The sequence below is a fragment of the Spinacia oleracea genome, chromosome 3 (assembly GCF_020520425.1).
Source record: "Spinacia oleracea cultivar Varoflay chromosome 3, BTI_SOV_V1, whole genome shotgun sequence".
NCBI lineage: Eukaryota > Viridiplantae > Streptophyta > Magnoliopsida > Caryophyllales > Amaranthaceae > Spinacia > Spinacia oleracea.
In genome coordinates this window covers 56,516,243-56,588,331 of record NC_079489.1, presented here as the reverse complement: position 1 = coordinate 56,588,331, position 72,089 = coordinate 56,516,243, and the positions used below count along the sequence as shown (strand labels likewise).

General features: G+C 37.3%; 2 protein-coding genes, 1 long non-coding RNA gene and 1 other non-coding gene across 4 annotated transcripts; 3 read left to right on the top strand and 1 right to left on the bottom strand.

Moving 5' to 3' along the window:
* Nucleotides 1-3,575: 3,575 nt before the first annotated feature.
* Nucleotides 3,576-3,681, top strand: LOC130471071 (small nucleolar RNA R71). The gene has a single exon (XR_008931756.1). It is a non-coding gene; the product is annotated as a small nucleolar RNA R71 (small nucleolar RNA).
* Nucleotides 3,682-33,187: 29,506 nt separating this feature from the next.
* On the top strand, nucleotides 33,188-44,699 carry LOC110783850 (chaperone protein dnaJ C76, chloroplastic). The gene is made up of 7 exons (XM_021988239.2): nucleotides 33,188-33,545; nucleotides 34,365-34,445; nucleotides 34,728-34,765; nucleotides 35,505-35,584; nucleotides 35,867-35,947; nucleotides 36,092-36,206; nucleotides 44,206-44,699. Exons 1-7 carry the CDS (start codon nucleotides 33,228-33,230, stop codon nucleotides 44,345-44,347), a joined length of 855 nt encoding a protein of 284 aa, XP_021843931.1. The 5' UTR covers nucleotides 33,188-33,227; the 3' UTR covers nucleotides 44,348-44,699.
* A 3,904-nt stretch (nucleotides 44,700-48,603) lies between these two features.
* LOC130469031 (uncharacterized) lies at nucleotides 48,604-51,182 on the top strand. The gene is made up of 4 exons (XR_008929401.1): nucleotides 48,604-49,043; nucleotides 49,151-49,252; nucleotides 49,913-49,977; nucleotides 51,006-51,182. It is a non-coding gene; the product is annotated as an uncharacterized lncRNA (long non-coding RNA).
* Nucleotides 51,183-52,131: 949 nt separating this feature from the next.
* On the bottom strand, nucleotides 52,132-63,098 carry LOC110783851 (protein TPLATE). The gene is made up of 7 exons (XM_021988240.2): nucleotides 61,796-63,098; nucleotides 61,077-61,673; nucleotides 60,083-60,444; nucleotides 56,260-56,563; nucleotides 56,054-56,176; nucleotides 54,938-55,387; nucleotides 52,132-52,982 (listed from the first exon to the last, which is right to left on the bottom strand). Exons 1-7 carry the CDS (start codon nucleotides 62,924-62,926, stop codon nucleotides 52,431-52,433), a joined length of 3,519 nt encoding a protein of 1,172 aa, XP_021843932.1. The 5' UTR covers nucleotides 62,927-63,098; the 3' UTR covers nucleotides 52,132-52,430.
* Between the last annotated feature and the right edge of the window lie 8,991 nt (nucleotides 63,099-72,089).

The following is a 72,089-nucleotide window of genomic DNA, read 5'->3' as shown; positions in this document are numbered from 1 at the left end:
AACACAAAACAACCAAAGAAAACCAACTATAAACCAAAAGAAAGAACTAAGTTAGTCTACAAACTACCACAATCATCCACCAAAACACTACTCAAGTACTCCAAGAAGTTCAAGTAGAACAAGTAGAGCAAGAACACTCCAAACACTACTCCACAACTAAGAACAACCAATCAAGCTAAAATTCCACCTAAATTTCACCAAGATTCTAGAATCACCAAGTATAAGCAACTAAGCATGCAAAACATATCTAGATTATCAAGGACTACACACATAAACAAACATGTATCACTAATTACCCAAAAATCAAAATTTCAGAAATTTCCAACAATAATATGAACATGGAGAAAAATTGGAATGAAAATGAAGAAGTAAGGGAAAGAAATCGTCACCACTAGTAAAGGAAGTAGCCAAGATCAATCCCAAGTATTCTCCAAAGCTCCAAATGCACCAATTGTTACAAAAATGAAATTTCTAGAAAAACCCTAACTTTTGGGGGTTTTTGAAAAATCTGAAATTTTTGGACTTAGGGTTTAGAATAGTGATGAATTTGTGAATGTGAAGAGGTTGAGAGTGAAATGAATGTGAGAAATCAAGCAAGAATGTTGTAGAAATGGAGTATGAGGAGTGAGAATGGAGAAGAGAGGAGAGAGGAGAGTGTGTGGAGTTTGAAGAAGATGGTGTTCGACAAAAGTGACAGAAGAAAAAGAAAGAGGGTCCGCGAATTTTATTACACTGCCAGCAGATTCTGAAAACCCGACCCGTGTGAACGCTCGAAAAATCCGTGCGATCGCACAAGATTTGGGTGCGAGCACACATATTCTAACTCGATCGCACGAAATTTTTGAGAGTTCCTGATCTGTTTTTCAGGTTTTGTGCGATCGCACACATGAGCTGTGCGATCGCACATGACCTGATTTTGCAGATTTTGCTCCCTTCACCTAAAAACAAAACAAAGCTCGAAAATAAAAGGTTAGTAGACAAAAACCAAATAAACCTAAGAGTTAGACAACCGGGTTGCCTCCCGGGCAGCGCTCGTTTAACGTCATTAGCTTGACGAATCCCCCCAAAACTCATGGGGGGACAAGAGAGAAAGTAACAATACACGGGTTGCCTCCCGATAGCGCTCGTTTAACGTCATTAGCTTGACGAATCCCCCCATTTTCATGGGGGTTCAAATGCAACCAATTTGGGATCGTCACAAGTCAAAAAGCTTATTTTTGCCTCCTTGGGCACAAACAACTTGCCAAAGCCACCACTCATTGAGGTGGGATCAAACCAACTTCCCCTAGGCTTATGTTTTCCTCTCTTGGGCTTCATGCCCGAGGAATGCTTACCATTGAAAGCCGAAGTTTATGCTCCATCATCATCTAGATCCATCCCGAATGTCCTGGGAATGGTTTTGACATCATCAAAGGCATCGCCCAACACCGTGGGACTCACAAGCATCTTCTTCTTATTGAAATCGTTCCTATCAAGCTTATCATCAAACTTAGAAGCACAAGAGTTGTTAGAAGAATTAGCATATAAGCAATGATGCTCAACACAAGAAATGGTATCTATCTTCATACAACTCTTCATTTTAGAACAACATCCATCATCATTAGTAATCTTGAAGCTAGCCTTGTCGTCTCCCTCCTTCAAGGTGATAAGACCACCTTGAACATCAATGAGAGCCCCCGCCGTGGCCAGAAATGGCCTCCCTAATATAATAGGGGTGTGGGCATCCTCATCAATGTCCATGACATAAATTCAACAAGAAAAGTTAACTTCCCTATCACAAGGGGAACATCATCAACCCTACCCAAAGGGAACATAACCGAGCGATCGGCTAGTTGCAAAGATATAGGGGTAGGGGTGAGGTCACCAAGATTAAGCTTCTCATAGATTTTGTATGGCAAAATACTCACGCTTGCCCCCAAATCACAAAGAGTGTTATCAAATTTCAGCTTTTGGATGCTACAAGGAATCGAGAAACTCCCGGGATCCTTGAGTTTTGGGGGAAAAGGGCTTAAGATCAAGGCACTACGATTCTCGTGAGATGCACGGTCTCCTTCGGACCACAAGTTCTTTTGCCACACAAAATGTCTCTCATGAACCGAGAATAATATGGCATTTTCTTAAGCGCCTCGGTAAAAGACAATGACACATAAAGCTTACTAATTGTATCAAGAAACTTAGAGAATTGATCATCCAACTTCTGTCCAACAAACTTTTGAGGATAGGGAAGTTTGGGAGTAGGGAGAGGTAGAAGAGTAGCCTCCGTTGGCTTCAAACCATCACTCACGTCATCAACGTGAGACTCTTCTCCGACCATATCATAGTCCGTAGACTCAACTCCCTTAGACTTTTCTCCCCTAGAACAAGGAGCTTCACTTAGCTCAACACCATCATCTAGAATCTTCCCACTCCTAGTCATAACCGCATACATTTGATTCGGAGGTGCTTGACCTTGGGGTGGGATACTAGTATGCACTTGATGCTCTTTGATGGTGCTAGCAAGTTGAGCTAATTGGGTTTCAATAAATTTAAGATGAGTATTGGATTGCTTGAATCCATCCTCAAATTCCACATTTTTCTTGGCTTGCGCCCCCACAAACGACTCCATGAGAGCCTCAAGGTTAGACTTGGTAGGGGGGAGCGGTGGAGGAGCATTGCCATAGTCGATTGGATTTGGGAATTAATTGCCATAGGTCCTAGGCCCATTGAATCCGGGAGGAGGAAATTGAGAACCACCATATTGGCTCCCCTGATTCAACGGATAGCCCCCACTAGAAGCGCCCTATATTGCCCATATGGATAGTTGTAACCCCCTCCACCTTGGTGGTTAGGGTTATAACTACCTTGATTGAATTGAGTTTGATTACCTATGCCATGAGGTTGACCATAGGAAGCTTGGCCTTGATAGCCTTGCGCCCTATAGTTACCCCGGCCTTGATTATCAAAACCTCCTCCTTGGCCATGGCCTTGGTAGGATCCACTTTGATAACTAGCATGCATAGGAGGGCCTCTAGGTTCTTGCCTATTAAAGTTTTGGTTCGGGGGACCATCATATCTAGGCCTCTCATTCATAGCATTTGCGTATTCCACGTCAAATTCTTGCTCATAAGGAGATCTATGTTCAACATATGAGACATTATGCAATAAATTGCACATGCTAGGGAAATGACTCACCAGAAATATCACAAAAAGATGTATCAAGTGGCATTGTGTTGTAGGAACTAACCTTGCCCTTCCCCTTAGTGAGAAGGGTAGCCGATGGTGGAGGAATTTTTGATGGAGATGGTGTTTGACTCGGAGCACTCTCCAGCTTCTCAAGCCTTGAGTTAAGCTTCTCAATTATATTTTCTTGCTCTATATCGAAATCCGAACCCTTGCCATCTTCATACTTCCCCTTTCTATCATAATTCCTAGTCCCCACATGCCATGCTTGAAATTTTCGCACGACATCTTCGATTATCTCCTTAATATGGTCCTCCGTCTTATTCATAATTGGACCACCCGCCCCCGCATCAAGACTTTTTTTGGAGGTTGGGTTGAGTCCCAAGTAGAAAGTTTGTAGGAGGAGCCACTTAGGAATTCCATGGTGAGGGAACTCCCTTTGGTATTCCTTGAATCGATCCCAAGCCTCAAATAGGGATTCATCACGCTTTTTCTCAAAGGATTGAATCTTGTGCCTATACTCCGTCGTCTTCCCATGCGAGTAGAACTTGCTAAGGAATGTACTTGTGACTTCGTTGCAAGTCCTTAGTGAATTTGGCTTGACCTCCTTTTCAAGACAATCACTAGCTCGCCCCAATAGAGAAAACCGGAATAGCTTCAACCTAACATATTTGGAAGTCACCCCGTTGTGTTTAATAGTATCGCAATAATGTACAAATTGTTTCAAGTGTTCATGAGGGGATTCACTACTTTTTCCACAAAACGGGTGACTTTGAACCAAGGTAATCAATGCGGGCCTTATCTCAAAGTTGTTGGGGGGCTTGTATGCCACAAGTTGCCTCAAAGGCTCCCGGTATGCCCAAGTTCTTAACCAGAAGAACCATTCTATCAATGGTTGGACTTGATGGATCTTGATCTGGAACTTCACTCAGAGGATCAAACCGATTGTAGCTCGATGAACGGGTTCGGATACGTCTCAAGCTCTGCAAAGTCCTCTCTAATTCTAGGTCGATAGGGTAGAGAGGCCTATAACGAGTTCGCCCCTTATCTTGTATACAAACTCAAACCAACCGTGAGCAATGAAAAATAAAACTAAAGCAATAACGAAATATTTTTGGTATTTTTGGTTAAACTAGACTCAATTAATACTAAACTCAAGAACAACAACTGTTCCCCGGCAACGGCGCCATTTTGATGAGGCTTTTTTCGTGTCGTTGAAGATGAAATCTACCTATCAAACAATATTTGTAAAAATCCCTAAACCGAAACACTATATGAATTATAGTGGTAAGTTCAAGTATCGTCCCAAGAGAACGGTTCATTTTCGAGTTTAAGATCAAGCTAGTTTAGAAGACTAAGTTTAGGAATTAGACACAACTACGAAAATCAAAAGAATTATGCAATAAATTATAAAGGAGCTAGGGTATCGGGAGTCAAATTGGGTTTATCGGGGAATAACAAGATGATATGCAATCATGGCAATGCAAGGACATGCAAAATTAGGGAGCAACTAACTAATATGGTCCGGCACCCCTTTCGGTTAGTGGACCTTTGCCAAATCCAATCCTAAAATACGCTCTCGCGTCACCCTAGAATTAGCATGGGAATTTAGATCACCTAGTTACCTCAAATCCAACATAAATCCTCAATGTCCTGACAAATTCATGAAGGAAGCCCCAATTCTAAAGACTAGTATAGCATTTGCAACTATAAAGCTATTCAAACATGGAATCCCAAAAATTGCATATCAAGCTTTAATTGCATCAACAATTCTACACAATACCTCTACATTACCCAATTAATCCCCAATTATTACCCCTAATCCTAACTAAAAATCTACTCACTACTCATTATGCTAATGAATGAAATCAAAGAGTTTCATTTAGCCATGGAATTGGAAAATCAAGATGAAAAGAAAGCTAGTAATTAGAATTGAGTAGAAGAAGAGAATCAAAGGCAAAATCAATCAACAATCAACAAACAATCAACAATTTCAAGAATTCAAAGCAAGCAATAAGGAATTAATTAAAAGAAGTAAACAGATTATGAGGAAAAGAGATTACAATGAAGCTTCAACAAAATTCTGCAATTATCTTCAAAATTGAATGGATTCTTGAGTTTCTCTCTCTAAAATCAAAGCATAAAACTAATAACTCACATCTAAAATCTAAAAAACTAATTATGAAAAACTTACTCCTAAAAATAAAATAAGAAAATGTATTTATATGTTTCCCGAAATAGATTTTTAAAACTCGAAAAGTGCCCAGCCCGCATTGGTGTACGATCGCACAGACCCAGGTGCGAACGAACCGGCGTGGGCGCACATATATTTTGTGCGAACGGGTAGAGCGACGATTTCTTTCTTTGTGACGTGCGAGCGCACGAGTATTTGGTGCGATCGCACACACCTGAGTTAGCCAAATTCTTCAAATTTCGTCGTGTGGTCGCATGGCATTTCTGTGTGTGCGCACAAGAATTTCGTGCGAGCGCACAAAAATCTTGTGTGATCACACGCAAAGTGGAAGAGTTCCTGTAAGGTTTTTGCGTTTTTGTGCGATCGCACACATCAGCAGCTCGATCGCACAGCTTTGCTTGCTTCAATATCTTTTCTTCTTCCATGTGCGAATACACAAAAATCCTGTGCGATCGCACATGGGCTGCTTCATGCCCATTTCTACTCGGTTTTCCACCTTCCTTCAATATTTTACTACAAAGCACAAGAGTGAAATAGGAACATATAAATGCCAAAAACACTACCTAAAATCACCAAAAATCATAAGAAAATAATAAGAAAATCGAAGCTTAGAGCGACATAAATGCCGCTCATCATTGGGAGACGTGTGTGGAGCAAGGAATAAACAAAGAGGAGGAGCAGGAAAGCGACAACATGAATGGGAAGCTGCGACGGCTAGTGCCGCGACGTGACTGGGTTGTGCGGTTGTGGCTGTCGATGGTGACATCGGTGGTTGTGCGGGTCGCTGCCTTGAGTAAGAAGGGACACGAAGTGAGGAGGAGAACGGCAAGAAAGAGCGAAGGAAAGAACAAAGAGAAGGAGGAGGAGTTACCAACTGGAGGTGGAACGATGGTGGTCGGGTGGCGGTTGGTCGGCGACGCTGAAACAACCAAGGACTGGCTGCTAACGTGCGTAGGTACACGTGAAAGAGAGGAAGAGGGTTACGTGATTTATTTTTTGTTTTTGTGGGTTTGTGAGTTGGGAGGAGAGAGAATAATTGTGAGTAACTTTGGGGTTTGGGGTTTATTTACTTGTGAGCTTTACTAATTGGGCTAGGATAAGAATTGATTTTTGTGTTTGAATCCAAAAGCGATTAGAAGTACTTTTCCAAAACTGAAGTGTTTCTATGTTTCAAATCGTTTTCGAATTATGATTCTAAAATTATTTGATTTCATAAATCATTAAAATATTTAAAATGTATTTAAATAAAATAAATATACATTAAATATATATATTTATTACTAAAATTCACCAATTTTATTTAAATATAAATAACTATACGTATAATATATTAATAAACTTTATAAATTCACGGGGGATTACATCGTAGGGTCTTTAAGTTGACTTTTATGTATTGAGTTTTCATATTTCATATATTCAAAACCGGTTAACGTCATTAGGACAACTCTAGATTTTGGCTCCCTTTGATCGGGTGGGATTGTAAAACCAAGTCAAAACTACGAGTTTTCCTCTTCGATAAACCAGAAAAAGTTTAGGTCTTTGATGAGTCCTAATTGGGGTTCATAAAATTCCCTTAACTTGCATTTCGAAATTCAAAAATACAACATATACAATTTTACCAAAAGCAAAGTATAAATGTACGGAAAAAAAAAAACCCTACAATCTGGCGGCTCCGCTGGAGAGTCCTAAACTTCAGATTTGAACAACAAACAAATTTGGGCAAACTGCCACTGCTACACTCAAGCGTTGGGCGCTGGCAGGGGCGTTGGGCACTGGTACAACACCTGGTGCTGCTGTCTGCACTTGGCGTAGTGGCCCATAGTGGCCCTTTGCCCAATCTGCCGAAAGTTCGAATGGGAGTTTAGCTCAAATATTGAACTTCGAAAGAGAGCTCCCAAACTTCGAGAATGAACGCCGAAAGGTAGGCTTTTCAAAACAAAATTCAAATACAATTATGATTCTAGGCATCTCATGCATATTTTGGAAAATACTATTTGTGCAAAATGAATTTCTACCTTCGCCCATACTAATGTGTTCTACATTCGGGCTAGCCCCGGGGGTAAAGGAGTGGTCACTCTCCATACGTTTTCCGACCAAATTGTTTGACCACTTTCGAGCCCACCGAACCTTGACATTTGTGTGATGTTCCTGACATCTTGCATGGAGGTCGTCCTCTAACAAGCACATCCCTTAGGTGGAGGTGCTTTATTACCGGATCCGCCTCTCAATCAAGGACCTTTTTTCCTCCTAAGCCGACCACTTGCATCACACAAAACTTAGACCGACCTTAGGGTGAGAACTTTGCATGTCGCATTCATATTCATGCTAGTGTGAAAACGTGCTATTTGTGCATTGTGTGGGTGTCTTTGCACGCGTGAATGGCTAACTCTGAGTTCTAGCTTTGCTAAAACCATTAGCCTCCAACTAGGAAACCTAACCCCTAGGAGCATCATTCAAACCTCATGCATCTGAAATCGCCGATTTAAGGTCTTCTAGGAGTGCCACTCCATTTGATTCAAAACCCCTAAACACGCCTCATGCACAAATCCCAAATTTAAAAATCCAATCCAACGACGTTATAATGCCGGATTTACGAGTCAAATGCCAAAAAATCCAACGGCGTCCTAATGCCGGATTTTCGAGTCAAATTTCCAAATTTAAGTTTCAAAAAATTCCAAACGGCGTTGCAATGTCGAATTTTCAAATCAAGCTTTAAAGCCCAAATTCTATGTTCAAAATCCCAAGTTCAAATGTCCAAATCATGATGGCGTAATGCCGGATTTTTAAATTCCAAATTTTTATTCAAAACCCTTCAAAAATCAAGCTCCAATCCCAACTTCAAATGCCCTAAACCCATGGCAGCATAAATCCGGGTTTTCAAGTTCAAAAATTCAAAAACCTTCAAATTTCAAATTCAAATCTTTATGGTCTTATCTTCTATACATAAAACACTTCCCTTTTCGAATTCCAAATTCAAATTCCAAATCAAACTCATGTTTCAAATTCAATTTCAACTTACAAAGATCCTCACCTACCATTACTCTCAAATACAAATCCCAAAAATACTACCATTGCACTTCTTCAAACATCATTTAACTTTCATAAAGTTGAGGTTTTCTGAAGATTTGTATGATGATTGTTGTAAGGAAAACTTTTAATAAGTATGAAAGCCTCAACATACTAATCATGTTTTATTGAAAACAAAGCTTAAAGATTGAAACTTGAAACTTAAAATGGAGTATGGAAGACCTTTTAAGGGGGATTCAAGTATGAACCCCCTTAAAGGTTACTCCTTTTGTACAAATCCTAGCTTACATGAGTTATGAACCCACTAAACATCATTGGGTTATTGAAAACGCTTGAAGATTAAAACATAGAAATTAGAAATAATGATATGGACTCGGATTACCTAGTTTTTCTAGGTTGATGCTTCAAAGGTGTTTTCCAAATTGCTTAAGTATTTAGAAATTATAGATTTTAGGAAGTTTGGATTTTGGAGAGATTTGTATTTAGAGGTGAAATTTGTGAATTACAACGTTATGGTTACTGTTTTCTGATTTCTCCTCCCTCATTTGTGTAAAATTGGGGGTTTTATAGGAACATGGCTGGAAATCGCCATACTAGCATGCGCCTGGCGCAGGAGGCCTGGAACACCTGGCGTTGCGTTGGCTGTCAAATGAAGGACGATGACACCGTCCTTTTTAGGCGCGTTGGCAATTTGTACGATTGTACTTTGGCCTTTAGCAAAATATGATTTTCTTGGAGAATAAGGATTGGATTTTTGACGACTTGAATGCATCGCTTTCGAAGTTTTATACATTTTGAACTCGGTTTTTAATGGTCGGGGCCCGGGATACTCGGTTTTGTGGGTCGGCGCCCGAATTTGGATTACTTAATGGCATTTTGATTGGAAATAGGCTTCGGAGACCAATGGTGGTATCCGTTATGAGAGTTTGTGTTTGGATTTCGGAATTTGTATTTTGGAATTTGAATTTTGTACCAAGTTCCAGGATGGGAACGGACTTGGGAATTGGATTTTGGACGATTGGACTTGGAATAAATTCATTTTAGTTTAGCAATTGGGGTTTCTACTCGGTGTTGCACCAATCTTTGAAACTAGGCAAATGGTTTCGTCATCGGTACTAAGGGGATACACAAATTAGGTGTCTACAATAGTATAGAGGTATGTGTTGTATTCAAACCGTTTTTTGTCAACATGGCGCTCTCTCTTTTGTCCTTGTGCCGCCGATTTCTTATTTAGTTCTCTGTTGATTGCCCATATGCCATTTGACCGAGGTCAACAGTCTTGTGATCCTTTGGGACACTGCATATTTCAATGGCATGTATAAATGCCTTACCCTCGTCCAACACATCTGCCATTGTTCTAGTGTTCTTCTTGACCAGGTTAAATTTGAAGGATCCTTTGTTTAATCCCCTGGCGAAGTTATCAAAAGCTACCCCATCGGGTAAGTGTGGGATTTGGTCGGCCTCCAAATTAAAACACTTTACATAGCTTCTCAAAGACTCGTCGCTTCCTTGTTGTATGCGTCCTAAATGCATGCTTATTTTCTTTTCTTCTTTGTGAGCCATAAACCAAGAGGAAAAGAGAAACTCCAATTCCCCAAATGAAGTAATAGATCCAGATGGCAGTCTTTCAAAAGCCACCCCTTTGAGTGTGGTCGGGAAGTACTTGCACCAAGTTGCCTCATGTAACACCTCGACAATTCTCTCTTTTCTAAAATAACCTTTTAATATAAAACATAGAGAATTATCAAGGCATTATCGCCCGTGTGAAAACGTAACGGCTTATTCAGAATTTTGCAGCGGAAAACATAAAACTAACTTTAGGTTTATAAATAATCGATTACAGGTTTAGTCCCAAAAATCAACCAACGAAAATAAGGAAATATAAATAGTATGACAAGTTTAAAGTCCATTTAAACAAACCCAAGTCAACTTAGCAAATCAAAACTAAATACAAGCTCTCTATTCCCGATCCCAATGATGCAACATCTTCAAACCTGCAGATGGACAATGCTTATTGATCCTTAGAGACTGCTCACCAAAGATTGGGTCATCACAGGATCAATAAGGCATAGCCATGATCAACATGCACAAGCAAAAGCACGTAATCAGCAAAGCTGAGTACTACATACTAAATCAATAATAATCCTAACATGATTTTATTAAACGAACAACCCTAACATGATACTAATGAACACAAACAAGGGCAGACAAAACATGATAGTTTGACGACCATACTTGACCAGACTAGACTAGGCTAGACTTTTAGCAATAATATTATTTTAGTTGAAATAGACAATGGACCGAGTTGACCGTCCAGAAGACTTCACTAAGGAAGACGAGGTACGGGCGCGACTCCGTAACCTCAGTGACCTGCGATATCGAGGAACGTTTTAATAAAAATAGAACACGGTGATCAATCCGGTCCCAGAAAAGGCCATGGGCTACCACCATGAACCCCAACTCCTGTTTGTCCGTCACTTTAGACGTGCACAGTCTAAAGCTATTGCTACTCAGTTTCACTTTACATGATTTACAAATTGAGACTCTGTTATGACTCAACAACCACATAAGGCATACAATCCACATTCGTTCACAACTGTTTTTATCTTGAAATTAGTAAGTGATCATAAAGGCATCAATCAAGACTCATTCCAATTTACCCAACCTTTCCTTTAACCATGATCAACCCTGTATATGGGTATAAAGTTTCAACTTACTAAACAAGGTCCACCGCCCTCATAAAGTAGTGAAAAGCTAAGAAGGGAACAATAATCAATCGATCCAAACCAACATATAGAATAATCTAGTGTTCCCAACCAACATGTTTGTATCAATCATCCATACTAACATGTTACAATTCTCATAATGCAATATAAGTTTAATATGTTCATCCCACAGTATCAAACATGCAATTTCAACCTGACTAAGTTCATCAACAACATTAACATAACCAAGTTCATCAACAATTCAACATGGTTTCAACAATTAGCACACATTCCAAGCACACAGGTATGTACGTACCTTGTGTAAACAAACTAATAGACCACTTTAACACTTTCAAAAGTCGCCTAAAGAGAATTCTTCGCCTAACACAACCAACAAATATTCCCAATCAATTTTCGCAACCATAATAAAGCATTCTAAATACATCCTAAACATATTCAGAACCTTCCCTAACGTTAAACTTGAACATCTGATTTCCTAGCATCATAATTATTGAATTAGTGATTGAAATTCGTTGAAAACTCTTTACAAACATCATACTTTAATTTCCAGCAATATAAACTAATTTCAAACTACTCTAAAACATAATTCATGTTTAAAATCATAAAAATCATAACTTTAATAAATTCATAAACATCATACCATGGTTTTCTAACTATTGAAACCTTAAAAATTCATGCTTTAACAATTTAAAATCCTTATTTAACATGATTAATAAATCTGAAAATTAAATAATTTATTATGCAAAATATAAAATCTGATTTCTATATTTACTTAATTAAAACCGTAAATTTAAGCATGAAAACATTAATTAGATTACTAATACAAAATTAAAGCACTAAATAGTTTTAGGGTTAAAGAAATAAACCAAAACAAGAGGAAGAGAAGGGTGCTGGCCGGCGGTCAGTGATGGCGGCAGCAGGGCAGGTGGTTGGCTGACGCAAGGTGGCCGGCGGCTGGTGTCTGCGACGATGGCCGCTTGTGTTGGTGGTAGTAGTTTGCGAGTGAAGAAACAAGGAGAGAGGATGAAGAACGATGGCCGGTAGGGCTACAGCGACGGTCGACGGGAGGTGCAGCAAGGTGGCGCGGCAAGGGCGGCGCAGCACCAGTGATTAGGTGGTGACGACGGTTGTGGTGGCTGTGCGAAACAGAACCCGCGATTAAGGGGGAATAAAAATGAAAGAAAGAGAAACGAAAGAGAAGAGGAAGGAGGAAGGAATTACCGTGCACAGGAGGAGGAGGAACGACGGTGGTCGGGTGGCGGTTGATCGACGGCGGCGGCTGAGATAAGAGAGGGCAGGGTTGTGCGTCGTGGATGTTGAAGCAAGAAGAAGGAGGTGTTTGAAGCTGTTTTACGTGAAGTGGAGTAGAGGGTTGAGATGGGTTTCACGTGAAGTTGAAGCAAGGGTAGGGAATTATGGGCTTACTTATTTTGGGCTTTATCAATTTGGGCTTGGCTTAGGATTAAGGTTGTTTGAATCCAAAATGATTAGGATTGTTTTCTAAATTCAATCGATCGTGTTTTCGTAATTCGAATTCGTTTTAACTTAAAATTCTAAAATCATTTTCAATTTCGTAAATCGTTGAAGATATTAAAATGTAATAAATAAGTATACGTGAATTATATATTTATTACTCAAAATTCCTAAATTCTATTTAAATATAAATAATATACGTTAAAATATATTAATAAAATTTATAAATTTACGGGGGATTACACCTCATTTGTTCCTTGTACATACATGTGGTGATGATATGCGACTAGGTGCATATTAGGGTTGGTGGTCCCATCATAGGCGTCCATTGTTGGTATTTTTTTACTTTAGGCTCCTTTGGTGCGGACAAGATGTCTCCACAAAAGGGAGTAGAGTGACCCAGTATTATAGAAATAGCGTCGTGCTGGATAAGATGAATTGATCCACGCTGACGGGCGTAGCTTCTTGTGTATCCTTCTTGTACATGAAGACTTAACGGCTCAAAAGGATGATCCGTCATCACTGGTGTTGATCACGTATCAGACATCTCAACTTTTTCTCCATATACCCGATATCTTGAGGGGGGTTTTAGGATTGCTCTCGCTCCAGCTGGTAATTGCATTTGGGCCGCGAGGGTCCTGAGAGCTGTAACTGGTTGCCATTTGGTATTCCGATAATTCTTCTGGTCGGCCTGGGTTCTATGCCAAGTTGGTCTTCTTCTATCCAGACAATGGATCCAAGCGGCATTTGCGTCAAATGTCTTGACTCTGGGTCGGCTTCGTGCTTTAAGGTTCTCGTTATTTCTTCCTAGAGGGAGTGTTTCATATGTGTCTACCATCCTGTATTGGTGTCTTGCTGATGTCCGGTTAGCATCTGATCGAGATGGGAAGGTCCGCTGTTGCGCCAACAAGTGGTGTAGTAGCTACTGAGTTCATGTTTCGTTGCTCAGCTTCTGCCTCAGGCTAGAAGTCTGTCATGCTACTGTACCTCCCTATAGACAACGCCAAATGACGTGGGGTTTTTCCGAGTGCTGACGTGAACACCCTTCAAATGAGGTATCTGGTACGCGCTGGACTGATCTTCTGACAACCTGCAAAACAAGAATATTCCCGTAGGAATATTCTTTCCGATGGTTAAGTAATTATTTGCTAGAAATAGAAAGTTTTAGAGAGAAGCTCGAGCAAAATCGGAGTTGTTAGGTGGGAATGAATTGATTGTGTCCTTTCACCTTGGGAATCAGACTATTTATAGGACTAGAGTTTTGGGAATTGTACCCAAACCTATATAGCTGATTGGTCAAGTTTTCTTATGAAGACATGTGTCCCTTCTTTTCATCATTTTGAGGACCTAATGGGCCACTATTGGCAATGGACTCATCATTTGGAGCTGCTCATGAGCTATGGCCAAGAAATAGTTATTACCATTTCATCCCTGATGTGCCACGTGTCATAGTCGGGCTGGTGTTAGATGGACAAGCATTTTATACCACGCCATCTACCATATTTTATGTAAATTTAAATTTAGATTATAAACCATGCTATCACATAGGTTCCAGTTGTTTTAGCTATTTACGGGAAATTGTTGTAATAAAACATTTAGATATCCAAAGCAAAATTATGTCAACTTGAAAATTATCCTAATATAAGCTTGTAAGATAAGAAGAAAGGAGTTAGATCAGTTAATGGCAAACATGACAAGAACAGCTGCAACTCCCATCTACCCATTTCTAAAATCTAACCCAAAAAATCATCAGTATAATAACTGTGATAACTACCTTTTATTCAGAAATTACGCGCCACTTCTGTCACCTCATCAACTAAAACCCTTTTCTCTTTCCACATCTTGGTTGTCATCTAGACTCAATTGCGGCGGCAGAGACGACGTCTGGGATGATGATAATGATAATGCTTCTCTCTCCACCGCGACTGCCGCCTACTCTGTCCTCGGCGTCGAAGCTCACTGCTCTACTGCCCAACTTAAGGCTGCTTTCAGAGCCAAAGTAGGTCATTTCCATCATTTTTTGTACTTGTATAATTAGCTAATTTTGTCTGAAATGGTTTATTTACTTTTCTGCTGATTAGTGATTACATATAGTTTGAAATATTTGGGATAGATGGATATGGATTAAGTAGCTAGTTTATTGAATTTTATGTTATTGGTGGTAAGAAATCCTGATAAATAAAAGTTTTAAGATGATTTACAAGTGAATGTATGACGAAGGATGTGTCAAACTGAGTTGGGTTTTGGTGGTAGGGTTTAATTGGCTAGATGATCGCTGGGCTTCGGCCATGGTTTTGATTGTAATTCGAATTCGTTTTAACTTAAAATTCTAAAATCATTTTCAATTTCGTAAATCGTTGAAGATATTAAAATGTAATAAATAAGTATACGTGAATTATATATTTATTACTCAAAATTCCTAAATTCTATTTAAATATAAATAATATACGTTAAAATATATTAATAAAATTTATAAATTTACGGGGGATTACAATCTACCCCTCTTAAAAGAAGTTTCGTCCCGAAACTTGACACGAAATTTACCACATTTTCCCCAAAAGATTTTAACTTATTCTTACTAAAGAAGTACTTGTGCCACCTATGTGCACTCTTTTGCCAACTCAAAGCTGCTTGTGTTACTCATGAACACATTTTTCTTATGCGGAGAATCTATTTACTTGCATCAACATGTATAATTTGCTAAAATAAGCATAAAAATGCATAAAAACACCATAAAAATAGGTAAAAAGCGCGAATTTATATCGCATTCTACCCCTCTTAAAGAAAACGAGTTACGCCCTCGTAACTCATCTCAGGGAATAACTTTGGATATTTCTCCTCAACGAATTATGTCCTCAATACAATATTCTCACTAAACTCATTCCAACAAGTAAGACTTCTACAATTCTTTCCATACAATGCCTCAACATGTGTCATCGTAATGCTTGCATGGTGACTATTGATGCACGAAAATTCAATCGAACCTAGGTGGCCTTCCCAATTACCCTTAAAATCCATAACACACGTTCTCAACATATATTCCGTTAGTAATCTTAGTCTGTCTATCGTTTGCAGGGTGGAAAGAAATACTCATTTTCAATGTTGTCCCCAAGATTCAACTGGACCTTATTGCCAAAATTTCGGACTTTTGTTCTCGGTAAGGATCTTACAAGTTGCCCTATAAAGGTAATGTCTCCAAATATTCGTAGATAACACCGTAACAGTTATCTCTAAGTCATGGGTTTGGTAATTAGCCTTATAAGGTTTCAATTGACGCGACAACAGCTAAATCTAGAAAGCTTCCTCACATTTCTCACTTCACTTGAAATTCGATTCCTTTTTCATCAAGTTGGTCATTGGTTTTGCTTACTTCGAAAAGTCTTTCACAACTTCCTATAATAGTCGTCTAGTCTCAGAGAACTTCAAATATCGGACACGTTCTTTGGAGTAGGTCACTCACTCACATCTTGAATCTTAGCAGGATCTACAGAGACTCTTTCTGGTCAACTTTTCCTTTTTACCAAACCTCCTTATGTCATAACTCTTGGTCTTAACTCTTAGCACTTCCACCAATTCATACATTCCCATCTTTTCAAGACAACAAATGATTTCTAACGATCCTGGACCACTCGAATCTTCTCTTAATTTTATTCCCTTAAGTAACGTAGTTTTCAATCAATTTAGTCTTCACTTTTCCGTCGATGTTACTTATACACACATGACTTCAAGATCCGTATACTTAATTCATATAAAATGAATTCTTTCTAAGCGTCTCCAATATAATTCCCAAGTGTTTGACATGCTCTTTCTCATTCCTTGAATAAATCAGGATATCATCAATATAATAACGAACTTAATTCGGAATTCGTGGAAAATCTTATTCATCACATCCATAATTATGGCAGGTGCATTGTTTAACCCAAAAGACATTATTCTAAACCCATAATGACAATAACGAGTCCTAATGAGGTCTTAGGCCCTTATCAGCTATCCTTAATTGGTGATACTTCGAACACAAATCAATCTTCGAGAACACACTCGCCCAATTCAATTGATCCAATATTTCATCTCTCCTATGCAAAGGATACATGTTCTTGATCGTGATTAATTTCCTAAAATCAATGCATAATTCGATACTCTTACTTTCTCCTTAACAAACAACGCAGGAGCTCCCCACGGTGATGCACTAGGCCTAATATACCCCTTAACGAAACAACTCTTGCAATTGTGTCTTAATTTGCTCATTTCGAGAGGTGTCATTCTATATGGTGCTTTAGTTATAGGTGTCGTTCCAGGAACTAAGTTTATAGTGGACTCAAAGGCTCCAACAGGTAACATACTTGCAATTTCACTCGGAAACACATCAATGAATCCACTCACAATGGCAACATCTTCGATTTTGACTCCAAGTTCTTTATTCACCTCTAACACACTACAGAAAAATAGTTCACGCTCCCTATTCATCAATTTTCCACTCGCATTACAGAAATAACCAAAGGTTCTTGGACTACCCAAAACATCTATACGAGGTCAATCTTCCAATATGGTTCCTTACATTTACTTTCTGAATTTCACAGTACGTCTATCTTAGCCTTGTACAAACTTAGTCAATTCCATCCTAAGGTTTATGAATTCTTGTGCCTTTTGCTTTCTCATAAAAGGAGTTTCCTTAAGGCAGTAACAAACGAATCCCAATTGAATCTCTCAACAATGCTAAGTCTAACCCCATTTTCTCTCCACCACAAATCAGCCTCATCTTCCAAGTACAGTACAACTTGACCCACTCTCCTGTTCTCAAGACAGTTCACATCCCCAAACAGTTTCTCAAACTCTCTAACCCAGTTCTCTAGAAAGGTAGGATCAGCTTGCTTCTTAAAGTATGGTGGCTTTACTTTGGTTAGTCACTCAAACATGTCCCCAGTAGAATCAGGGCGCTCAGTTCTCTCTTCAGCCAGTCTTCCCTCCAAAAGGCGAATAGCAGCAACTAACTCACTATTGCTTGACATTCTAGTGTGCGACCTAAAATTAATCACTCTACGATACATAATTCATATGTCCCCTCTACGAAAGAAATTTAGATTTGATCATAGAGATCGCATCAACAAACACTTATTCAAGAATGTACACCAATAATAAAGCAATCATCGTCACTCATTCAAGAAAATATCCCTATCAAGGACATACAATTTGAAAACCAATGAATGGAAGTTCAATCACAACAAATAAGTAATAATATTCCCATTCGCGTGCCCAAAATAAACTTTTGATCATTTGGATTATCAATAATCTAACTCTATTCCTCAAAAGAATGTTAATAACAATTTCTAAACCATAATAACGCACTTGTCCTCAAATTAACATAAAGGTTCTACGACACAAACATAAACTATTGTTGGCGAATAACGAACTCTCAAACTGGAAATGAATACTTTAACTTCTATTGCTAACTCTATAAAGGCTTATTATATCCTTGAAGAGAATAAAGAATAACTCAAACTCTTATTGCTTTAACTTTAAACCGTTGCTGATATGCCACTTATTCTTTAAAACATAAAAGAACTAACTAACTATTACAACTTCAAATGTTTAAGGCATCTTGCCTACCTATTCTTTCCTTGGAAACTTGTGGAGTAAGATCTAGATCTTCAATATTCGTCGAATTCTTCTTCCGAGTATGAGTCTTCTTTCATGTCTTCATCTTGATGAGACTCACTTGCCACCTCACCATCACCTTTAGGTTCCACATCCGACTCACTAGGAATCTCAATGGTAGGCTCATGGGCCACTGGGTTATGGTTATTTGCCTCAACCACTACATTCTCATTCTCCACGGTTACATCATTTCCCTCTAGATATTTACAACTCTAATAGGTTCATCTATAACTGCATCCCAAGCATGACTCCATGAGTTTCTACCCTCCTTGAACCCATTTTCTACGACCTCAATAATGGTGGTCAGGATCTCTAAGTCATATCTCTACCTACCATCCCTAGTCCCATACTTAATCAACTTTGGTGTTCCATCATCAGAATGCATGTCTTTAAACCTATATTTGAGTTCTAGGTATGGCATTTTGGTTAGGTAAGCAATGAACAATAGTGGATGCTATGATGGTCTCTCTTATTAAGATGGGTTGGTCTTGTATCTAGCAAAATACTCACATCCAAACACGACTTTCTTCATAAAGGGATATTTTATTCCTTAAAGAAACAACTTAAGGCCTCACTAACGATTTCCCAACCAAACCATAATCAAAGTTCAATAAAGCAATAAGTTCGATGGAATCAAACAATCTCTCTAATGCAGATTTAAATGCAACACTTAAACATTTAGTACACGCACGTTCATAACAATCAACTTCTTATCATTGACTAGCTACTAATGCACATATAATTCTATCTTATATGCCCTTCTTATACTACCCATCTCTCATAAACTAAAGCATTGAAATAATTTAATTAACAAAGTAAAATGACGATAATATAAGAAAATTATAACATAGAATAATAACATAAATAAAAATATAAAATAAATAAAGTGAAATAAATTAAGGAAATGCGTAGCGAATAAATTCGAAAATAAAGTTATTAATTCGAAAAAGTTTATATTTCCTAAATAACGAATTCTAAATCTTGAAACAACTAAAATTTTTTTTTTTTTTTTTTTTTTTTTGAACTTCTTTAAAAAAAATGTACTCATTTTTTGAATAATAAATAATTAGAAAAATAAAAATTTCGAAAGTATCGCTTTAACTTGAATAAATAATTTGATTTCGAACTTAAATAAAAAATATTATGTTCTTTCAAACAAGATAAAAGGAAATCGGCCCCCCAAAAAAAAGTACCAATTTTTGAACACTATAATACGTAGAAGCTCGATTTTTAAGAATTTTATTTTAAATAACTAGATAGTTAGGCGCCTAAAAATTTATTAAAGTAAAACCTTAGCTTCTAGATACCACTTTGTAACACCCCGACAATTCTCTCTTTTCTAAAATAACCTTTTAATATAAAACATAGAGAATTATCAAGGCATTATCGCCCGTGTGAAAACGTAACGGCTTATTCTGAATTTTGCAGCGGAAAACATAAAACTAACTTTAGGTTTATAAATAATCGATTACAGGTTTAGTCCCAAAAATCAACCAACGAAAATAAGGAAATATAAATAGTATGACAAGTTTAAAGTCCATTTAAACAAACCCAAGTCAACTTAGCAAATCAAAACTAAATACAAGCTCTCTATTCCCGATCCCAATGATGCAACATCTTCAAACCTGCAGATGGACAATGCTTATTGATCCTTAGAGACTGCTCACCAAAGATTGGGTCATCACAGGATCAATAAGGCATAGCCATGATCAACATGCACAAGCAAAAGCACGTAATCAGCAAAGCTGAGTACTACATACTAAATCAATAATAATCCTAACATGATTCTATTAAACGAACAACCTTAACATGATACTAATGAACACAAACAAGGGCAGACAAAACATGATAGTTTGACGACCATACTTGACCAGACTAGACTAGGCTAGACTTTTAGCAATAATATTATTTTAGTTGAAATAGACAATGGACCGAGTTGACCGTCCAGAAGTCTTCACTAAGGAAGACGAGGTACGGGCGCGACTCCGTAACCTCAGTGACCTGCGATATCGAGGAACGTTTTAATAAAAATAGAACACGGTGATCAATCCGGTCCCAGAAAAGGCCATGGGCTACCACCATGAACCCCAACTCCTGTTTGTCCGTCACTTTAGACGTGCACAGTCTAAAGCTATTGCTACTCAGTTTCACTTTACATGATTTACAAATTGAGACTCTGTTATGACTCAACAACCACATAAGGCATACAATCCACATTCGTTCACAACTGTTTTTATCTTGAAATTAAGTAAGTGATCATAAAGGCATCAATCAAAACTCATTCCAATTTACCCAACCTTTCCTTTAACCATGATCAACCCTGTATATGGGTATAAAGTTTCAACTTACTAAACAAGGTCCACCGCCCTCATAAAGTAGTGAAAAGCTAAGAAGGGAACAATAATCAATCGATCCAAACCAACATATAGAATAATCTAGTGTTCCCAACCAACATGTTTGTATCAATCATCCATACTAACATGTTACAATTCTCATAATGCAATATAAGTTTAATATGTTCATCCCACAGTATCAAACATGCAATTTCAACCTGACTAAGTTCATCAACAACATTAACATAACCAAGTTCATCAACAATTCAACATGGTTTCAACAATTAGCACACATTCCAAGCACACAGGTATGTACGTACCTTGTGTAAACAAACTGATAGACCACTTTAACACTTTCAAAAGTCGCCTAAAGAGAATTCTTCGCCTAACACAACCAACAAATATTCCCAATCAATTTTCGCAACCATAATAAAGCATTCTAAATACATCCTAAACATATTCAGAACCTTCCCTAACGTTAAACTTGAACATCTGATTTCCCAGCATCATAATTATTGAATTAGTGATTGAAATTCGTTGAAAACTCTTTACAAACATCATACTTTAATTTCCAGCAATATAAACTAATTTCAAACTACTCTAAAACATAATTCATGTTTAAAATCATAAAAATCATAACTTTAATAAATTCATAAACATCATACCATGGTTTTCTAACTATTGAAACCTTAAAAATTCATGCTTTAACAATTTAAAATCCTTATTTAACATGATTAATAAATCTGAAAATTAAATAATTTATTATGCAAAATATAAAATCTGATTTCTATATTTACTTAATTAAAACCGTAAATTTAAGCATGAAACATTAATTAGATTACTAATACAAAATTAAAGCACTAAATAGTTTTAGGGTTAAAGAAATAAACCAAAACAAGAGGAAGAGAAGGGTGCTGGCCGGCGGTCAGTGATGGCGGCAGCAGGGCAGGTGGTTGGCTGACGCAAGGTGGCCGGCGGCTGGTGTCTGCGACGATGGCCGCTTGTGTTGGTGGTAGTAGTTTGCGAGTGAAGAAACAAGGAGAGAGGATGAAGAACGATGGCCGGTAGGGCTACAGCGACGGTCGACGGGAGGTGCAGCAAGGTGGCGCGGCAAGGGCGGCGCAGCACCAGTGATTAGGTGGTGACGACGGTTGTGGTGGCTGTGCGAAACAGAACCCGCGATTAAGGGGGAATAAAAACGAAAGAAAGAGAAACGAAAGAGAAGAGGAAGGAGGAAGGAATTACCGTGCACAGGAGGAGGAGGAACGACGGTGGTCGGGTGGCGGTTGATCGACGGCGGCGGCTGAGACAAGAGAGGGCAGGGTTGTGCGTCGTGGATGTTGAAGCAAGAAGAAGGAGGTGTTTGAAGCTGTTTTACGTGAAGTGGAGTAGAGGGTTGAGATGGGTTTCACGTGAAGTTGAAGCAAGGGTAGGGAATTATGGGCTTACTTATTTTGGGCTTTATCAATTTGGGCTTGGCTTAGGATTAAGGTTGTTTGAATCCAAAATGATTAGGATTGTTTTCTAAATTCAATCGATCGTGTTTTCGTAATTCGAATTCGTTTTAACTTAAAATTCTAAAATCATTTTCAATTTCGTAAATCGTTGAAGATATTAAAATGTAATAAATAAGTATACGTGAATTATATATTTATTACTCAAAATTCCTAAATTCTATTTAAATATAAATAATATACGTTAAAATATATTAATAAAATTTATAAATTTACGGGGGATTACACCTCATTTGTTCCTTGTACATACATGTGGTGATGATATGCGACTAGGTGCATATTAGGGTTGGTGGTCCCATCATAGGCGTCCATTGTTGGTATTTTTTTACTTTAGGCTCCTTTGGTGCGGACAAGATGTCTCCACAAAAGGGAGTAGAGTGACCCAGTATTATAGAAATAGCGTCGTGCTGGATAAGATGAATTGATCCACGCTGACGGGCTTAGCTTCTTGTGTATCCTTCTTGTACATGAAGACTTAACGGCTCAAAAGGATGATCCGTCATCACTGGTGTTGATCACGTATCAGACATCTCAACTTTTTCGCCATATACCCGATATCTTGAGGGGGGGTTTTAAGATTGCTCTCGCTCCAGCTGGTAATTTCATTTGGGCCGCGAGGGTCCTGAGAGCTGTAACTGGTTGCCATTTGGTATTCCGATAATTCTTCTGGTCGGCCTGGGTTCTATGCCAAGTTGGTCTTCTTCTATCCAGACAATGGATCCAGGCGGCATTTGCGTCAAATGTCTTGACTCTGGGTCGGCTTCGTGCTTTAAGGTTCTCGCTATTTCTTCCTAGAGGGAGTGTTTCATATGTGTCTACCATCCTGTATTGGTGTCTTGCTGATGTCCGGTTAGCATCTGATCGAGATGGGAAGGTCCGCTGTTGCGCCAACAAGTGGTGTAGTAGCTACTGAGTTCATGTTTCGTTGCTCAGCTTCTGCCTCAGGCTAGAAGTCTGTCATGCTACTGTACCTCCCTATAGACAACGCCAAATGACGTGGGGTTTTTCCGAGTGCTGACGTGAACACCCTTCAAATGAGGTATCTGGTACGCGCTGGACTGATCTTCTGACAACCTGCAAAACAAGAATATTCCCGTAGGAATATTCTTTCCGATGGTTAAGTAATTATTTGCTAGAAATAGAAAGTTTTAGAGAGAAGCTCGAGCAAAATCGGAGTTGTTAGGTGGGAATGAATTGATTGTGTCCTTTCACCTTGGGAATCAGACTATTTATAGGACTAGAGTTTTGGGAATTGTACCCAAACCTATATAGCTGATTGGTCAAGTTTTCTTATGAAGACATGTGTCCCTTCTTTTCATCATTTTGAGGACCTAATGGGCCACTATTGGCAATGGACTCATCATTTGGAGCTGCTCATGAGCTATGGCCAAGAAATAGTTATTACCATTTCATCCCTGATGTGCCACGTGTCATAGTCGGGCTGGTGTTAGATGGACAAGCATTTTATACCACGCCATCTACCATATTTTATGTAAATTTAAATTTAGATTATAAACCATGCTATCACATAGGTTCCAGTTGTTTTAGCTATTTACGGGAAATTGTTGTAATAAAACATTTAGATATCCAAAGCAAAATTATGTCAACTTGAAAATTATCCTAATATAAGCTTGTAAGATAAGAAGAAAGGAGTTAGATCAGTTAATGGCAAACATGACAAGAACAGCTGCAACTCCCATCTACCCATTTCTAAAATCTAACCCAAAAAATCATCAGTATAATAACTGTGATAACTACCTTTTATTCAGAAATTACGCGCCACTTCTGTCACCTCATCAACTAAAACCCTTTTCTCTTTCCACATCTTGGTTGTCATCTAGACTCAATTGCGGCGGCAGAGACGACGTCTGGGATGATGATAATGATAATGCTTCTCTCTCCACCGCGACTGCCGCCTACTCTGTCCTCGGCGTCGAAGCTCACTGCTCTACTGCCCAACTTAAGGCTGCTTTCAGAGCCAAAGTAGGTCATTTCCATCATTTTTTGTACTTGTATAATTAGCTAATTTTGTCTGAAATGGTTTATTTACTTTTCTGCTGATTAGTGATTACATATAGTTTGAAATATTTGGGATAGATGGATATGGATTAAGTAGCTAGTTTATTGAATTTTATGTTATTGGTGGTAAGAAATCCTGATAAATAAAAGTTTTAAGATGATTTACGAGTGAATGTATGACGAAGGATGTGTCAAACTGAGTTGGGTTTTGGTGGTAGGGTTTAATTGGCTAGATGATCGCTGGGCTTCGGCCATGGTTTTGATTGTAATTCGAATTCGTTTTAACTTAAAATTCTAAAATCATTTTCAATTTCGTAAATCGTTGAAGATATTAAAATGTAATAAATAAGTATACGTGAATTATATATTTATTACTCAAAATTCCTAAATTCTATTTAAATATAAATAATATACGTTAAAATATATTAATAAAATTTATAAATTTACGGGGGATTACAATCTACCCCTCTTAAAAGAAGTTTCGTCCCGAAACTTGACACGAAATTTACCACATTTTCCCCAAAAGATTTTAACTTATTCTTACTAAAGAAGTACTTGTGCCACCTATGTGCACTCTTTTGCCAACTCAAAGCTGCTTGTGTTACTCATGAACACATTTTTCTTATGCGGAGAATCTATTTACTTGCATCAACATGTATAATTTGCTAAAATAAGCATAAAAATGCATAAAAACACCATAAAAATAGGTAAAAAGCGCGAATTTATATCGCATTCTACCCCTCTTAAAGAAAACGAGTTACGCCCTCGTAACTCATCTCAGGGAATAACTTTGGATATTTCTCCTCAACGAATTATGTCCTCAATACAATATTCTCACTAAACTCATTCCAACAAGTAAGACTTCTACAATTCTTTCCATACAATGCCTCAACATGTGTCATCGTAATGCTTGCATGGTGACTATTGATGCACGAAAATTCAATCGAACCTAGGTGGCCTTCCCAATTACCCTTAAAATCCATAACACACGTTCTCAACATATATTCCGTTAGTAATCTTAGTCTGTCTATCGTTTGCAGGGTGGAAAGAAATACTCATTTTCAATGTTGTCCCCAAGATTCAACTGGACCTTATTGCCAAAATTTCGGACTTTTGTTCTCGGTAAGGATCTTACAAGTTGCCCTATAAAGGTAATGTCTCCAAATATTCGTAGATAACACCGTAACAGTTATCTCTAAGTCATGGGTTTGGTAATTAGCCTTATAAGGTTTCAATTGACGCGACAACAGCTAAATCTAGAAAGCTTCCTCACATTTCTCACTTCACTTGAAATTCGATTCCTTTTTCATCAAGTTGGTCATTGGTTTTGCTTACTTCGAAAAGTCTTTCACAACTTCCTATAATAGTCGTCTAGTCTCAGAGAACTTCAAATATCGGACACGTTCTTTGGAGTAGGTCACTCACTCACATCTTGAATCTTAGCAGGATCTACAGAGACTCTTTCTGGTCAACTTTTCCTTTTTACCAAACCTCCTTATGTCATAACTCTTGGTCTTAACTCTTAGCACTTCCACCAATTCATACATTCCCATCTTTTCAAGACAACAAATGATTTCTAACGATCCTGGACCACTCGAATCTTCTCTTAATTTTATTCCCTTAAGTAACGTAGTTTTCAATCAATTTAGTCTTCACTTTTCCGTCGATGTTACTTATACACACATGACTTCAAGATCCGTATACTTAATTCATATAAAATGAATTCTTTCTAAGCGTCTCCAATATAATTCCCAAGTGTTTGACATGCTCTTTCTCATTCCTTGAATAAATCAGGATATCATCAATATAATAACGAACTTAATTCGGAATTCGTGGAAAATCTTATTCATCACATCCATAATTATGGCAGGTGCATTGTTTAACCCAAAAGACATTATTCTAAACCCATAATGACAATAACGAGTCCTAATGAGGTCTTAGGCCCTTATCAGCTATCCTTAATTGGTGATACTTCGAACACAAATCAATCTTCGAGAACACACTCGCCCAATTCAATTGATCCAATATTTCATCTCTCCTATGCAAAGGATACATGTTCTTGATCGTGATTAATTTCCTAAAATCAATGCATAATTCGATACTCTTACTTTCTCCTTAACAAACAACGCAGGAGCTCCCCACGGTGATGCACTAGGCCTAATATACCCCTTAACGAAACAACTCTTGCAATTGTGTCTTAATTTGCTCATTTCGAGAGGTGTCATTCTATATGGTGCTTTAGTTATAGGTGTCGTTCCAGGAACTAAGTTTATAGTGGACTCAAAGGCTCCAACAGGTAACATACTTGCAATTTCACTCGGAAACACATCAATGAATCCACTCACAATGGCAACATCTTCGATTTTGACTCCAAGTTCTTTATTCACCTCTAACACACTACAGAAAAATAGTTCACGCTCCCTATTCATCAATTTTCCACTCGCATTACAGAAATAACCAAAGGTTCTTGGACTACCCAAAACATCTATACGAGGTCAATCTTCCAATATGGTTCCTTACATTTACTTTCTGAATTTCACAGTACGTCTATCTTAGCCTTGTACAAACTTAGTCAATTCCATCCTAAGGTTTATGAATTCTTGTGCCTTTTGCTTTCTCATAAAAGGAGTTTCCTTAAGGCAGTAACAAACGAATCCCAATTGAATCTCTCAACAATGCTAAGTCTAACCCCATTTTCTCTCCACCACAAATCAGCCTCATCTTCCAAGTACAGTACAACTTGACCCACTCTCCTGTTCTCAAGACAGTTCACATCCCCAAACAGTTTCTCAAACTCTCTAACCCAGTTCTCTAGAAAGGTAGGATCAGCTTGCTTCTTAAAGTATGGTGGCTTTACTTTGGTTAGTCACTCAAACATGTCCCCAGTAGAATCAGGGCGCTCAGTTCTCTCTTCAGCCAGTCTTCCCTCCAAAAGGCGAATAGCAGCAACTAACTCACTATTGCTTGACATTCTAGTGTGCGACCTAAAATTAATCACTCTACGATACATAATTCATATGTCCCCTCTACGAAAGAAATTTAGATTTGATCATAGAGATCGCATCAACAAACACTTATTCAAGAATGTACACCAATAATAAAGCAATCATCGTCACTCATTCAAGAAAATATCCCTATCAAGGACATACAATTTGAAAACCAATGAATGGAAGTTCAATCACAACAAATAAGTAATAATATTCCCATTCGCGTGCCCAAAATAAACTTTTGATCATTTGGATTATCAATAATCTAACTCTATTCCTCAAAAGAATGTTAATAACAATTTCTAAACCATAATAACGCACTTGTCCTCAAATTAACATAAAGGTTCTACGACACAAACATAAACTATTGTTGGCGAATAACGAACTCTCAAACTGGAAATGAATACTTTAACTTCTATTGCTAACTCTATAAAGGCTTATTATATCCTTGAAGAGAATAAAGAATAACTCAAACTCTTATTGCTTTAACTTTAAACCGTTGCTGATATGCCACTTATTCTTTAAAACATAAAAGAACTAACTAACTATTACAACTTCAAATGTTTAAGGCATCTTGCCTACCTATTCTTTCCTTGGAAACTTGTGGAGTAAGATCTAGATCTTCAATATTCGTCGAATTCTTCTTCCGAGTATGAGTCTTCTTTCATGTCTTCATCTTGATGAGACTCACTTGCCACCTCACCATCACCTTTAGGTTCCACATCCGACTCACTAGGAATCTCAATGGTAGGCTCATGGGCCACTGGGTTATGGTTATTTGCCTCAACCACTACATTCTCATTCTCCACGGTTACATCATTTCCCTCTAGATATTTACAACTCTAATAGGTTCATCTATAACTGCATCCCAAGCATGACTCCATGAGTTTCTACCCTCCTTGAACCCATTTTCTACGACCTCAATAATGGTGGTCAGGATCTCTAAGTCATATCTCTACCTACCATCCCTAGTCCCATACTTAATCAACTTTGGTGTTCCATCATCAGAATGCATGTCTTTAAACCTATATTTGAGTTCTAGGTATGGCATTTTGGTTAGGTAAGCAATGAACAATAGTGGATGCTATGATGATCTCTCTTATTAAGATGGGTTGGTCTTGTATCTAGCAAAATACTCACATCCAAACACGACTTTCTTCATAAAGGGATATTTTATTCCTTAAAGAAACAACTTAAGGCATCACTAACGATTTCCCAACCAAACCATAATCAAAGTTCAATAAAGCAATAAGTTCGATGGAATCAAACAATCTCTCTAATGCAGATTTAAATGCAACACTTAAACATTTAGTACACGCACGTTCATAACAATCAACTTCTTATCATTGACTAGCTACTAATGCACATATAATTCTATCTTATATGCCCTTCTTATACTACCCATCTCTCATAAACTAAAGCATTGAAATAATTTAATTAACAAAGTAAAATGACGATAATATAAGAAAATTATAACATAGAATAATAACATAAATAAAAATATAAAATAAATAAAGTGAAATAAATTAAGGAAATGCGTAGCGAATAAATTCGAAAATAAAGTTATTAATTCGAAAAAGTTTATATTTCCTAAATAACGAATTCTAAATCTTGAAACAACTAAATTTTTTTTTTTTTTTTTTTTTTTTTTGAACTTCTTTAAAAAAAATGTACTCATTTTTTGAATAATAAATAATTAGAAAAATAAAAATTTCGAAAGTATCGCTTTAACTTGAATAAATAATTTGATTTCGAACTTAAATAAAAAATATTATGTTCTTTCAAACAAGATAAAAGGAAATCGGCCCCCCAAAAAAAAGTACCAATTTTTGAACACTATAATACGTAGAAGCTCGATTTTTAAGAATTTTATTTTAAATAACTAGATAGTTAGGCGCCTAAAAATTTATTAAAGTAAAACCTTAGCTTCTAGATACCACTTTGTAACACCCCGACAATTCTCTCTTTTCTAAAATAACCTTTTAATATAAAACATAGAGAATTATCAAGGCATTATCGCCCGTGTGAAAACGTAACGGCTTATTCTGAATTTTGCAGCGGAAAACATAAAACTAACTTTAGGTTTATAAATAATCGATTACAGGTTTAGTCCCAAAAATCAACCAACGAAAATAAGGAAATATAAATAGTATGACAAGTTTAAAGTCCATTTAAACAAACCCAAGTCAACTTAGCAAATCAAAACTAAATACAAGCTCTCTATTCCCGATCCCAATGATGCAACATCTTCAAACCTGCAGATGGACAATGCTTATTGATCCTTAGAGACTGCTCACCAAAGATTGGGTCATCACAGGATCAATAAGGCATAGCCATGATCAACATGCACAAGCAAAAGCACGTAATCAGCAAAGCTGAGTACTACATACTAAATCAATAATAATCCTAACATGATTCTATTAAACGAACAACCCTAACATGATACTAATGAACACAAACAAGGGCAGACAAAACATGATAGTTTGACGACCATACTTGACCAGACTAGACTAGGCTAGACTTTTAGCAATAATATTATTTTAGTTGAAATAGACAATGGACCGAGTTGACCGTCCAGAAGTCTTCACTAAGGAAGACGAGGTACGGGCGCGACTCCGTAACCTCAGTGACCTGCGATATCGAGGAACGTTTTAATAAAAATAGAACACGGTGATCAATCCGGTCCCAGAAAAGGCCATGGGCTACCACCATGAACCCCAACTCCTGTTTGTCCGTCACTTTAGACGTGCACAGTCTAAAGCTATTGCTACTCAGTTTCACTTTACATGATTTACAAATTGAGACTCTGTTATGACTCAACAACCACATAAGGCATACAATCCACATTCGTTCACAACTGTTTTTATCTTGAAATTAAGTAAGTGATCATAAAGGCATCAATCAAAACTCATTCCAATTTACCCAACCTTTCCTTTAACCATGATCAACCCTGTATATGGGTATAAAGTTTCAACTTACTAAACAAGGTCCACCGCCCTCATAAAGTAGTGAAAAGCTAAGAAGGGAACAATAATCAATCGATCCAAACCAACATATAGAATAATCTAGTGTTCCCAACCAACATGTTTGTATCAATCATCCATACTAACATGTTACAATTCTCATAATGCAATATAAGTTTAATATGTTCATCCCACAGTATCAAACATGCAATTTCAACCTGACTAAGTTCATCAACAACATTAACATAACCAAGTTCATCAACAATTCAACATGGTTTCAACAATTAGCACACATTCCAAGCACACAGGTATGTACGTACCTTGTGTAAACAAACTGATAGACCACTTTAACACTTTCAAAAGTCGCCTAAAGAGAATTCTTCGCCTAACACAACCAATAAATATTCCCAATCAATTTTCGCAACCATAATAAAGCATTCTAAATACATCCTAAACATATTCAGAACCTTCCCTAACGTTAAACTTGAACATCTGATTTCCTAGCATCATAATTATTGAATTAGTGATTGAAATTCGTTGAAAACTCTTTACAAACATCATACTTTAATTTCCAGCAATATAAACTAATTTCAAACTACTCTAAAACATAATTCATGTTTAAAATCATAAAAATCATAACTTTAATAAATTCATAAACATCATACCATGGTTTTCTAACTATTGAAACCTTAAAAATTCATGCTTTAACAATTTAAAATCCTTATTTAACATGATTAATAAATCTGAAAATTAAATAATTTATTATGCAAAATATAAAATCTGATTTCTATATTTACTTAATTAAAACCGTAAATTTAAGCATGAAAACATTAATTAGATTACTAATACAAAATTAAAGCACTAAATAGTTTTAGGGTTAAAGAAATAAACCAAAACAAGAGGAAGAGAAGGGTGCTGGCCGGCGGTCAGTGATGGCGGCAGCAGGGCAGGTGGTTGGCTGACGCAAGGTGGCCGGCGGCTGGTGTCTGCGACGATGGCCGCTTGTGTTGGTGGTAGTAGTTTGCGAGTGAAGAAACAAGGAGAGAGGATGAAGAACGATGGCCGGTAGGGCTACAGCGACGGTCGACGGGAGGTGCAGCAAGGTGGCGCGGCAAGGGCGGCGCAGCACCAGTGATTAGGTGGTGACGACGGTTGTGGTGGCTGTGCGAAACAGAACCCGCGATTAAGGGGGAATAAAAACGAAAGAAAGAGAAACGAAAGAGAAGAGGAAGGAGGAAGGAATTACCGTGCACAGGAGGAGGAGGAACGACGGTGGTCGGGTGGCGGTTGATCGACGGCGGCGGCTGAGACAAGAGAGGGCAGGGTTGTGCGTCGTGGATGTTGAAGCAAGAAGAAGGAGGTGTTTGAAGCTGTTTTACGTGAAGTGGAGTAGAGGGTTGAGATGGGTTTCACGTGAAGTTGAAGCAAGGGTAGGGAATTATGGGCTTACTTATTTTGGGCTTTATCAATTTGGGCTTGGCTTAGGATTAAGGTTGTTTGAATCCAAAATGATTAGGATTGTTTTCTAAATTCAATCGATCGTGTTTTCGTAATTCGAATTCGTTTTAACTTAAAATTCTAAAATCATTTTCAATTTCGTAAATCGTTGAAGATATTAAAATGTAATAAATAAGTATACGTGAATTATATATTTATTACTCAAAATTCCTAAATTCTATTTAAATATAAATAATATACGTTAAAATATATTAATAAAATTTATAAATTTACGGGGGATTACACCTCATTTGTTCCTTGTACATACATGTGGTGATGATATGCGACTAGGTGCATATTAGGGTTGGTGGTCCCATCATAGGCGTCCATTGTTGGTATTTTTTTACTTTAGGCTCCTTTGGTGCGGACAAGATGTCTCCACAAAAGGGAGTAGAGTGACCCAGTATTATAGAAATAGCGTCGTGCTGGATAAGATGAATTGATCTACGCTGACGGGCGTAGCTTCTTGTGTATCCTTCTTGTACATGAAGACTTAACGGCTCAAAAGGATGATCCGTCATCACTGGTGTTGATCACGTATCAGACATCTAAACTTTTTCGCCATATACCCGATATCTTGAGGGGGGGTTTTAGGATTGCTCTCGCTCCAGCTGGTAATTGCATTTGGGCCGCGAGGGTCCTGAGAGCTGTAACTGGTTGCCATTTGGTATTCCGATAATTCTTCTGGTCGGCCTGGGTTCTATGCCAAGTTGGTCTTCTTCTATCCAGACAATGGATCCAGGCGGCATTTGCGTCAAATGTCTTGACTCTGGGTCGGCTTCGTGCTTTAAGGTTCTCGCTATTTCTTCCTAGAGGGAGTGTTTCATATGTGTCTACCATCCTGTATTGGTGTCTTGCTGATGTCCGGTTAGCATCTGATCGAGATGGGAAGGTCCGCTGTTGCGCCAACAAGTGGTGTAGTAGCTACTGAGTTCATGTTTCGTTGCTCAGCTTCTGCCTCAGGCTAGAAGTCTGTCATGCTACTGTACCTCCCTATAGACAACGCCAAATGACGTGGGGTTTTTTCCGAGTGCTGACGTGAACACCCTTCAAATGAGGTATCTGGTACGCGCTGGACTGATCTTCTGACAACCTGCAAAACAAGAATATTCCCGTAGGAATATTCTTTCCGATGGTTAAGTAATTATTTGCTAGAAATAGAAAGTTTTAGAGAGAAGCTCGAGCAAAACGGAGTTGTTAGGTGGGAATGAATTGATTGTGTCCTTTCACCTTGGGAATCAGACTATTTATAGGACTAGAGTTTTGGGAATTGTACCCAAACCTATATAGCTGATTGGTCAAGTTTTCTTATGAAGACATGTGTCCCTTCTTTTCATCATTTTGAGGACCTAATGGGCCACTATTGGCAATGGACTCATCATTTGGAGCTGCTCATGAGCTATGGCCAAGAAATAGTTATTACCATTTCATCCCTGATGTGCCACGTGTCATAGTCGGGTTGGTGTTAGATGGACAAGCATTTTATACCACGCCATCTACCATATTTTATGTAAATTTAAATTTAGATTATAAACCATGCTATCACATAGGTTCCAGTTGTTTTAGCTATTTACGGGAAATTGTTGTAATAAAACATTTAGATATCCAAAGCAAAATTATGTCAACTTGAAAATTATCCTAATATAAGCTTGTAAGATAAGAAGAAAGGAGTTAGATCAGTTAATGGCAAACATGACAAGAACAGCTGCAACTCCCATCTACCCATTTCTAAAATCTAACCCAAAAAATCATCAGTATAATAACTGTGATAACTACCTTTTATTCAGAAATTACGCGCCACTTCTGTCACCTCATCAACTAAAACCCTTTTCTCTTTCCACATCTTGGTTGTCATCTAGACTCAATTGCGGCGGCAGAGACGACGTCTGGGATGATGATAATGATAATGCTTCTCTCTCCACCGCGACTGCCGCCTACTCTGTCCTCGGCGTCGAAGCTCACTGCTCTACTGCCCAACTTAAGGCTGCTTTCAGAGCCAAAGTAGGTCATTTCCATCATTTTTTGTACTTGTATAATTAGCTAATTTTGTCTGAAATGGTTTATTTACTTTTCTGCTGATTAGTGATTACATATAGTTTGAAATATTTGGGATAGATGGATATGGATTAAGTAGCTAGTTTATTGAATTTTATGTTATTGGTGGTAAGAAATCCTGATAAATAAAAGTTTTAAGATGATTTACGAGTGAATGTATGACGAAGGATGTGTCAAACTGAGTTGGGTTTTGGTGGTAGGGTTTAATTGGCTAGATGATCGCTGGGCTTCGGCCATGGTTTTGGTTGTCTTTTACCTATATAGGTAATAGGTTCTATGGTGGATGTAATGGCTAGGCTGGGCTTCAAGCCTGCAAGGGTGGGGTGGCTCCGCTAGAATGGGTGGTGGAAAGTCCGACAATATCTTCATTTAATCTGCTAACACGGTTGCTTAAGGTCACCAGAAGTACACCCTCGTAATTGGATTATAGTTGCCAAATTTTCCCTTTCGTGTTTAGTGTATTGTTGTAATTTTATGGGAAAACTGACATGGATAATCCTAAGCTTCACCTCAAAACTGGATACTATTTTCGATTAACTATACAAGTTTGGTGAAATTGATATGATTAATATCCATTTTTCTTTATTCCAATTTCCGATTAGTTAAATGTAGGATTTTTTTATTTAAACAACAAAATGAGCAAAAAGAATCAAGAAAGTAAAGTAAGCCATGTCAAAGCATTTATCTTGTAAAATAATTCATTTCTATTCTAAAATAAAAAATCTAATTTTTGAATAATTTGAGTGGCTTTATTTTTTGGGTCAGGTGAAGGAATTTCATCCTGATGTGAAGAGCAATCAACACAATTCTGATTTGATGATTCGCCGTGTGATTCAAGCGTATGAGGTACCCCAGCCTATATCTATTTAATGATCTCTTCTTATTCTGGAGAGAATAATAGCAAAAGTGTGTTAAGTTGGGTTATAAGAGTAATTAATTTTGCTTCCCTGTTTTTCCCTTGTGAATAAACAGGTCTTGTATGAGAATATTCTCAAGGATGCATATTTATTGTTTTTCTGTCGACTTACCTGTAGCATTAGTATTAAATTACATGGCTCTATCTGGTGTTAAATCTTTTCCTGTTTATTCGGATAAAATTCTGACTGCTAAAGCTTAATAATGATGCAGATGCTCTCAAATATTAGCAGGTCAGAGATAATTGAAAGGTAGTATTATCTTGTATGTTCTTAACTTGTTATATATGGTCATATGAATATGGCACATTGGCCTCTACTCTTGTGTTGCTTCGATTTTTGTCTTAATTGTGTTCTGATTTTGAAATCCCAAAAACTTGAAAAGTTGTAGCTGATTTTACAAATAAAAAGTTGAATAATGTTTTGAGACAAGGACTGAAAGGAGTTTTATCCTAGCAAATTTTTATGGACTGGGACTTTTGGCGCTTTTCATGTGTAATCTGACCAACATTAAAATTGTATGTTTTGGGCTTTTTCTTTTGCTTTTGCTTTAGAGGTTGGGGATTGGCTGCGGATTGAATTTCGGGGGTTTGGTGTACTCTTTGATGTTAAAAGTACATTCCACACGTGAGAATTAGACTAGTTATTCTACATTGAAGACATAGAAAGAGATCGACTAACATATAAGATTGGTGGGCTACTCCACCTATCACCAATTGATTTTAGGATGGAGTCCATCAGACTTATATGTGGCAAATCTCTTTCTCTTGTATGGACTTGTGTATGGCCCATTGGAGTTTATCTTTTGATGCGTCTGTCAAATAAGAACCCTGTGATTCATTTTGAGTGATAAAAGTTTGACTTGAGTTCTTCCTGTTTCCGGCATGTTCTTTGTAGACCAATTTCTCTAAACCAAATACATTTAGTTACTTTTCTCATCATTTGATGGTTAATTTTTCCCAATGCTGATTGTCCACACACGTGTTTGCAGCGAATGTTTAGATCCTTTTGACAATCCAGAATGTGAGGCATTTGATACTTTTGTCAATGAAGTTTTATGTGCTGGAAAAGGTACAAACTCCTTCCCTGTTCATTCTAATTGCCTCTATGATAGTATGATGTAGAGTTCAACTTGAAAGAGAATTTGGCACCAGCTTAAACAATAATCCGTCACTTGGGCATATTAATGTGGTAGTAATCATGAACACGTGCTTCTTTCCCCTAACCAAAACTTGAATTATTAATCGGAACCACAGTAATCGGAACTTGTCCACAGAGAGAACCATCATGCACTTTCAAAGTGAATTATTTGGATTTCAATTTCACTTGTCTGATAAAGTTGATATATCACAGGATGCCCATATTCTTGTGTCAAACAGGCCTCTCATGCTTTTACCTTTTCTTCTTTCGGAACTGCACGTGCAACTTATCAAGGTTTGTGAATTGTGAATCAGATAAACACATACTTCTTAATGTCAGAAATAGAAACACAATGTCTTGAATTATACAGATGCTCGATCAGTAGACAAAAGCTGGAATTTCTGTTACTGATCTGAAAACATAAATTATATTGGATAGGTGTAGGAAAAGCCGAAGACTACAGAATACAACTAGCTGTGGGTCAGTGCCCCCGAAGTTGTATTCACTATGTCACGCCTTCTCAGAGAATCATACTAGAGGAGCTCCTTGATTGGTAATCTACAATTCATGTGCATGCATTTTTTGATTTATTGTTCGTCTTTCAACCATTCTCCATGAACATGTTCCCTTCATGTGGCTATAGATTTACCAGTTCCTTGGGCATTATTTCATGACTTTAGATTCTCTGTGTTATATGGAAAATCCTACTTAAAACTATGTTGAAAATAATTACTGGTCTTACCCCTTACTCCTGCCATTCAACTCTTCTTATTGCTTCGTTTTAATTTTTAAAATCTGCTCATTGTTGTTAAAGTCTCAAACTTTTGACATTAGTAGGCTATGGCTAGAATGGTAGACATTCAAAACCCTTCATATCTCCATCCCTCTGATGGATACAACATTGTTAGTGGGATTGAGAGGCTTACAGGGGCCATACACTATAGGGAATAGAAAGAAAGTTGTTTTTTTGAAAAAATCAGTAAGCAAGAAATTCTATAGCTCCAAAGAAACAGTCATACAATGGTGAAAACACCCAAACAAACAGAAAGAACCCAGCAAGGCTTACCTTCTAGGAAGGGCCTCCTTAGCCTAGGAGCTCCTATCTCAAATTTTCTAACCACTCAGTCTCCCTAGAAGACACCTTTCTAGGCAAAACTGAAATAACTCTACACAATACATCTGTTTTAATTTTCTGAACTACATTACAAGGAGGAACAATAGCTAAATTCCAGACGGCATTATTCCTGTCTCCAAACATTGTAGATGAGAGAAGCCACCATCCATGCTTTTGTTTCAGAATCCACCTGTTGCAACTTATGAGGCATCTACAACCATTCACAAATAGCTGTACAACATCTTGCTGTAAAATGGCTGCCAAAAAAGATATGGTCAAGAGTCCACATAACGGACAAGAGTCCTCAGAGCATACACCAAACCGAGCCAATCGATGTATAGTGTTCAACCTCCCAAGCCAACAAATGAAATTTCCCCCATACCCATCTAGTCCAATCAACCTTTATATATGTAATGAGTAGACAACCAGGTCTACCCACTTGATACAGAGTATCCCTTTGCAGCTCCTGCATTCCACACGTTCCCAGAATAACCCCATCTTTCATCATATTATTATCCATATTACAAGCATGTGTAGCTACTTTCCCAGGACTAGCAGAAAGGCCAGAAGATCTGGAGAAACTTGCAAAAGCTCTCAACAGGTACATGATGGATTTAGGTTCACCAGCAAACGCTAGATGTGTAAGCTTTAGGGAATCATGTCTAGAATGAAATTTGAAGTCTCTTTTCTCACTAACAGAAGAGAGAATTCTTGAGAGGTGCTCCATACAAAGAATAAAGAGAAGCGGGGACAGAGCATCTCCTTGTCTGAGACCCTTCCCCCATTTGAAATAACCATGAAGGGAGCCATTAATAGAGAGAGAATAGCAAGGAGAAGACACACAACTCATCACCCACTCAACAAACTGATTTACCATTTCTTCTAAAAATTCCCAACTTACAGAGTCATAAGCTTTCTTCGTGTCTATACTAAGAAGACAATTAGAAGCTGACAACTTTTTATACATTTTGATCAATTTCCTGCACTATACAAACACTATGATAATCTCTCTCACATAAATGAAACCAGCCTGTATAGGGGAAACAATATAGGGGAGGACAGTTTTTAGTCTGGCACAAAGCATTTTATTAATACAGTTGTAAGGCGTATTACAACAGGCAATAGGTCTATATTCAGTGACTGGCCTAGAAAGCTGGACCTTCGGCTCCATAATAAGAGTAGTTGTTGCAATAATTTTCACAATGAGATTCCCAGATCTGAAGAAGTCCCGAACAACCTTAGAAACACTATCCCCCACGACCTCCAAAGCTGCCTTGTAGAACTCACTATTATACCCATCAGGCCCAGGAGCTTTCCCACTAGGTATGGAGAACATAGAAGACTTCACAAAAGCATCTGAAACTTCTTTGATCAGTATGCACATACCCCTGGATATCAATTATAGAGTGAATATTATTGTAGTAATGTCTCATCTTTATGGTTTTATGAAAGAAACTCGAATTGGAATCTCTACACTTAAGCCACTCAAATTGAAACTTCTTTGATCACCATCACATACCCCAGCTACATGTTTTTCAGCTGAAACAAGAGACGCTTGAGCTGCCATCAACTGGTTCTTAGCTACTATCCACTTTTGCTCAATATTGGAGAAACCCGTTCTATTCAAATTCTTTAGAGTAGGCTTCAGAGATTTCAATCGAGAAACCAACTGGAACATAGGTACTCCCCTCACCTCTAACCTCCAAGCATACTTCTCCAAGCATACTTCACCACTGATGAGGCTTTTTCCGTGTCGTTGAAGACGGAATCTACCTATCAAACAATATTTGTAAAAATGCCTAAACCGGCACACTATATGAATTATAGTGGTAAGTTCAAGTGTCGTCCCAAGAGAACGGTTCGTTTTTGAGTTTAAGATCAAGCTAGTTTAGAAGACTAAGTTTAGGAATTAGACACAACTACGGAAATCAAAAGAATTATGCAATCAATTATAAAGGAGCTAGGGTATCGGGGGTCAAATCGGGTTTATCGGGGAAAATCAAGATGCTATGCAATCATGGCGATGCAAGGACATGAAAAATTGGGGAGTAACTAACGGATATGGTCCGGCACCCCCTTTCAGTTAGCGGACCTTGCCAAAAGCAAGCCTAAAACACGCTTTCGCGCCACCCTAAGATTAGCATGGGAATTTAGATCACCTAGTTACTTCTACTCCAACATAAATCCTCAATGTCTTGACAAATTCATGAAGGAAGCCCCAATTCTAAAGACTAGCCTAGCATTTGCAACTACCAAGCTATTCAAACATGGAATCCCATAAATTGCATATCAAGCTTTAATTGCATCAACAATTCTACACAATACCCCTACATTCCTCAATTAATCCCCAATTATTACCCCTAACCCTAACTAAAAATCTACTCACTACTCATTATGCTAATGAATGAAATCAAAGAGTTGCATTTAGCCATGGAATTGGAAACTAAATTGAAAAGCAAGCTAGCAATTAGAATTGAATAGAAGAAGAGAATCAAAGGCAAAATCAATCAACAATCAACAAATTCAAGAATTCAAAGCAAGTAAATAAGGAATCAATTAAAAGAAGTAAAGAGATTAAGAGGAGAAGAGATTACAATGAAGCTTCAACAAAATTCTGCAATTATCTTCAAAATTGAAAGGATTCTTGAGTTTCTCTCTCTAAAATCAAAGCATAAAAGCTAAGAACTCACTTCTAAAATCTGAAATCTAATTATGAAAAACTTACTTCCTAAAAGAAAATAAGAAAATGTATTTATATGTATCCCGAAATAGATTTTTAAAACTCGAAAAGTGCCCAACCCGCTTTGGTATGCGATCGCACAAACCCAGGTGCGAACGAACCGATGTGGGCGCACAGATATTTTGTGCGAACGAGTAGAGCGACGATTGCTTTCTTCGTGCCGTGCGAGCGCACGAATATTTCGTGCGATCGCACGCACCTGAGTTAGCCAAATTCTTCAAATTCCCTCGTGTGGTCGCATGGCATTTCTGTGTGTGCACACAAGAATTTCGTGCGAGCGCACAAAAATCCTGTGCGATCGCACGCAAAGTGGAAGAGTTCCTGGAAGGTTTTTGCGTTTTGGTGCGATCGCACATATCAGCAGCTCAATCGCACAGCTCTGCTTGCTTCAACATCTTTTCTTCTTCCCTGTGCGATCGCACAGGGCTGCTTCAAGCCATTTCTACTCGGTTTTCCACCCTTCTTCAATATTTTCCTACAAAGCACAAGAGTGGAATAAGAACATATAAATGCCATAAAAACTACCTAAAATCACCAAAATTCATAATAATATAATAAGAAAACCTAAGCTTAGAGCGACATAAATGCCGCTCATCAACCACATTCATAAATGATTCTTGTTTAGTCCACATGTTGAAAAACTTAAAAGGTTTTTTCCACACCTGAGCATTTTGACTAAACTGAATAAGCCCAGGACAATGGTCATACAACCCTTCAGGGAGATAATTGACATCAGCCACAGGAAACTCATTAGCCAATGCCCCATTCACTATGGCCCTATCAATTCTGCTAAACACCCTATCAGGACCATCCTGATTCCAGGTGAAATAACATCCTTTGTTTTTCATATCAACAAGATCACAATATGTAACACAATCTCTAAAAGGAGCTATCTCTGATTGGAGCATAGGAGACCCTACCCTTTCATTAATGTCCAAACAAAGTTATAATCCCCAAACAAACAACCAGCCCCAGAAATAGAGCCCTCCCCATCTCTCAATATATTCCATAAGCTAACTCTATCACAACTCACTAGCGTTATTTGATGCATATACAAAGGAGAAAAAGAAACTTTTATTCATACTGAGGTGGAAAACTTTAGTATGAATGACCCGAGGATGAATCTGTAGCACATCCACATCGAAATTACTTTGCAGCCACCCCACTAAATCCTTCCCCTAGTACTAGAGGAAAAATTGTAAGTACAAAAATTTGGATACATTTCATCAAAATTTTGAGATTTTATCTTAGTTTCAACAAGAAAAAACATACCTATTTTATTTTCCAAAAGGAATCTATGAATATCTTTTTGTTTACACTTTACTAGGCCTATTCAAACCTCTAACATTCATACCATTCAAAAAGAAAGTTAGGATTTGTGAATGGCTACCCTTGAAAGGGATCTTGCTGATTCCACCAAAGCTGAGCAGTGTGACACCTTTAACAGCATGGTGCACTCTTGAATTATGGCATCTTTGTCTGTTACAATAAGAAAATCCATACTATTCATTACCGATTTTAGTGATGTGTGGAAACAACTTGAGTATATGTTTTCATAGAGTAGTGGCTCAAGAGTGACTATTACACCTCTATGAAATTCCCATGGCAAGAAATTGATGCTCTAAATGTCCTGCCTTCCCTTACTCGAATGTCAGGAAGTGACCGCATTTATAAAAACACTCAATAAACAAAAGGAGGAACAACAATTGTTCCAGTTTTCGAATGGTCTTGATGAAGACTATATTGCCATTAGAAGTCAGATATTGATAGGATGGCATGAGGTCTATTGCGCAAGAACCGCCACAAAGAGATATTCCAGGAATATCTAAAGAAGAAATGGATACCTATGCAATGTATAGGATACAATAGTGGTTGCACAGCATGTTTGGAATCAAAGGTCAGAATGTTGAAAAATGTTGGAAAGTCAATGGCTACCCAGAAGACCAAGAAAGTTTTCTCGGGAAACAAATCATAAAGGCATTTTTGAAAAATGTTGGAAAGTCAGTGGCTACCCCAAATGGCACCCTCAATACAAAAGAAAACAATAGCATAAGGCCAAGGGTGTTGGAAAACAAATGGGGTAAAGGCAAGCAAACTACAGATTGTTGTTGTGGCTCAACAACAAGATGATGTCTTTTCCATCACCATCAACCAAATTGCACAAACTTTTAATTACACCAAGTGTACAATGAAAATTGTAAGGCAGATGTAAAGTTACCCCAAAATGCTTAATAGTTACCTCGATTTTGTTGTGAATAAGGACCAAATGCTATTTTCCGGTGGTCAACGCCTATTTTTCGGCGTTGACCGGCACAAGTTCATTTTTTAACTATTTTTTCTTAAATCATTCCCTCCAATCCCCCCCATTTGACCCAACTACCCAGTAACCTTAAAAAAAATCGTATTTCTCTCTCCTCGATGCTCTGCTGCTTCTCCTTCCTCTACATCATTAATGGCAGTTCATTGCCCCTGTCAGAATTCAACGAACAAGGGTTGTTGAAATCGAATTTAAAGCATCTCATCAAGGTACGAATTATCTCTCCTCTGTCATTTTTGCTTGATTTTTACCCAAAATTGATTTGTCATTTTCAAGAACCCTAATTTCAAGAGCCAAAAAATTGGAGTAATTTGAGCAAAAAAAATCAGGGTTGCGTGAATTTGGTTGATTTGAACTGCAGAGAAGAAATTCGTGGATTGAAGGAGGAAGAAAATGGCGATGCAAAAGAGCCTTGAGGAGAGATAATCGATTTTTTTTATCCGAGTAAGTTAGTTGGGTCAAATAGGGGGGGGGGGGGTTGGGAGAGGAGGGAATGATTTTGAAAAATTAGTTAAAAAATGAACATGTGCTGAACACGTATCAGTCAATGCCGGAAAATAGGCGTTGACCAAAAAAATAGCTTTTGGTCCTTATTCACAACAAAAAAAAACAAATTGGGCCCTATTTCACAACTTTTTTTTTACAAGGTCCTTTGTCACAATTTTTATGTTTTAAAAGGTCCTTTCGGACAAATTTTCCAAAAGTTAATGATAATTTTTTTTTTAATAATAATTATCCCTTCAAAATCACTCATAACGTATAAAACTATAAAAGTAACCATGTAACCCTTTAATAAGTTTATCCATAAAAAATTCATAAAATAAAAAGTTAATCAACACATGTTTAAAGTTATAAAAACTGGGTAAAAGTTAGATAAGACCTATTGAGCAGAACAGTTGAAGTTGATTCTATTAACCTCAAAAAATGGGTCTGAAGTTGAAGATGAGTTGGACAACTCTTTTGCATGTATAATTTAATTCTATAATGCTAGCAATATGATTAACAACTGGATCATAGACTCATGAGCTTCTGATCACATGACTGCTCACTTTCATCATTTGATTAATCCTGTATTAGCTCATAATCTGCCTAGCATTAAGCTTCCCAATGAAAAATCAGCCAGCATCGCTCACATAGGCAGTGTGCACATTAATGATACTCTAATGCTGCTGTGTTCCTGAATTTAAACATAGCTTGATGTCAGTTAGCAAGCTAAGAAAACATGAATAACTGTGAGGTAATGTTACTTGAGGACACAAAGCTAAGAAAGTCAAGTGATAGTGAATCAGTTATAACAAAGATTAAAATAACAAGATGCATCTGCTCAACCTGTCGAAAAAAATGAATCAGTTGCAGTCCTTGCAGCCTTTTGTGATAGTGAGTATGTTGGATGTCCTATGTCTATAAAGTCAACAATGGGTTTTTGCATGCTCCTTGGGTCATCTCCTATTTAATGGAAATCTAAGAAGTAACAGACTGTTGCAAGGAGCTACAGCTGAAGCTGAGTATATAGTTATGGTTCTAACAACATGTGAATATCCTGGCTATCTGAAGTGCTCAAGGAGTTAAGTCTGAAAAATATGCCACCAACTGAAGTTAAGTGTCACAGCAAGGTTGCACTTGCAATTGCATCTAACCTTGTGCTCCATGAAAGGACCAAGCAAATAGAGGTGGACTACCACTATATCAGACATAGATAAGATATAAATAACATATCAGATGGCACCATAATGATCGAATACACACCAAGTTATAGTCAGCTAAGTCTCTACCTGTCTTTCAGCACAGACATTTATTGTCTAAGCTAGGAGTATCTACCACCTCCACTCCTGGCTTGAGGAGGAGTATTGACAAGTAATCCAGCCTAAGCTAGTAGAGGAAGGATGCAGCATCAACAAGCATATAGGCTAAATATTTTTCTGTATTTTGTCCTAGGCTTGACATATATGCATACGTAATTTCTCTCAAATCATCCCTTTTCTCTCAAATCTTATTGCTCCATATTGCATATTATTTACTCAACAGAACTTGCAAGAGGCACAAGTAGGCAATAGCAATCTACTATGATTCTCTTTACAAAACGCACATAATTTCTCTCTACTGCCAACGATTTCTATGTGGACTTTGAGATCGACTTTTTACTTCAACGTACCCCAAGAATAAACTTTGTAAAATTGTCCCCATTAAGCTTGTGGTGAATCGTCAAAAATATGAGAGAATTCGGGATGATTTTCTAACAGTATCTTCTGCATGTTGCGAATCACCACATATCGATATGTTTCTTTCATTCCTATGCACAATAGACAACTTGATTGAATGTTTTCCTCACTGTTATGTCTGATTCTGATATCCACTCATCTTGTTTGTTTTTTTCTTCTCAGCATTCTGAATGCTCCATATGATACCTCAGCTGAAGCTGATTTGCTTTATTCTCTCATTATCAAAGCCAAGTTTGAGAACAACCGGTATCAAAAACCAAAGAAGAAGCCTAAATCATCTACTGAACACATAGACTGGTTCTGAACAGGCTTTCTTAAATAAGGGCAAGGTTAAACATGCTCTCATAAATAAGTTCAAGGTAGCACCAAATATACTTTGATGGATGAGGTTGTTTTCCTCCCTTAGTTTGACATATATGCATACGTAATTGTTGTTCTGGTGTCGAAATACGTTTCTGCGATCGACAACATTGAAGGTTCTCTGCCTACGATCAGTGGCGGATTCAGGATTTTATGGATGGTGTGTCACCGCCGACCATAGTCCATAAACTCATGTCATTCAATAACTAATAGAAGTATATACGTATATATATTTCATAAAAAAATCATCCCATTTGTTATAAATATTCATATTATACGTGTTACAATTTTTTTCATATTACTATCAAATAGTTATGAAAATATCAGAAAATTAAATTCTCCAACATTTACCTACTTAATTGTATAATGTAAAACATACAATTAACAATTAAACAATAATAAAGAATCACAATAAATTATAGATTACATTTTTATAAAACTATTTTATATTGTAGCATGTTAGTCCTTGAGCAAATTTTGTTATAGAAGCAACTTAAAAAAAGAGCGAAGAAAAATTAGATGCATAAGAATAGACGCAAAAATGCAATCCCCAACTCGGGACATTTTTCCATCCCGTTTTTTGTGTAGTCACAAATATCACTGCAGCACTGACTAACTTATGTAACATAACTGCACAGACTTTTATATAAACAATAATAAATAGCGAAAGCAATTAAAAATAAAAATAAACAGTTTTTTTTTAATAGTGGGTCACGTGACCTAGAATGTCACAACGTGGCTCCGACACTGCCTATGATTAATCAGCCATTTCGTCAGCAGACTTTTTTGTCAAAATGTCAAAGCTTTTTTAGTGTAAAGTTCAAAATAGATCAGCTGGCTGAAATTCAATAAGTTTCGATTAGTAGTTTTTCTTGCATTCCAAAAAATGATCACATAGATATAGGTCTTGTTTGGCAAAACTAGCAGTAACGGGTAACTTTTAGGGGTTGAGTAGCGGGCATAGTTAGCTGACAAAGGAGCGAATTACTAGTACATGGGTTCGGTAAAAAGTAGTGATTGAGATTGTAAATACAATAAAAGAAGTATATGTATTTTAAAAACTTTACAATATAATTTTATCAAATATTATCCTCTACTACTATTTTTAACGTTCAAGAAAAATTCTCAACCGCTACCTTGCTAAACACTTAAAAAGTTTAAAAGTGCGTTTTCAATAAAGTCAAAGTGTTATCCGCTACCTTAAACGCTACTTGTATTTCTTTTAGGGGTTAATACAACTAATAATTACACTATGCATACCTATGCATTCACCTCTATGTGCATATGCAGTAACTCAGTAAGACAATGTATTTTATACTTATCCCCCATATTCAAGTCACATGTATTTAGTGAGAATAAAAAATATTTTTCACTTCATCGTTAACGTCATTTTCTCTCACCATTTTTTCTATCATCAAATCTCCACTTTCTCTCTCATCGAACCTTCCCTATCTCTCTCATCAAACCTCCCCTTTCTCTCTCATCGAACCACCGTTTTCTCTTTCCTCAAAACTCCAATTTCACGTCAATCAACAAAATTGAGTGAAATTATTATAGAATTCTACAAACAATTAAGCGATTTATAACTTTCATAATCCCTAAACAACGGGTTTGCCTGAAAAATGTCAACTTAATAGCTCAAAATCTACAAATAAAAGGCAAATGAAGCAAAAGTAAGTATAATCACAATATTTTTTGTACTTTTACGAAGGAATTATAATGTTTAGATTAATAGATGTAGATCATTTTTGTGAACATCAATTTTATCCAACATCAGAATTCAAAAAGGATGAGAGAAAGACGAAGTCGAAGAAGAAGCGGAGGAGAGAGACCAGAGGAAAAGTTGGTGAATTACATCCTTTTACATTTGGTGGTAGAAAATTGTCGAGGAGGATAAGAAAACGTACGTGAGAACTATTAAGAGGGAGAGAAGTTGCATAAGAGAGAGTAACTAACAAAGAGGAAAGAGAAATAAACAGAGAAAAGGAAATAATTCATTTAATGTTCATTTTTTTTTTTTTCAAATGACAAATTTTCTCGTGAAATGTACTGTAGTGACGAAACTTTTGTGGACTAGAGATTCTGATACTTCATATTAATTAATACCATATATTACTTAATTAGTATAAATTATTTCTTTCATAGAAGAGAAGCATGAAGAGGAAGGTTTATTTCGACTGTTCATTCTCATAATCAGGGCCGGCGCTGGGGCGGCGCGACCGGGGCGACGGCACAGGGCCCCCCCAAAAAAAGGGCCCCCAAAAATTGGATAAATGCGATTTAAGTTTATCTTAGTCTCATAGAATGGTTGACAGAGTGATGGTAAAGAACTAATGTGTTGTACACAAGGGGCAAGGGTTTGACCCTGGGAGGGGAAACTTCAAGGACTAATTTTTCACTTTTTTAAATTAATTTTTTTTATACTTTAACAACTGTACCCCATAAAGTTTATTAATTACACCTAGCCAAATTTAGAACGTTTCTATCTCTCCTCTTCCAACATCTATTTTGCCTCATTTCAATGCCATATATATGCTTCCATAGTTCTCTTAACTTTAAATGTTTAATTTCTCAAATTCAAAACTCTAAATCAACAAACTCAATGTTTAATCTAAAATATTTGTTCATTATATTCTATTTGAGAATATTTGAATTGTTATTCTAGTAATTTGAGAAATTTTATTTTATTTGAACTATGTCGTAAAGGCTAAATGGGTTCGCTTTGATATCAATTGACAATGACATTTTAAAAGAAAATGAAGTTGAAAGTTTTCGTAGATGAGTTTGTGTCAGAACATGAAAGAAGGTTATCTTTTTTAGTGAATATGTTGGTTACGGAGTATATAATGTTTATTTTATGTATGTATTGTAATTTGAAACATTATATATATCAAGTATTACAGTCAATAAAAAAAGGGCCCCAATTATATGAAATCGCACAGGACCCCATTTACATTGCCACGCACCTGCTCATAATACTACATACGTCATTTCATTTTTTGTCATCATGTTGAATTTACACTTCTTCAAAATAAATAAAACAAGAGAGCAACAAAGAAAGAGGAAGGTCGTAGAACAAAATGAATTAAGTTGCAGCAAAGCAAGAGGGTGCGCAACTCTTTTTTTGTATTTAGAAAATCATATTCACGTTGCTATCTAGAACTGGCTGCTAAGTATATAGCTAAAAATCTTAGACAATACTAGGGGTGAGCACAACAGGGTACCCTGTACCCTGTTGAAATTCCAGGAACCCGAACCGGAACCTGTTGCAACAGGTTCCTGGATATGGGAATTGGAACCTGTTACAACAGATTCCTGAAAATGAGAACCGGAACCGGAACCTGGGTTGCAACAGGTTCCGATTCAGGGTACCCTGTAATTTTAAAAATTTAAGTAAAATATTTATATTTTATTGAAAAACTATCTGCTTTATAGTTTGGGTTTTAATTGTTTTATAGTTTGGGTTTAAGTTGTAATTCTATATTTATATTTTCCAAAAATTAGCTTGAATTGTTTTATATTTTCGGCATATGAAGCATTTTCATATGGCCCATTTTCTTATTTTTGGTACCCCATGTTAAAATTAGTGTGTACAGGGTACCCAACAGGGTACCCGTTCTAAAAATTTATTACCCGGAATCGGAACCTGTTGTAACAGGTTCCCAAATTTGTTACCCGGAACCGCAAGTTCCTAACAGGTTCCAGTTCCGATTCAGGGTACCCTGAAGTTTTTCCCACCCCTAGACAGTACAACCACTTGAAACATATAATAAAATATAAATTACACTGTTGAGTTGGATGCCAACATTTATCCATCTCTGTAGGGCATATTACCACTAAGGTAGACAATGTTTTACGTCTTACCTACCTAATTAGCGTAGGACTCGTGCAACACACGGTTACTAAAATAATTTATTATTTCAATAGTAACTAAACAAAAGACTTGTGACATTAGGAAAACATGAAAATATAAAGCACGTATGCAAAAGTATAAATTCAAAGTGTGTAAAATAAATATTTAAATGAACTAAATTTGCATATGACAATACAAAGTTTAAGGATTATAGTTGTATACCTGTATGTAGATCGATCTAACAAAGTGAACCAAATCCGAATGACCGACTAAAACTATTTGTTGTTGTAAAGAGTGACCCACGAACTATTTCCGAAAATAGATCACCCGAAAAGAGACGAGTGTAATCCCCCGTAATTTTATACATTTTAGTTATATATTTTAACGAATATTTAATATATTTAATGTATATTTAAACATAAATTACGGATTTTAGAAACGAATATGTAATTGAAATGTAATTATTTTATTTCATTTGGAATACTTTTAAATGGTTTATGAAATCAAAATGTATTTTCGAGTTTTACTTTAAAACGAGTTCGAATTGCAAAACCACGTTCTATTGAAATTAGAAAACAAGTCCTAACCCATGGTGGATTCATCAACCTAAATCCTACTCCTAGCCCAATTGGGCAAAGCCCAAACAAAAAAATAAAACCCTTCTCTTCTCTATTCTTCACGTGAAAACCAAAAAAAAAAAAAAAGGAGAGAAAGCCCTCCTTCAACCTCACGCAACTCAGCTCTTTTTCCCTCCCGCTGCTCGCCGCCCAGCCGACCACCATCAACGGTAAATCCTTCTTCTCCTTCAAGCTCCTTCCTCCTTCCTCCTTCTTCTTTGTAATTCCCTATTTTCGTTCTTGCTCTCATGGCTTGACCCCCTTCGTTTTCGCGCAGCAACCAGTGACTCAAGGCCCGACCACCGCACGCAACCGTGCTCAGCCCTGCCGCGAGCCACCGCTGTCCGCCGGCCAGCACCCCCCTTAAACTCTTGAATTGGTTACTTTCTTAAATCCTAAGTAACTAATTATCTTAAATTAAAGTTTGTTAATTAGATTATGTTCTTGATATGAAATTCATGATTTTTATGGCTTGAACATGATTTTCAGTTTTGGGTTGCTAATTATAAACGAATTGTTTCAGTTTTGGGTAATTAAATATTGAGTTAGGGTTTATTCATGATGTATTAGTTTGAATTAAGTTTCTTGAATTAAAGTTAGGAGTTTTGTGATTTAAGTTATAAATTTCAGATTTTTGCAAATTATATAATAAAATTATTAATTTTCAGATTATCAAATTACTTTGAAATATTAATTTTGATTGTTTAAATTACGAAATTCAAGGTTTTTATGAGTTTTAATCATGATAGGTTGAGTATGAATTATCGAATTGGTTGTTTTGAGATACTAGGAACGTAGATTGACCTTGGTGAAGCTTTTCAAATGAATTAGTATTGCTGAAAATTTAAAGTACGATGTTTGCAAAAGTTTTCAACGAATTTCAATCACTGGTTCAATAATTAATTATGATGCTAGGAAAGCAAATATTCAAGTTTTGATATCGGGGAAAGTTCTAAATCTATTTAGGATGTATTTAGAATGCTTTATTACGGTTGTCAATGATTAGAAATTGATTGAGATTACTTGTTGGATTGTTTAGGCGGAGAATTCTCTTTAGGCGACTTTTGAAAGTGTTAAGGTGGCCTATCAGTTTGTTTACACAAGGTACGTACATACCTGTGTGCTTGGAATGTGTGCTTGGAATGTGTGCTAATTGTTGAAACCATGTTGAATTGTTGATGAACTTGGTTATGTTGAATTGTTGATGAACTTGGTTATGTTAATGTTGTTGATGAACTTAGTCAGGTTGAAATCGCATGTTTGATACTGTTGGATGAACATATTAAACCTTTATTGCATTTTGAGGATTATAACATGTTAGTATGGAAGATTGATGCAAACATGTTTGATTGGGAACACTAGATTATTCAGTATATAATTCAGATCAATTAATTGTTGTTCCCTTTTTAGCTTTTCACTACTTTATGAGGGCGGAGGACCTTATTTAGTAAGTTGAAACCTTATACCCATATTCAGGGGTTGATCAGTATTAAAGAAAAGATTGGAGTTAATTGGAATGAGTCTTGTTTGATGCCTTGTGATCACTTACTCAATTCCAAGACAAAAACAGTTATAAATAAATGTGAGTTGCATGCCTTATGTGATTGTTGAGTCATAACAGGGTGTCAATTTGTAAATCATGTAAAGTGAAACTGAGTAGCAATAGCTTTAGACTGTGCACGTCTAAAGTGACGGAAAAACAGGAGTTGGGGTTCATGGTGGTAGCCCATGGCCTTTCATTCGGACCGGATTTATCACCGCGTCCTATTTTATTCAAACGTTCCTCGATATCGCAGGTCACTGAGGTTACGGAGTCGCGCCCGTACCTCGTCTTCCTTAGTGAAGCCTCTAGCTAGAAAACTCGGTCCATTGTCTATTTCAACTAAAATAATATTATTGTTATAAGTCTAGCCTAGTCTAGTCAAGTATGGTCGTCAAATTATCATGTTTTGTCTGCCCTTAATTATGTTCATTAGTATCATGTTAGGGTTGTTCGTTTAATAGAATCATGTTAGGATTATTATTGATTTAGTATGTAGTACTCAGCTTTGCTGATTACGTGCTTTTGCTTGTGCATGTTGATCATGGCTATGCCTTATTGATCCTGTGATGACCCAATCTTTGGTGAGCAGTCTCTAAGGATCAATAAGCATTGTCCATCTGCAGGTTTGAAGATGATGCATCATTGGGATCGGGATTAGAGAGCTCGTAGTTATATTTGTTTTATTAAGTGATTTGGTTTGTTAACTTAGATTTGAAAGTTGTCGTACTATTCGTATTTCCTTATTTCCGTTAATTGGTTTTGGACTTAATATTAATATGTAATCGATTATTTATGAACCTAAAAGTTAGTTTTATGTTTTCCGCTGCAAAATTCTGAATAAGCCGTTACGTTTTTACACGGGCGATAATGCCTTGATAATTCTCTATAGTTATATTTATAAAAGGGTTGTTTTAGAAAAAGGGAATTGTCGGGGTGTTACAACGAGCATATCCGAGTTAGTCAAATAGTTGAAACTGGATACAATTTTGATAAATTGTCTTCTAATGTTAGTCTACTTAGTAGTAATATTATTTTAATTAACATACATACTCACCGTGTATTATTATTACTATTATTATTATTAACATAGATTAACATTAGAAGTCCATTCACCAATATTATTTTAATTAATTAAAAAGTTATAAAAAAATAGAAATAAAATCAAATTGTAAAGGAAAAAATAATATTGATTCATCTTTCCTCCAATAATATATTATGTAGTTACATGGTAATTGAATTATATTTTTATTTCATTTTTATCTTAGTTTCTTTTTTTTAAGTTAAAAAAAAAAAAAAAAAATTGGAAGTGACACGTGTTATTCTTACTGTGTGTTTTAATATAAGGCTCCGTTTGGTAGGGCGTAAAACGTTTTCATTGTAAAATGATTTTCTACGGAAAACATTTTTCAAGGGAAAACACAATTCCAAACTAGTTTTCCTTTGTTTGGTAATTTAAAGGAAAATGGGAGAAGATGGTGAAGATTGAGGGGAAGAAAGGAGAGGGAGGTAAGGAGGAAAGAAGGAAAAGTGGTTTCCCTCCCTTTCACCTTTTAGGAAGTTATGGAAAATTGTTTTACATCCCATACCCAACCAAACAAAGTAAAATGATTGAAAGGGGAAAAATCGTTTTCCATGTAAACGTTTTACGCCCTACCAAACGGAGCCTAAGTGCAAACTAAATACTTCCGTATTGCAGATACCATTAAGATAACCCAGACACGAACATTGCGCTTCCATTTATATAATATAAAAAAAATAGCTCTCAATATAGTATTAATGTCGAGCTAATACAAACTGTTTAAGAATCAAGAATAAAAACAGATAACGCAAAACGCATAAAACGGAAGTGATAGCCTATATTATGATAATAATGTGCCTCTATGCAAATCCTATATGTGAGACTAAAATAAAAGTGAATAAATTTAAAGAAAAAAGGCAAAAACAATATGGAACCTATACAAAATTTGTACGACAAATGAATTCAGGAATAATATTCAAACCTTTAGAGGAAATGTTAATAAACTTTAGTGTCTCTATCCTTGCACAATACATGCCACTCCTGAAGAACCGCTGCTTGAAGAGCAAGATGCTCCACCTCCTCTGCTGTTAGCTTCGACAGAGTGGAAGGTCCTTTACTTTTTTCATCCTCGTTTTTTTTCTTTTTCTTTTTCTTTTTCTTTTTCTCCTCGTTTTCCAACTCTTCTCCACTTCCTTCTTCCATTTCATCTTCTTCTTCTTCTTCACTTTCAGACTCGGTTTTAGGGCGTGGCTTGGCAGCCTTCAGAAGTGCTATTCGCTCCATTGATACTCTTAAGCTTTCTGCAGCTGCTGTTTTTACCTCGTCTTCAGGCATGTATTCACATCCCCCTTCTGTAAGGTCATCTAACCACCCTTGCAAATCTGACTCTATTTCCTTTGTGATTGAGGCATCTGATGCTCGGACTACAAATTTGCACGTCATGGTTGTTGTTTCATCACCCAAGTCAACATTTCTGCTGACTTCACTAGCACCAAATATCATCATCCACAAAAAGCCCCCATGCCATGTTTTAGCAGCAAAGCAAAGCTGTTTCAATTGGAAGACGGTAAACACATAAGACCTTAGTATTATCTAAACAAGCGAATATGATAACAGGATACCACATGGAAGCCAATATTTCAAGCTCTCACGGTCTAACCACAAAACATGGGAATTCTAATAATCTACTACGTTACAAAATATCCTCATGATTTACAAATTCCTCATGTTAATCAAACAAGTTTGAGACAATTCCTAGAAATTTGATGTGGGGTTTTACTTCTATGAAATACAAATTCCCAAGGGAACTTATTTCTCATATCAACCAAAGAAGCCCTCAGTACTCAAGCAATTTGTGCAAATGAGCCGATATGTTCGCTAACAACTCGCGAACAAGCTCGGTCAAAGCACAATCAAAGCCCGTTTATTAATTAATGAACGAGTTTGAACCAAAAATCTTGCTTCGATAAGAAAACGAGCCAAGCTCGAACAATATCACATTCGGCTCGCTTATGTTCACGAGTACTCGTTTATAGCTCATTAATTACTCATTTATAAGCTCGTTTATAAGCCCGTTTACAACTCGCTCAAGCTCGAACAAATAATTTAATGCAATAACATAAGTTTTTCTGACCCTTAAATGTCAAGAAATGTATAATACGGAAGCCAATATTCAATGTAGTATAATATCCCATAGAATATTCCAGTCAACATATATTTTGTGAAGTTTCTCCTTGATTATATGATTTATATCAATTTGACAATTTCTCAAAGCTCGTTTATTAAGCTCGAATAAAGCTCGTTATTAAGCTCGAATAAAGCTCGTTTATTAAGCTCGAATAAAGCTCGTTTAGTTCGAGCTCAAACTCGGGTTCAAGCTCGAGCTAAACGAGCGTCGAGACATCCTAATGCTTAGCGAACAAAGCTCGAACAACAAATTGCAAAGCTCGGTCGAGCTCGAGACAAGCTCGATCAGTAAAAATCCTTATCAAGCTTGGCTCGAACAAGGTAAAACTCGGATCGGATCGGCTCGGCTCGTTTGCAGCCCTATGCACCAATCACCGGGACACAGATCAGAAACAAGCAGAAATCAGTCATACATGGTCATTGTGCCCTGGAAAATGGGTTAAAATAGAATGTTTTTTTAAAAAAAAAGATAGAAGTTTAACCTGCTGAGGGTTTAAAAAATCCATCTACCAACCTTTGCTCTAAAGTGTGCATCTAAGGTAATCTGAATCACCAAACGACCTGTTTGGTAGGCAATAATTAATTGCATATAATACATTTATATTCCGTACATTTTTTTTTTTAATATTTTGTTAGCATTTGAAAATTGCACCAGTTTTAAGGCTACTCATCAGATGAGGAGAATGGGGCCCATATGTTAGGAGAGAGAGAAAACTACTTAAAGGCCATGTTAACATTAATGATATTTGCAATGCCCAAAAAGGAAAGTATTTCATAAAAAGGAAAAACAGAGGGTTTATTAGCTCTGAACGAAGAATTTCATGTCATTATCCATGATAATTCAATTTCAGGTCTTGCTATATTTCCATTTCCACTCATTACCAGTCGGGGATGTGATGGAAATTATGGAGAAAGCATACTTTTGAATATGGAATTGCACTAGTGCACTAAAATGGGAAAATGGGATAAACTTTTCCTTGCAAAATTATACACAAACTCGCAACCATTATTGTCATTTATTACGGCTTACCAAACAGGCCGTAAAGTTAATACAAATTCAAAAATCTACTTTTAATTGAATTGTTAACTCTGTTGGTTTCGTTGCCCTAGGTCTACAGTTTGTATTTACGGTAATCATGAGAGTTAAAAAACATCAACAGGCTCACAAAATTCACGGTAGCCACTTTATGCCAAAAAGTTGCATTCATAAGAAACAGATGCCAAAATAGCGAAATACGTAAATACAAAAGCCCGCCGAAGAAACATTGACCAAATAAACAAAATACTCCGTATCATGTAAAAGATATCTGTCATACCTGGAATCCAGCAACTGTGCGGATAATGTGGGAGCAAACTTTATGGAAAGGCTTAGATTCTAGAGACTTCAATCCGCTCAGAAAAGGTGAAGCGTCATACTGCTTAGCAGCAGTTGCCATAAAACCACTTCCCTCATAAGTATATGTGCCTGTGTACTCCACAATAGCAGGTAAACTTGGCCATAACCGAAAATATTCCACAGGGGAGATTTTGTGTGGTAGAAGCAGCTCAGTCAACGGAATTTTATAAGGTTGGCACCTCAAGATTACTGGTTCTCCCAGCTCTGGCTTGGAACTCTTTTGTCGTATAATTTGTGGATCTCCTTCGGCGTAATCACCTTCATAATGAAGAGGGCCAGTGCCATAGAATGGATAATACTGCACTTGAAGCCAAAGGGCACATCTCTCAAAATGAGAAGCTCCTACAGTAACGCTACAAGGCACTGGATCCTACATGATGACCGAACAGTAATATTAGTACTCCAACAAGATACAATAAAATTTCTTATATGCATAGTTGCATACACAAACAAACAAACACGCAATACCCAGCAACACCATGCCTTTTAACAATGTTAGTTGAAACAAATAAATTAAGATCACAGTCCGGGAAAAGACAAGGACTTCTATTACTAGGGCTCTTTTTCAGTCTACCTCCATTATTTCTCTCTTCCACATAACTCAAATAAACAGCTTGTTAACATGGTTTAACAGGCCAATTCATATAATGCCAAATCAGTTTCGTTATGCTAGTAAAAAATTACTGGTACTAGCCCAATTGTTTGCTTACTCTCTTGCGATCTTTCAAGAATAGTATCCCTGTTGCAATCATAGTTAAAGAAAAATTATCTCAGAATCAAAAATTAGGGATTGCAGTTACAATTGCTCTACTTGAAAAAGTAAACATTTGAAGTGTAATCTGCCTGGAATATGGAAAGAAAACAAAAACCTACAACTTTTAAGAAGTACTTGCCATTGCAACATTAAATAATTAGTTCAATGCAACTGAAACAAAATACTCTATTCCTGGAAAACTATCTATACTCACAACGACAACACATATATATAAGTAAATGATCTGGAAGTGACATATTGAACAAGGTTTCAGAAGAGAACCTGGGAAACAAGGTTACGTAACTGCCGCACTGCTTGTGGTGAACCATCCATGAAATATAATGCCCCCGTCAGCCCAACTCGAATATCAACTCGATAAAGTTCAATGTCAGTTAGATTTATAACCTGAAAGAATCAATTGCTTAGCTTATTAAACCAACTTAGGAAGTCAGAAATTCATGTGGGGTTGGAAGGGGGAGAGGGACAACCTTCAGATGCAGAGTGATCCTGCCATCACTGGGATCTGCCAAATGATATGCTTCAACATAGCATGGATCACTACTCCCGGTCAACGTAAATGCTCTTGGTGGAATCTTAAGTAGAGTTGAATCTATTTTACTTGACAGCATGAGTGTCAATTCACTGGGATCAGGCCTCCAGAGCTCTAAAATTGCTTTATGCACCAACCCTTCCAGTTTTCTGTCCTGAGCTGCAGCTACTTCATAGAACTGAACGGTCAATTTGTGGTGGCTAAAGGGATAGTCCCCTCTAGCTTCACTTACCCCAGCCCATCTGAGAAAAGAAAATCTTCAATGAATTTGTTTGAACTTGCATGGAAATTTTTTGAAAGCAACTTACCAATTAATTCATAGTCAACAATATGCAATAAAAATATACTCTACAGTACATGTGCAGGAGAAAGTCAAAATTTAGTTAAGGAAGGCGAATTAGTAATTTTTGCTGTCAGTTCTCCAAAAACGGAAAACAGATATAATTGTAGGAGAAGACTGAGCTTTTTATTGAGATAGAACAGAGGGGAGGGATATGTTTCGCGAAGAGAAATGATTTTTCATTGAGTGATGTATTCCACTACATTGACAAGGCCCGTTATAGGTGAGGAAGTGCCCTTTGATTCCTTAGATGCATTTACACTAAATGCAAAACATTGAAAGACATAAATGTAGATACATCTAGGTTATTGCCCTTTGAGTTCACAGTATTAGATGATACATAGTATATCCTGAACATTAATCATTACCCCTAATTAATATTGTCAATGGAAAACATCTTACTTTTGATGACTCCTGTAACCAAAAGTTGGAGCATGACAAATTCAAATCGTGTCTTTATTAATGTCTTATCCAATCTTCATTATTACATCTAAGGCATAATTCTACGGACCATATCTTTTCTTTTCCTGGTCTGCTTCTAGGAAATTTCACCTTCACATCCCTATCTTCCTATGACAGATTAGATTTTGCAATAACAGTTGCTGACTTGTTTATTCACCAAGCCTTCAGTAGAACAAACTATTACTCCTTAGCCATATCATGATATCACTTAAAAGACGGTTGTTGCTGTAAGAGCGTTCCCTACACTATCTTCAATAGTTTCCCTAGAACCTAGAATAGTTACATTGTTTTACTTACAAATAATGTAATTTCAGTACATATTTTTCAGGAGATGATCTGTCTAGTCGGTCCGTGTTTAAGTTATAGAGTCCTAAGTGTGTTAGGATAACCTATGAATCCCGGGTACGCCTGGGAAGACCCGTTTCCCGTACCGGGTACGGGTACGGGACGGGTACGCCCAGGAAACGTCCCCATGCCGAATCCAAAATGTGGGTACGTGCGCGGAATTTGGTACGGCTGGGTACGCGGGTGGGTACGATTTGGGTACGTTTTTTGAAATAAACCAAGTACCCAACAGCTATTACTGAATCTTAAGACCCAAATTCAAAATTTAGGGTTTATTTTCCAAATCCCCACTTTCTCTCTCACCTCTCTTCTTCCTCGCCACCGGCCCACCGGTCCGGCCGTTCGTAGCAAGTGAGCAGTGAGCAGAAGCTAGGCCAGCGACTCAGCGAAGTAGCGAACTCCGGTGGTCGACAACTCGACTCGTCGTTTGCAGAAGCCGCCGCCGCCGGCCGTAGCAACCAGCAAGTCAGACGACTCAGAACTCGCCCCTCGCCGGTCGAAGCAGTTGTTTGGATTAATTGTTTGTTCTCTTAAACAGTACCTGCTGTCGTTTTGGTGTTGTACTGCTAGGAGGCTAGCTGTCGACCTTTGTCCACTTTATATTATTTATTTGTTTATTTTTGAATTTCTTTATAAAGGATTAGTTGTCAACATTTGTCCACCCTTTTACTACGTAGGACACTTGTATTTTTAGTATTTTATCTTCTTTTTTAAGTTTAGGTAGTGTACTTTTTTTTTTTGGGTTTTGATTAAAGCTTAAATATGTACTTTATTTTTCAATTTAAATGAAATCGTATTATGTTATCGAAAACCGGATTTTAAAATTACTCAAAATGTATTTGTAATATATATTATTTACTTTTTTTTTGCCGAATCCAAGCCGTACCCAACAACAACAACAAAGCCTTAGTCCCAAAATGATTTGGGGTCGGCTAACATGAACCGTCGTAGGAGATCGTCATTGTCGAATCCAAGCCGTACCCATTTTTAGAAATTTTGGTTTTGTCGTTTTCCGTCCCCATACCCATTCCCGTATCCGTATCAGTGCTACCTAGAGGATAACTAGCGGAATTTTTACAACGGTCTCCGAAGCCTAGACAGTTTAGGATTAGTTCTGTTAGCTAATATGTTTCAGGAAGTTGTACGGAGTTAGTTTTTGTATCCTAATTGTTTTAGGAGAGTTAACAGTTTTAGAAGCTTATTAAAGATTCTTTGCTGCTTGTTTAGTTGTCCAAAGTCAGATTGGTTTTATTTCTTTGCAGCCTGTAAAAAGTAAAAAGCTTGAAACAAAAATCATAATGAGTTTGATGATCCTCTGTAGCTTGATTTCGTTTTATCTAAAGCACAAACTGTGCCTTGTGTGTTAATATTGAAACCATGACTTCAAGAAAACCCTCAAACACTTGGGACTTTTGAGTTCTAACTTCTATCTTTGGTACCTTGATTTTTAAACACTAAACCCTGTAAGATTTTTACCCCTACGATATCTAAAAAACCCCGAAAGCCATATCATTTGGCTTGCGCAAAATCTTATTTTCTTAAAGTTATGCGAGTGCTTCGCAGCACCCAATTGGAAAGTATACCAAGCAGCTATACATGTTATCAACCAAAACTCCCAGACCACTGTCAGAATAAGCCATGACCTTCGCTTCAAAACACAACAGTTTTGCACCAAATGAGAAAACACAGCAAAAAGTGATTTATATGTTATCGACCGAAATTCCCCAATCATCATCAGAATAACCAATGACAATTAAGTCCAGACATGGTTGCAACACAGGTTAGATTCTATGAAGGGGCACAAAAATTTCGGAATTCTCTACACAGCAATCAAGTGAACTCAATTTGTTCACCAGGGAAACTTGAAACAAAGTTTCCATGAACATTAACCAGTCTTATTGCTACTCCCTCCGTCCCTTATCGTTTGCCCATGCAACTTGGGGACGGACCAAAACGTAAAATAGGGCATACGAAAAAGGTTGGAGGGAGTATCTATGACTACATTCACAATCAAACTCTAGCACCACAACCTGTCGTACGTATTCAAATAAACAAAGACAAAGAAATGGTGCTGACATCTTGGTTGTTAAGAACCTTCGTAAAAACGTGGAAAACCAGTGATTGGATCATGTCTATTAAAATTGAGATAGGGTCTTTGTTTTCAAAAGTGTGGAGCCTAACCGTAGCGTGAAAGGCGGTCCCACAACAAATTTTCAAGTTGACATCCCACATTCCCACATAATGTTGTTCCCTTTGTTCCATAAAAACAAACTGAAAACTACATAGTGACCGTGACCGTTTCTCTAAACTGCTATTCTACCCCACTACTACGATAATCCCGTCTTAAAGCCGTTAAACGTACCGGTTCTATTGAATTTAAAAACATCAAAACTCTATATTTTAGTCACTGAATGTTTAGGACCTTTAAATTTTGCACAATTTAACATCATACAATCCTATAAAATCTTTTAAGAAAATGTTCACTCAGATAAATAAAGCTCATAAAACAGTATAATACACTCAGCTGTAAAGTAGGGCTAAAAGAATGGAGTGAAAGATGAGCATAAGTCCTTTGTGCTTACTGAAATTGACGAGGACAGAAGTTACTCCTTACCTGTTATCTGGATACAGGGTGGCATACTTTATCCTCTGCAGTATCAAGCGACACTGATGCTTATTGACAGAATCTGCAGATCCATTATTTCGGAAATCTTCAAGCTCTTTGCTCAGCAACTGACCAGCCCTTGAATTTCGAGATCCCAATCTCTGAGCACTCAGAAGAACCGCCTGGACATCTTGTAGCCTGTTTGTCGTCATGGAAGACGAATCCATGTTGAGTAAAACTTTATGGATATTAGTCACGATAATGTTCAACGGATCATCAGGATCATCAGCCAAAAGGGGGTCTAAACCTTCAAGATCAATATGCTCAGCTAGAGCCCAAATGAGACGAGCAGATATTCTAGGAGTATTCACCTACAAAATGGAAACAGTGTGGAAGGTACTTCATCATTTGGAATAGAGGGATAGAGTAATTAATATTTTTCTGTAAAAACCATCTCCACTAGCTTTGCTATTTTCTCGCACATTTTAAATAGCTCTGTTCTACATAATAAAATAAAAGAAACGAAAAGGCTAAAACCTAAACCTTTATGGTGCTTACTGTAACCAAATTACAGAAAGAAAATAACTATGTAAATGTCTTACATACAACTGTGTAGGACACAATGAAAGAGTACATAAATTGCAGCATAGAGCCTACGAAATTTTGAGAAAATGGCGTAAAAGTATATCTTAAAGATTTGGATTCTGATAAGTCCTCAAACACAAAAGTAATTACGCCAGGCATTTGATGAATATGAAAATGCAGGTATTAGACTTAACTCAATGCCTTGATGATGGAGATAAAAATCTTCAAATTTTAATTCCAAATTAGCGACTCTAATTATCTAATTCGAATTATCGGATAAACAGCTAAGCAGACACAACACACTAAAGCATACATAAACTTAAGAAAGCAGCAGTTGGTACCAATAGAAAAATACGATTCCGATAGTCCTATCCTACCACCTTTGAGCCCTAAAAAAGGTTTTGAGAAATTTACAAACCTCACGTAGATCATTGACAAGATCACGCTGAAGGTTTTGCAGCCTAGTCTCATTCAGAATCTGATCTTGTGAAGCACCATCTTTGACTCGTTTGACACCACCTCTTGTGTCATATATATGGCACAGTCTCACAAGTAACTTGAGATAGCAATCAATTGCATAAGTTCTACCCTCGCAGTCCCATTTAACACAGGGCTTACACACTTCTACAACTTCTAATGCGGGCTCAGTCCAATTTAAAGCCCCGTACCCAGTACCATAAGCAAGGGCACCAATGACTCGGCTCTCTGTTCCTGAATTCTTTTGCTCTGGGAGAGGTAAAGACAACTGGAAGCAGCTTTCCACTAATGAGGCCACCAATTCTTCTCTAAACAAGCTTTTACTAGTGACGCTATTAAGATCTTCTTTTATCCTCACATCTTCAAACAGAGAAGCAATATCAGTTCCAGCTAAAGGCTTCTGACCTCTGCGGACACTTTCCTTGGCAAAGAGATCAACACAAAGAGCTGTACGACAAATGCATGCCAAAGCATGCATGCGATCTGATTCTGCCCTCAAGTTTCTGACCATAAGAAGCAACCTCTTAAACAATGAGACCTGCACGTCAAAACCATCCATATTACAGACACTGTCTCCAAAAGCAGCAAATGAGACTACCAATAAGTGAATACACAGAATAGCAATTCAACTAAATATTAGAAGAATTATGAGCTGGGAACCTGCATAGTAAGATCGAGGAGGTGAAGATTGGTAACAACTGCCCTAACAATACTCTCCCTAGCAGATGAAAACTCCTGTCGATCCCATAACGTGAGAATTGCAATAATGGAACCAGAAGCCCACTCAGGCTTGCCTCCAGGAACATCGGCTAGATACAACATATTAATTGCCACTTCAAAGATCAATGCAGGATCTAACGATTCAAGAAATGGGGATAAATGCATCACTACATCTGAGACGCCACCAAACTTCTCAACATTCCCATACACCAATGCTGCCTTCCCATCAGCCCCACTGCCCTTCGATGAGAGCTTACGAATCACCTCAACTGAGCCGGAAGCCACAGCTTTTACTCCATAAACCAACGGAAAAGAAGTTGCTCGGAAGCTCTCAACGGGAAGTACCAAAGCCCTAGACATCAACGAATTCCTCCTCTTCCATACAAAATCTACCATTGAAGAAACCCAATTCGACCGAATAGCAACCGAGTTTTCGCTATCCACAAGCTTATCCCCAGCCAATCGGCTCATCTTCTTGGACTCAAACTCCTTGAACAACCTGCCAACCGATTCAAATGCGACCTTGGCAACTACATCGGAAGGATCCAACATGTTCAGACCGATCCTCCTCCACCAATTGGAAACACGATCGAGCAAATTAACATTGTTTTCACAAAGAACCACGAGATCGTCCCTGGCAAGAATGCAACCTAGGGTTTCAGTGATCGAAAACCGAAGATTACTGCTAGAAGAGTCAAAACAAGCGGTGATGTGTTGATGGGAGAGAGAAATAAGGGAGGAAAGAAGGTGGGAGGGAACGGCGGACAAGAAGGAAACGGCGGCGGAAGAAACGTCGGGGTCAGGGAAGTCGAGGTCCGATTTAATACCGGAAATGACGGAGTCCCATAGGTCAGGAGTGAGGCGAGGGGTGGAGCGAATGAGATCGAATGCAAGTTTTTTGCAGACGGCGGAAGCGGGGGATGAGACAATCTCTTCGACGGCGGTTTTGGCAATGACAGAAGTGTCGCGGCCGGCGGCGGATTGCTGTAAGGCTTGGAGAAGAGCGCCTGACTGGCGGAGGGCATCGTTGGAGCGCAGGTCTGCTTGGATCTGCGCGAAGAGGATGTCCATTGTTGCTGGAAACTATGGAGAGACAAAGATGGGGAGGTTATGGAGGAATCATTACAGCTGAGCTGACTGGGAGCTTGGGTACAAAGTGCAAACCAGTGCTGGTAGCCTGGAACGGAAAGAGGAAAGAGAGATTAGGAATCCGGTTATTCTTATTTACAAATGACGTATAAAAAGTTCAATCAAAATATTTAAAACTTACATTTATATACTTGTATATAAAAGTTATTTATCTTTTACTTTAACTAGTTGTTGGACCGTGCGCTAGCTCCCCAAGATATAAAATTTGCTTTGTAAAAAATTTCGTTAAAAAATCGGAAGTTACAATTTAGGGTAAATGTAAGAAATATAATAAATGTTAAAAATGATAGGCTAAAGTTAAATTTGCATCTAATAGACAACATTAAACCATAAATACATTCACAATATATGTGTAAATTGTGATTGATAGTTTGGAGGCACAATTACAAGCCAAAATATTACAAAAATGTTAATATTTCAAAACTACTTAATGTTTTACCCTACAATCTTCTCCGTAAATAAATACAAAATTCTAAAGTTACAATAATAATCATCAAAATATCATTATTATTATCTTCATAATCCATGCCATCACCAAATTCCTCTTCTAGTTCTTTGCTTGAGACTAAATAGCAGGTACTCAAACAACAGAAAAATGATATTACAATAATATTACAAAACACAACAAAATAAATAACCAAGATAGTGAATTTAACAACAATCAGACCATACGTTGGGAAAAAATTATATTCAATGGTAACCTTGTAAAAAAAGGGAGCCAATATCGTCTTACCTACATAACCAATGAAGGAACAAAGTCATTTCAAGTACCAGACTCAAACTAAAATCCCTTTATCATATTTCTTTTAGTGCTTCTGCATGACTATTACTACAAAATTCTTGACACTCTTTCTTGCTTAGAGTTATGACATTCTTTTCTTATACAACCTCCCTTTTTGTGAATATGTCCTTTTCTAGTTGTTCAAAAACAACTTCTACAAGATTCGACAGGTTAGTGCATCATGGGTAATGTTGGCCACAGCAGCATAACCTACGTAATTGAATGCCATTATTTAAAATTCCTCTGATATAGCCTTGTCATAAAATTCCTTTGATATAGCTTTGTCATAAAATTCCTCTGATATAGCTTTGTCATCAAACGCCATGTTCAGATGTAAGTTTCTTTATCACCTGTTATCTCAATCCCAATACAAAGGATTATATGTATTTCTATTTGTAGGGGGTATTTTTTCCGCTTGGGTTGCTTTTTTTCCCTACAAGGGGCGGTTTTTAGAAACCTTTGAATTTTTGGATCTTGAAGGAGTCGCCACCAAACATTATTTTAGGGTCCCGTTTGGAAAGACCAAGAGTGACTAGATTTGGATAAGGCTTTGAATCTTCGAAACGGATGGGTGAGATCCGGGCACGGGAACGAGATGCTTATTCCGTGAGCTTTAGAAATTATTCAAGTATGTGGCACAACATTTTCGAAAATACCCTAGTTTAGACTATGTGGGTTTGAATTTAGGACAAATTGAATTTCTACTTTGTATTGTGGTCACTTTGCTTTAAAGTTAATTTAAGGGAACCTAAGATCGGTTTGTCCAAGAAATTATCTTTGTTAAGCGTGATGTAACCTTGCATTTTGTTGTATTTAGCATGTGCGGTGATGAAAGCAATAAAGCAAATAAAGCAACATCACAATAGTAAATAAGTGCGGAATTAGTAAATACAAGACCCCCTAGAAATGGACTAGGGAGTAGGTCCACATTGCCTAGAAGGACTAGGCAAGTAAAGTTGCATAATTGAAAGTGCGGAATTGAAATGCGTTATTGAAAGTGCGGAATTGAAAGGTGCATGATTGAAATTGCAATATTGAAATTTGAACTTGGGCACATGAAATCCGAACGCCAAACGGCTACTTAAAAATAAGTGCGTTCGACACGAATTCAAAGCCAAAAATCTCAACTTGGGAGAAGTTGCTCACTCCAAAGTATCCTAGATTTTGCATATGGAACTTGAACTTGAAAGCTTGAAACTTGAAATATTGAACTTGAAATACTTGAACTTGAAATACTTGAACTTGAACTTGAAATATTGAACTTGAACTTGAAATATTGAAATTAAGAGACTTGAATCTCAAAGATCGGGCCTTTTAATGTTTAAAAGGTTAGATCTTTGATGTGCTCTTACTTTGAAAGAATCTTAGTTTAGGGAAGTAGTCATGAGCAACCCTAAACATTGTTGGATCTTGAAATTTGAAAACTTGAACTTGTATATTGAAAAATGGAGTCTTGAATCTCAAAGACCAAACCTTTAAAAGTTAGAAAGGCATCATCTTTGATTACTCCATGTTTGAAAATGATTCTAGTTCAAAGAAGTGATTACAAACAACTTTGAGCATCCTTGAATCTTGAAAGTTTGCATTTTTGTATTTTGAAAAGTTTTGATTGTGAAGAAATGTATGATTGTTGCAAGTGACATTTTTAAGAGTAAAAATGCCAACTTACTAATCATTTTGAAATAGAAGATCAAAGCAACATTGAATAGATTAGGGTTGGGATTCGGAATTACCTAGTTAGGTTTAGGCAAGCTTTCCGATTAGAACTCCCAATTGCTTAAAGCTTGAAGATTGTATGGTGTTTTTGGAGGATTTTGTATTGATTTTTGTATTGAATTTTGAGGTGCAATTTTTGTATTACGACGTTGTATGTTGATTTTTACCTCCCTAAAACTGCTCAGAATTAAGAATATTTATAGGGGAGTTTGCTGCTAAACGCCAGCCATTGCCAGCGCCGTGCGCAGCTAGCAGCGCCCAGCGCTGGTGACGTGGCGTGGATGCTGCCAAAAAGGACGGAAAGATGTCGTCCTTGCTTTTGGATTGTATTGCTGTACCATTGTACGACTTGTACGACCTTGGCACGCAGTGATTGCTTGGGGATTAAGACTTGATTTTGCGTCTAAAAACAAGCCGTTTCGGGTTTTTGAATTCGGTTTTACGGGATGAGGCCCGGCTTGCTCGGTTTTGTGGGTCGGCGCCCGAATTTGACTTGCCTTATATGATTTTGAGTGGAAAAGGCTTTGTAAGACCAATGGGATAGTCCATTGGGTGAGATTGTACTTGGATTTTGAACTTGATTTTCGAAATTTGTATTTTGTACCGAGTTCCAGAAGGGGAACGCCCTCGGGGATTGGATTTTGGCTCTTGGATTTTGGACATGCTTCTAGCAATTGGAATTTCCGCACAGAGTTGCTCCAACTACCTAACAAGGATAATGGTATCGTCATCATCCCAATGGGGAGACACAAATTAGGTGTCTACACTATTCAATTTTATATAATAGAAAAGTTGAGGTCTTCAACAAACTTAAGATAAGATGTTATACTGCTAGTCAAATGTATCAAGTATTTTTCTACTAACACTACAAATCATCCAACCCCTGTCTATTGTTATTTCTTCCTTTTTTTTTTCCCTTTTCTTGCTCCTTGCTCCTTTCAAGAATTATTTTACTTCACATGGTCTAAAAGTGGCATTTCGACAAACATCTCCTTAAGCATCATTGTTATTTCGCATATAAGTAATAGCCATGTGGTTATTACAATTAGGAAAACCAATGAAGCTCTATTAGAAGGGACTGTATAATTCAGCCTTCGAAGGGTTCATTAATGGATATTTCATATGGTATCTTATGCTCTATTGGAAGGAAGGGAGACTTCCTGCTAATGTGCATTAGTTATTATACATTTATGCCTGAATCTTATAGACAAACACATATATTCTTGATACTTTTTTTTTGAAACTATATATTTAATTATTAAAAAATTGTCAAACCAAAGTAACTAAAATGAGATGTCATCATGGAGTGAAATGTAATAACGCCTTATGGAATACGGATTACTACCTAACATAGTTGCAAAATGGGTCATGCAATGCAAGTGGGTCTCTTTTAATTGCATGATTGATGAGTGCTTTGTTCTTTTCTTTCAATTTTCATCCCTTTTCCTTATGTGAAAGTTGAGGGGGAAAAATAAGTTTGTGGGTGGGGGAGAAAGAAGAAAATTTAGTACTGACCATCCCAAGTAGAATTGCTCTTCCAAAGCAATGGAGGCCACAATAACAACAACCAAAGTTTGAACAGGTAGATATATTGCTACAAACGACGGGCCTCCCCTATCAATGCACCATATCTGCACTGCGAAAGAAATCCCTGATGCTACCACTCCCTGCCAATATATTGAAATTAGTACAAGTGAACCTAACATTTCGCAATAATATCTCAACTAAGTTAATTTTAGTTGCACCCTTGTAAAGTCATAACTGGTATTCCCTGATTAACTTAAAGTAAATGTAACACCCTAATAATTCCTTGCTTTTATAAAACCATTTTCCAACTTAAAATAAAGGAATTACTAAAGTATTACCGCCACCGTGATAACGGTTAAGGCTAGTACCAGAATTACGCAGCGGAATTTAATGTCAACTAACTTTTAAAAACATAATAAATGAAATATCGAGGCCTCCTACAAATTGGAACCATGACGGCCCAAAAACCAAAGTATAAAAAGTTCAACAATTTCAAATATAATTAAAGCATAATTAAATAGTTCAAAATGCGAAAGCATGCAAATCTCTCGATCATCCCAAGCCACATGATTCCGATCTACCAATCTGCTATATTATTCTACTCCCCATCAATGCAAGTGCAAATGATAGATCATCATAGGGTCATTAAGGAAAAGACCATGACCAAAAACACAAAGCACGTAGTCAGCAAAAGCTGAGTACTTACAAGAATAGAGTGAAACAAAACTAAAAACATGCATCACTCGCTAAGTACTAATCAACATGCAAAAGCCATATAATAATTAACAAACTAATCATGAATACAAGACTCGACTCTTGACTCGACTCTTGACTCACAATTTACTTAGAATAAGCTTCGAACGGGCCAAAAGAATATTCCATAAAGGAAAGGTGATGGGAGCCAACCATACACCAAATAATAAATAATAAAATCGGGCCATACCGACGGAATTCCTGCGCATAATATGAATGAAACAACGTCTTGTATCATTAGTAGGAGTGCGAGCTTTCCGGCAAGACTCCACCCATTGTTCATACTCAAGGTATATACGTTCCAAGAGTTTTGAAGCTTGTTCTGGTTGCACTTTACGTTTATTAATATTTTATTAAAGGTGAACTCAAGACTCAACAACGTTGACACATACAATTAATAAACATCAACCAAAACAATCTTATTTTAATGCTTTAGGACTTGTGATCAACAAAGCAAGACACTTGTGAAATTACTACCATGTTCCTCCTCACCAAATTGAGATTCCACATCATGCCCATTAACATGAGGGTTTTGGCCTTGCACGACAAATCCTAATTCATTTCATGTAATATTCCCAACTGAACCCTACATGTGCGGTGGCTTACATGAGCTAACCCTTCACATGTGGTAATAAATAGTACAACGAAGTACGAATAATTGACTCAAAGTATGCTAGACATCCCTTACAATAGCATACAAATAAATAATCCATCCTTGCATGTGAAACAAACCATACATGCATAAATATTGAACAACATGATTGACAATGAAATCCATACTCATATTAATCCCAACATGCTTGTTCAACCAATAATTCAACAATGCCAATACAATAATCCACATGATCGTTCACCAAAACAAATATGAATCCACATAATATAATTCACATCAACAACAATCCTGTAATGCCCTTGACAAATAGTGTGGTCGCCCTAGACTTGTACGTACCTTGAATACCTAAGCGTAGGGGCCACTTTGCAATAACGAGCACTCACTTAGAAATCACCTCCTATCACCAAAATAATGAAACTTAAATTATTTCCATGTTCATTAAATTTCCAGCAACTTTATAAAATCTAAAACCTCATTTAAACTTTAGAATTCAATCGTTTTTCAATAATATAATCGTCTCAATTTGCAAAACCAATTCTTAGTACGAAAACATACTTTTTCCGCCTTTAAAATCAATAAAAATCAACACTTTAAGCCTTTATATAAATCTGAAAATATAATTGATTATCATAATTAAAATCATCACCTAATTATGCTAATCAATTGACTCATTAGGTCTAGGTTAAAACCCTAACTTGAAAATCCCAATAAAACCAATTTAACATCATAAAAATCAATCCTTTATTAAATAAACAAATCTGAAAATTCATACTTTAACAATTAAAACAAGCCTAATGAATCACAACACGTAAATCCTCAAAGCACGGTGTTCACAACCGATTCCCAACATTTTAATCATTCAAAACAATAATAATATTATAATTTAAAATACGGAATTTAAATAGAATAGGCAAGGAAGAAGAGAATTATACCAATCCGGCCTATAGCACGGAACAATCACAAATATAATGTGATTGGGCGAAAAGAATTGAACAACGAACGAACAAGCAACAACGACAACACACAACGCACTACCCGAGTGCGTGTGTGCAGCGACGAAGGGACGAAGGCAGCAGGGGCGCGCGCAACATTGCTGGGCGAGAGGGCAGGGGCGCGCGCGCGCTGGGGCGCGAGGGAGACGAGAGCGAGAGGGACGAGGGGCTGGCGTGCCGCAAGACACACAGCAACAATAGCAGCAGCAACACGCGCACAACAACACGCAAGGGAGGCGGGCTGTGCGGTGCGCAAGAGGGGGTGTGGGCGACGAGGGGCGATGGGCGAGCAACAAGGGCACATCAGCACACGAGCGAGCACGAAGGCACGAGGCTGCTCGTGCTGTGTGGGGTTGCGGGCCGGACAAGAGGGAGAGGAGAGGAGAAGTGTGGAGCAAGCAAGAGAGGAAAAAGGGTTTATGACAAAATAGGGGGATCATTTAATGAGGGGAGTCCTATTTATAGGCTCCCTATTTTCAATGGGCTAGGCTTTGGAAATTAGAATTGGGCTTAGGGAATTAAATGATTGGGCTAGCTTAGGACTTGAATTAAATTCTTTTGATTGGGCTCGTTTAATAAAACGAAGTGGACTTTTCATTTAAACCCCAAACCTTTTTAAAATTACTTGCGACCCATTAAATTTCCCGACTCGAAAATTAAATTCGTTTCGTAATTAATTAAAATAATAAATATTCTAATTAATTAAAATACATTAAAATACTATTTAAATGCGAAATAAATTCCAAAAATCGTAAAATGCTTTATAAATATAATAAAATATATTTATAAATATTATAAAAATACGAGGTATTACAGTCTACCCTCCTTAAAAGAAGTTTCGTCCCGAAACTTGGGTTCGGAAATCAAAATTTAACTCAAAACTTGAGACTTTATGAGACTTTTAATGCGTTCACTTGCAAAAATTTTAAGTTGCTGTACTCTTTACATGATTAAACAGGACAATAATAAGTGCAAATTCAACAGAAAGCACTAAATTGAGCATAAAATAGGGGAAAACAAGGTAAAAAGCGCGAAATTCTACCGCACTCTACCCCCCTTAAAAGACACGAGTTACGACCCCGTAACTCAACTAACCTCGGGAAAAAGCTCGGGATATTTCTTTCTCATTTCGTCCTCCGCTTACCAAGTTGCTTCCTCAGATTCTTGATTAGACCACAAAACTTTGACAATTTTCACATCTTTAGTACGCGTACTACGCACTTTGCTATCAAGGATTTTGACAGGTCTTTCCTCAAAGGTTAAACTTTGGTCTAATTCTATGGTCTCTGGTTGCAACACATGCGACTTATCCAGGATATATTTCCTTAACTGAGATATGTGAAACACATTATGCACTCTATGCAAGTCCATAGGCAAGGCTAGTCTATAAGCTACCTTTCCAATTCTTTCTAAGATTTCATATGGGCCTATGTACTTAGGGCTTAACTTCCCTTTCTTTCCAAATCTCATGACACCTTTCATTGGTGACACTTTGAGCAACACCTTGTCACCTATATTGAACTCTTCATCCCTACGTTTCAAGTCTGCATAACTCTTTTGGCGATCCTGCGCCGCTTGAATCTTGGATTGGATGGTTCGGATTTGGTTCATGGTGTCCTCTATCATTTGAGGTCCCAACACTACGGTTTCACTAATGTCATTCCAACAAAGGGGACTTCTACCCTTTCGTCCATACAAGCCTCAAATGGTGTCATTCCAATACTAGCATGATAGCTATTGTTATACGAAAACTCAATCAAATCCAGGCTATCTTCCCAACTTCTTTGGAAATCAATGACGCATGCCCGAAGCATGTCCTCAAGGGTTTGGATGGTTCTCTCAGTTTGTCCATCTGTGGCTGGGTGGAAAGCTTTACTCATTTTCAATGTTGTACCAAAGCTCTTCTGCACACTTTTCCAGAAATTCGAAAGAAACCTTGAATCCCTATCCGATTCGATATCCTTAGGAACTCCATGTAACCTCACAACATTCTTAATGTAAGCTTTAGCAAGTTGTTCCATTTCCAGGTTTCCTTCATTGGTATAAACACTGCTGACTTAGTCAACCTATCTACCACAACCCTAATTTTATCATTTCCGGTCTTTGACTTAGGCAAACAAGTGACGAAGTCCATAGAAATACAGTCCCATTTCCAGCTTGGAATCTCTAAAGGTTGGACCTTTCCTTGAGGTCTCTTGTGCTCTATCTTGACCTTCTAACAAATCAGACATCTAGCCACAAATTCAGCCACTTCGTTCTTCATTCTTGGCCACTAATAGATCTTTTTCAAGTCCTTATACAACTTGTCACCACCTGGGTGCACAGAATATAGCGTATTATGCCCTTCTTTCATTAATTTCTCCTTCAATTCCCCACACTTTTGAGGCACGCACCATGTAACACCCCGACAATTCTCTCTTTTCTAAAATAACCTTTTAATATAAAACGTAGAGAATTATCAAGGCATTATCGCCCGTGTGAAAACGTAACGGCTTATTCAGAATTTTGCAGCGGAAAACATAAAACTAACTTTAGGTTTATAAATAATCGATTACAGGTTTAGTCCCAAAAATCAACCAACGAAAATAAGGAAATATAAATAGTATGACAAGTTTAAAGTCCAATTAAACAAACCTAAGTCAACTTAGCAAATCAAAACTAAATACAAGCTCTCTATTCCCGATCCCAATGATGCAACATCTT

Coding starts and splice junctions, on each gene's coding strand:
- LOC110783851 (XM_021988240.2), bottom strand. CDS start 62,926: ATGGACATCCTCTTCGCGCAGATCCAAGCAGACCTGCGCTCCAACGAT. Junction 60,445..61,076: donor TTGTCAATGATCTACGTGAG/GTTTGTAAATTT, acceptor TCCATTTTGTAG/GTGAATACTCCTAGAATATC. Junction 55,388..56,053: donor TACGTAACCTTGTTTCCCAG/GTTCTCTTCTGA, acceptor GTCATCATGTAG/GATCCAGTGCCTTGTAGCGT.
- LOC110783850 (XM_021988239.2), top strand. CDS start 33,228: ATGGCAAACATGACAAGAACAGCTGCAACTCCCATCTACCCATTTCTA. Junction 34,766..35,504: donor AGGTCAGAGATAATTGAAAG/GTAGTATTATCT, acceptor ACGTGTTTGCAG/CGAATGTTTAGATCCTTTTG. Junction 36,207..44,205: donor CTAGAGGAGCTCCTTGATTG/GTAATCTACAAT, acceptor TTTTCTTCTCAG/CATTCTGAATGCTCCATATG.